At 37.5% G+C, this 72089-nt stretch overlaps 4 protein-coding genes across 6 annotated transcripts; all 4 read left to right on the top strand.

Annotated features, from left to right (window-relative positions):
* The first annotated feature begins 15090 nt into the window (after nucleotides 1-15090).
* LOC140878831 (uncharacterized) lies at nucleotides 15091-17740 on the top strand. The gene is made up of 7 exons (XM_073282460.1): nucleotides 15091-15324; nucleotides 15366-16081; nucleotides 16238-16427; nucleotides 16556-16612; nucleotides 16884-17139; nucleotides 17281-17631; nucleotides 17730-17740. The coding sequence occupies exons 1-7, from the start codon at nucleotides 15091-15093 to the stop codon at nucleotides 17738-17740; spliced, it is 1815 nt and encodes a 604-aa protein (XP_073138561.1).
* A 487-nt stretch (nucleotides 17741-18227) lies between these two features.
* On the top strand, nucleotides 18228-20026 carry LOC140878830 (uncharacterized). Its single transcript, XM_073282459.1, has 3 exons — nucleotides 18228-18468; nucleotides 18665-18844; nucleotides 19962-20026. The coding sequence occupies exons 1-3, from the start codon at nucleotides 18228-18230 to the stop codon at nucleotides 20024-20026; spliced, it is 486 nt and encodes a 161-aa protein (XP_073138560.1).
* A 3882-nt stretch (nucleotides 20027-23908) lies between these two features.
* On the top strand, nucleotides 23909-24861 carry LOC140878829 (uncharacterized). Its single transcript, XM_073282458.1, has 3 exons — nucleotides 23909-24204; nucleotides 24266-24327; nucleotides 24482-24861. Exons 1-3 carry the CDS (start codon nucleotides 23909-23911, stop codon nucleotides 24859-24861), a joined length of 738 nt encoding a protein of 245 aa, XP_073138559.1.
* Nucleotides 24862-29495: 4634 nt separating this feature from the next.
* LOC140881334 (PHAF1 protein At3g51130-like) lies at nucleotides 29496-34421 on the top strand. Of its 3 annotated transcripts, none has more exons than XM_073286549.1 (16): nucleotides 29496-29617; nucleotides 30645-30816; nucleotides 30984-31066; nucleotides 31366-31440; nucleotides 31576-31643; nucleotides 31729-31834; nucleotides 31937-31997; nucleotides 32102-32268; nucleotides 32422-32484; nucleotides 32805-32852; nucleotides 33026-33139; nucleotides 33228-33327; nucleotides 33418-33494; nucleotides 33576-33680; nucleotides 33758-33824; nucleotides 34258-34421. In XM_073286549.1, the coding sequence occupies exons 2-15, from the start codon at nucleotides 30723-30725 to the stop codon at nucleotides 33803-33805; spliced, it is 1209 nt and encodes a 402-aa protein (XP_073142650.1). In that variant the 5' UTR covers nucleotides 29496-29617; nucleotides 30645-30722; the 3' UTR covers nucleotides 33806-33824; nucleotides 34258-34421. The 3 variants fall into 3 exon arrangements, with proteins under 3 accessions (XP_073142650.1, XP_073142651.1, XP_073142649.1); XM_073286550.1 differs by having other exon boundaries at nucleotides 33950-34421; XM_073286548.1 differs by having other exon boundaries at nucleotides 33758-34421.
* The last annotated feature ends 37668 nt before the right edge of the window (nucleotides 34422-72089 follow it).

The following is a 72089-nucleotide window of genomic DNA, read 5'->3' as shown; positions in this document are numbered from 1 at the left end:
AATTTCGAAAACATGATATGATAAGGCCCTGATGCGGTGGGTTATAATAACCGTTTAAGGCCTCGTCCCCTTAGAGGAGTAACAATTAGGGACTGATCAGTAGCCAGGATTAATGATATGAATAACAGTGCCATGTATAAGTTATGATTCGGTTATGATATGTCTTGATTCTTTGTTTCGTATTCTGTTTGTCTCCGTCTTGACTCCTATTGAATTCGTATCATGTATATATATTTGATATTTATGTGTACGATTGGTCCCCACTTGCTGAGTGTTTTCCAAAGCACTCACCCCCTTACTTCCCTCCCCAGATACGGGCGAAGATGAGTTGGAAGATGATGAACAACACGCATTTTGGGGTTGGTGATCAAGTTCAAGATATGAAAATTCAAGAATTTATTTTAGTCTTATTTTTTACTACGTTAATTGCTTCCGCACTTGTGTTTTTCACTATAAAAAACAGTTATGGTTTATGAAATAGACTGATTTTTGGAAAGATTTGTACTACGAGGCTTGTTGTTTAAATATTAAATTGTTAAACAACGCCGATGTCAACTAGGCCCGGTTCCGGGGCGTGACATTATCTTTCATTAATATGTTGTTATATGATTTGTTTTACTCAGATGAATACACTAAATAATGATCAGATGATTCCTGCTCCGTCATCATTGAATGAATCTTACGATGGATCACTTCATGATATACGGGAAGTCGAGATGGTGATACCATCTCCGTCACCATCACAAGCATATGATCTAAGTTTATTTAATGTTTTACTCTTCATAATATTAATTATCTACTTTGCAAGTGTACTTCTCTCGATTTTTTCTCCAACAACGTAACTATTTGATATATCTCAAATTTCAAACTATAACAATAAAATCATATTTAATATACAAGTATCACATCTTAATAAAATAAAACCGGGGGAAAGATTGATTACATAGATGCCTTACTAGCTATACAAACTTTAAATCCAATAAAATTATATTGATTTATAAATTATCTTGAAAAAATCTAAAAATTTATGAAATATTCGTGAAAAATTCAGGTTGTTCTTCTTCTTATTATTATTATTATTATTATTATTATTATTATTATTATTATTATTATTATTATTATTATTTTGAGAGGAAACCTGTAATTTTATTGAATAAAATTGTTCATTACAAGTTTAACCAACCAAAAAGGAAAATCACAATTCATCCAAACAAACGGAGAATGAGATAAATATACAAAACAAGCAATGTTGTGGGCAACGACATTAAACGACCTAGATACATGAATAATGTTATCTATTACTGGTTTCTTCAAAATATTCTTATTATTATCTTATAATCCATATATATTTTATACAATAATGTATTCCGAGTCAGCTTTTATATGCTGTAGGATCCAAGTATATTTTATCAAATGAAAATGGATGTCTAACACAATTGAATCAACCCCACTTAGCTCGTGTCGCTAAGTCTATGAATTGGAACGAGAAAGTCTTGAATTTGATGATATTTTATATTCGATATTCAATTATGACAAATTTCTATCTCAATTTGAAAAAAAAAATACCCATTAGCTCGTAAAATAAAATTATTAGGACGACAAGGTTTAGACCTTGCTTTAATTTTTTTTAATTTTTCTAAAAATCGGTTTGAAATTATATAGAACTATAATCGTAAGGTAATATATTTTAAATTTAGTTGGACTTGCATGTATACTGATATATATATAGCCCACCTCCCCTTTGAAAAGAAGTCCAGCTCATCATCTGTTTTAAAGAGTCACCTCGGTGTCTCGGCATACAGAGGCACACCTCGGTGTCTCGGTATAATGAGGCCTAGCTCGGGCTCGGAAGGGCAAGAGGATTATCTAGGCTTTGGGAATAGGAGTGAGAATAAGTGCATTATTTTGGGAGATTTGGTTTCCTTGTGAAAGAGATCATATCTACGAAGATAAGGCAGAATATTAGTTAAAAATGAGATAATATCTGATATTCCGGGAAAGATAATATTTCTCATCAGGAAAACTCTCCTATTGGCTCCTATAAATACCATGTTTTGTTCATCATATTGATATACTCTCATATACTTTTCAATTCACTTGAGATTTCTTTTCCAATAAGCCCTAATCTTACTTAGGTATCGGAGTGGCCACGCCGAAAAACTTCTCCGGCGCCCATTCACGAGTTGTCTAGTGTGTGTAGGAGAGAGGACAGGTGGACAAGGAGTGTACTTTGAGAGGATAAGTTGCCAGAAGAAGTCGCCATGTCTACCTCGACATTTTCTGGTGTTAAAATTTGGCGCCGTCTGTGGGAAACATCTTTCGAGTTTTTTTTAAGACGTGGATATGGTTAATAAGAGACGATCCAATCATGAAAATGGAGAAGAGCATAAATCTGATGCATCTACCCGACCCTAGACCCGTGCTAGGAAGAGTTCTGGGGGACTGGGTAGGGATCAGATCCAAGAGATAGTAACCACGGCTGTTAGAGAGGCGATGGTAGATGCCATAGCCCAAATCGCAGGAGGAGAAAAGAAATTTGAGGAGGGAAAGAGCAAGGACAATACTTCAGAAGAAGGGGAAAGTGAAACCATTCCAAAGCATAGTAGTCTTGTGGGGGAAAAGAGCTCCTTGAAGGCCGAAATAGGACAAGTAAGAGCTACAGGAATGATATCATTGGGAAAAAAAGGGCATCGCCTTCTCGCAAGATATTGTAGAGGAGGCTTTACCCCGAGGTTTCAAGATGATGAGAATAACCGATTATGATGTAAGTACTGACCCAGAGGAGAATTTGGGGCGGTTTGAGAACGCAGCAATGCTACATTGTTATACTGATGGGATTAAGTGCAAAGTTTTCCTTACTACCTTGATAAAATCCGCACAACAGTGGTTTAATCAACTCGAACCAGATAATGTTACTTCTTTTGAAAACTTCAGCGCCATGTTCCTGCATCAATTCACTAGCAGCAAGAGGCATAAGAAAACTTCCCTTAGCCTATTTGAAATTTGGAGAAAAGACAGTGAATCCTTGAGGAATTTTGTTAAACATTTCAACTCAATGGCACTCGAAATTAAAACGTGTCCATTTGAATTTTTTATCAGCGCCTTTACCCAAGGGCTCCGAGGAGGGGACTTGTTCACATCCCTGGTGAAGAAAGCCTCTTCCTCATATGATGATCTCCTAGCTCGGTCAATGTCATCTTTCAAGATGCGTTTTCCCATATGGAGTTAGGAGACTATAGGTTGGAGTCTCTGGAGACACCACTATATGGATTTGCAGGTCATACAGTTTACCCTAAAGGCCAAATTGTTTACCTCTACCCTGGGTACCGGGGAATGGAGGAAGACTCGGATGACGCCATTCACCGTGGTGGAAGTTCCTTCCTCCTATAATGTAATACTGGGAAGACCAGCAATGAATTCTTTTAAAGCTATTGCTTCTACTTATCATCAAAATCTAAAGTATCCGGTGGGGGGGGGGGGGGGCGTGGAGGTGAAGTTCAAGGTGACCAGCCTGCTTCGCGAAAGTGCTACATGGAGACAGTAAAGATTGAATCCAAGCGAACTAGGGTGGAAGGGAGACAGATAGTGTGTCATGGCAGGGGAACAGAGGTGAATTTTATTCAGAAAGAGGAAGTCCAAGCAGTACTGGAGGATGAGCAAGAGGAGGTAGAGCTGGTTTCGGGGGCAGACAGGAAAAACTACTCGGATAGCTTTTGGTCTTGATGCCCGATTGAAAGCAACGTTAATTTCTTGTTTGCAGAAGAATTGTACGGTATTTGCTTGGGGTCCGGAGGAGCTTACATGCATATCATCCGAGGTAGCTGAGCATAGATTGAATATTATTCCGGATGCTCGAGTGGTGAAACAAAAGTAGAGACATTTTGGGCCAGAGAAGGACAAAGTTATTGCGGAGCAAGTGCAGGCCCTGTTGACAGCCGAGCACATTCTCTAATGTTGTGTTACTATCCAAGGGTCCTGGGAAGTGGAGGATGTGCGTAGACTTCAGGGATCTTACCAAAGCATGCCCCAAAGATTGTTACCCTTTGCCTCGTATCGATCAAGTGGTGGACTCTACAGTCAGGTATAAATTTTTTTGTTTTATGGATGCGTGTCAAGGCTATCATCAGATTCCGTTGGAGAGGGAAAATCAAGAGAACGTAAGCTTTGTTACAGCTGGCGGTACTTATTGTTATGTGGTCATGCCTTTTGGCCTTAAAAATGCGGGTGCCACGTACCAGAGATTGATGGATAAGATCTTCAGGGGACAGACTGGTTGGAATGTTGAAGTATATGTGGATGACATCTTGGTAAAATCTAAAGCAGCGAATGGCTTCATACCGGACCTAGAAGAAACTTTCTCCACTCTTTGTAGGTATGGCATGAATTTGAATCCAGCAAAATGTACTTTTGGGGTTAAATGTGGAAAATTCTTGGGTTACATTGTCACGGAGAGAGGAATTGAGGTTAATCCAGAGAAGGTGAGAGCTATACAGGGGATGGTGTCACCCAAATTTATCCGAGAAGTCCAGTGCCTAACAGGACGTTGACCGCTTAAATCGGTGTGAATAAATTTTACTGGCAAGCGTACCAAGTCAAGTAATAGTAAAGTGAATAAAATCAGATATCGTACCCAAATGGACTGTATAATTATGAATACCAGAATATGATTATTTCTACTTAATCTAGACTAATCAAAAAGGGTGATTTTAGATTTTAACTAAGAAATTAAATTGCAATTATATTTTAACTCAATAAAGACGCAGCAGAAATTTTTAGATTAAACTTTAAATTGAAAAGAGCTCGATCAAGGACACACTTAGGTACCAGACAATTCATGTAACAAGCAGTCGATTTAAGACTCAGACTTAACCTTAATTCACGGGAATTTTCCTAAATTATTCAAAGGACTATTTCTAGCACAATCAAACCTATTCAAATATTGACGGATTAATCTTTCGTAATTCTAATCAAATTTGAATGCATGACGAACTGTGAAAATTCAGTTTACACCCAAACCGCATAATGAAACCAAATTCTATTTATAGTCAGTTTGACAATATGTTGATTATCAATGCGATCAAAATTGAAACCTTCTCTGTCGACTTGGAATCAATTAACATGCAAGCAAATAATTGGCCAGGAAATACACAAGACAAATATAAATTCGATAATCAATAAAATAAAATCAAGTCTAAAAATTCTCAAATAAACAATCAAGTTTTCTACATAAATTATCTGGCTCAATCACGTGGCCTTAATCGAAGAACAAAAACTACTCAAAATTTAACATTATTCACAATCAAAGTTTTTAATCATGAATTGAAAATAAAAATAAAAGAAAAGAAAAAAATCTACTCCCAAGCAGTAGCCGCCTTGCGCGTCCTCTGCGTCTGGAAAATATGCAACCCTTCAAAAATAATAAAATCCTCTATTTATAGTGTTTGGATCCCATAATAATTAGTTTCCTTATGCCACAAGGGATTTTCGAATTTTCAGACTCCGAAATTTGCGCTCGCGCCTGACATAGAACCCGCTAGCGCGCAAGTCTTCAAAACAGTGTATGAACTCCTTTCGCGCGTACGCGTGAAATAAACTCGCTTGCGCGCGACCTTCCCTCGAATCTACTGGAATTCCCTTATACGCTCGCGCGCGTATGTTTCTTCTTCCTTGCGCGATTGCGCTTCTTTCCTCCTCAACAGCTCTTGTCTTGCGCTCTCTACAAGCACTATCGCGCATCTCTTCATTTTACAGCGCTGCTCTCATCTCCATTCTTGTTCAGGTCAAGCACAGCTTCTCTATTTCACCAAAAATACCAAGTTTCCATCTATTTCTGTAAATAAAACCAAGGGAAATTATGTGAAGACAACATGCATGAAACGACACAAACACATATAAAATTATACGAATGCATACCAAATATGTAACGCCCCAAATTTATCTTAACTGACTTTATTTGAGATAATCGAAGATTACAGAGTTCGAGAGCCGACTTGTTTTTGATCAGTGTCAATTTTGAAAATTTCGGATTTTTCAGGGACTAAAATGCAAATATGGACTTTATTAGATATTTAAGCTTGGATTTGACTTTTCTCCTTCATTTTCCTTCCCCCCCAAGCCGTCTTCCTCCATTGAAGGCACTCCAAGCTTTCTTCAAGCTTTGTGATTTAAGTTTCTGCTCGATCCGTCCGTTAGAATTTATTTCTAAAGGCAGATTAGCGATCCCGGCTATGAGAGCTTCGATCTATAGTAAGTATTTCTCCGATCAGTTATAATTCATTTTCCGGATGTTGTTAGAATCGACTGAGTTTTGAGTATGTTATTCTTGAGGTAGTTCTTATCGATTATTCTTAGTCAGTTTTGAAATAGAGCGTCGTTCGGATTTGTTATGATTTTTGGATGCATAATTCGAAAATGAGGATTTTGAGATTTGATTTGTTGAGTTGTGTTGGTTGTTTTTGAGATAGTTATTGAGTTATTGGATCGACTTTCTGCTGTCTGCGTTTCCGGTTTGATTAGAATATAGCCGTTATTCCGCCAGTTTGAGTTTTGAAATATCAATAGTTTTTATTGATGAGATTTTGGATTTAGGAGTTGGAATTGAGTTTGAATGGTTTGAATTGGTTGGATTGACATTGGAATTTTTTTATATCTCCTTTCAGATTCAGTTGCAGATCGTGGAGTCCAGAATTGACAGAATTCGAATCGTTGAAGAATTGATCAAGGTTTGGTATCGAGGTTACTTTATTCTTTGACTTGAATCGAATGATGTTTGATTGAGCCTTTTGTGCTTATATCTTGTCCGGATTGCAGCTACATCAATCAAAGAAGAGGTAACAGATGACTTAGAATGGAATGAAACAAATAACTCGAATCTGACTTGATTCGAGTGTTCCGAAGAATCACATACTTGCATATTATTTGTTTTACTTGAATTTAGTTTAATGAGTTATGAATTGCATTTCATTCATATTAAGCCAATTACCTTTGTTTACGGGCAAGAGAGGCCCAGAAGAGTTAGATGTTATGTGGACTATAGTTGAGTGACATTGGTGAGCATAATTTTAACCAATTGTCAAGAAACACTCTCTATAGATGCCCAGAGCCTAGAGGAGTAAAATATGCACCATCCACCTCGATCGGGAGAGTCGGTGTGTTGGCGATATTTTGTCCTCGGGATCCCAAAAAGAGCAGAGAACCTTTACCTTTTGATTATCCAGACTTGATAATCCCAGATTTTAAAGACATGCATTTCATATTAGAGTCTCTTTGAATTGCATTGTTGATGTTTGTATATCGCGAGTTGATATATTAATTGATATGCATGTATTGTCTCTTTTACTAGGAATATATTTCTCATCGGATTATCCGGCTGTTGTCTTGTTTTGTATGTGTACTTGGCAACAGGTGGGGCAGGTTTGAGTCAGAAGCTGCATAAATAGATCGAGTTGGAAGTGAGTGAGGCTTGGTTTAGAAGTCGATCATAGTATTCGAACTCGTTTGTATTTATTTAGCGTGAAATTGTAGAACTTAGAATTGATGCATGTTCTACTAGTTCGATTATTGTACGACTCTAGAACTACCTTGTATTGGATTATCCATGTCAATTAGAGTGAGTTATGCATGTTGTTTATTGAGATTGGAGGTGTTGTGTTGCATGATGTGGAGATCATTTCCGTTTTTTTTTTTCTGCAGAACTGTGCTGCTCGATCGGTTGATTATTACCGATCGAGCGAGCACCCCTGAGCTGAGGCAGAAAGTTGGGCATTTTGTGTCCGCTCGATCGGTAAGATTTTACCGATCGAGCGGGGGCTTTTGTTAAGTCTTGGTAGAGACTTGGAATAGATGGCCCACTCGATCGGTAATGTTTTACCGATCGAGCGAGCAATGTTTTTTTAAAAAAAATTCTTTAATGCTTTTAAATCTTTGATCTTGTATGCTTAATTATTGTTTAATCCGAGATTAGATGTTTAGAACCGAGGTATCACAAAATATATATAAAAATATCACAAAAACATGCATACGAAATGTACTTATCAACACCCTCATACTTAAACCTTGCTCGCCCTCGAGCAAGACATGCAAAAACAACATGCAAACACAAACATAACTAAGGACGATTCATGAGAGTGCACAGCCTCCGAGAAGTTCAATCACAAAACAAAATTACACACGCTCTCAAATTTTCATAATACACCTTCGGTTTAACGTGAACGTGTGTGTGTGAAATGTCATTCCAGTTTCATGCAACTTAGACAGAATTCTTTTCAAAAATGCTTAGAGACATATGACAAATCAGTGCAAGTTTCACTCTTCAAGTGCCCATTCCTTCCAATGACCTCTAGACTAAACTCACCTCCCTTGAGATAATGAATTACACACCTCCGAATTTTTCACCCGATATTGCTTTAGCCCCAATAATTACCCGCTGACTTAGCTATAACTGGCTATAAAATTTTTTTTTTCTTTTCTAATCCCCTCGTCTATAGCCCGGATGGAGCATCAACCCCATTTAATCCGCATACTTAGCCATGAATTTAATATTTTAGGACTTCAATCCTTTCAAGACCCGGATGGAGTTGTAAATTTTTTTTTTCTAGGTGCACCCAAGATCATAAGTGTAACTAGAGCCTCATCAAAATTCATAGAACACAATCAAGATCCACAAACCACCTATTGCCGTGCAATGGTCAAACAGACAGAAACTTCATCAAATCTTTCGTTACAGTCCACTGGTCTAACATGAGTGCTTAAAATTATTCACGGTTCAACCTACAGTTTTTCATGTCAAGTCAAGAGCAAATTTTTTCAAAAATCCAATTTTTCAAATAAACTTCATCATCCTTGGCTATTATGACTCATCTTACTCATGCAAGACAAAACAAACAACAACAAAAACAGACTAGATGCAAACAAACACAAAACATTACTAATGAAACATAAACACAAATAACAATAAAATAAACTAGTCTACCCCCCATACTTATCCAAAGAATTGCCCTCAATGCTTCAGAAACAATGAACAAAATGCATGAACAAACACACAAATGCAAGACGAACAAAAAGCACAATCAAAACAAAAATAACACTCCACTGGTTTATGCTTCATCCTCTTCCTTCTTAATAGTATCAGTTGGGACGACAGCAGCAGACTGGGTATATCAGCAGGCATAAAAAACTGGCATGGGGAAGAAACAAAAATCAAATAAAGATAAAAATAAAAATACGCAAAAAGAAACTAAAAAGCAAAGTAAAGAACACTGGGTTGCCTCCCAGCCATCGCTAAATTTATATTCTATATCCCGACTATATTCCTCTCTTGAGTGGAGACATTCAAGGTGGATTATGTACCGTCTTGAAAAAATTCAGCCCAGTCCTGCAACTGCATGCTTCACCTCTATAGAAATTTTTCAAGGAACCTTTGCCTTCAGAGAGCTGAACCTGTTGGTATTTTCCAACATCATGAATCACATAAATAAAATTGACAACAGAGCAAGATTTTAAATTTGGGCTATCGCTAGCCGACTTAAACATATTAAACACAACTTGCTCATCATTCACTCTCAACACCAACTCTCCTTTTTTCACATCAATTAAGGCCTTACTAGCAGCAAGAAACGGACACCCTAGAATCAGTGGAACCTCATAATCCTCATCTATGTCAAGAATAACAAAATAAACTGGATAAATAAAGTGATCTATCTTGACTAGGACATTCTCCACTATCCCTCCCGAATATTTAATAGATCCATTAGCAAATTTGAGAGAGATAGAGACAGGTTCAATATTTTCTATCTCTATTTTTTGAGCAAGTGAATAAGACATTAAATTTATGCTCGATCCTAAATCACACAGAACATTCTTCAATGATAAATTTCCAATTTGGCAAGGTATATAAAAACTCCCTGGATCTTGAGATTTTGGTGGGAGCCTATTCTGCAGCACTGCCGAGCACTCCTCATTCATTGTTGCTTGCTCCAGATCATTCAGATTCATTTTATTCTTCAGCAAGTCCTTCAAAAATTTTGCATAGTTCGGCATCTGAGCTAAAATGTCTGCAAAATGTATGTTAATATGCAGTTTCTTGAAAATTTCAAGAAACTTTTTAAATTGAGAATTAAATAACAGTTGCTTAGCTCTAAGAGGGAAAGGTAAAGTATAAATATCAACATCATTATTAACTTCAAATTTTGAAGTCTTACCTTTCTTACCTGCCGTTGAGGAATTTTCAGCACGCATATCCTCCTTGGAATTTGAATTTTTTGGCCCCTCCATCATCTTCTCTTCGTTCCTCTGTTGCTTCTCAGACTGTGCTCGAGTCACGACCATGATAGCATTCACGCCTCTGGGGTTTGTTTCAGTGTTACATGGTAAAGCTCTAGTAGGGCGAGTTGACAATTGGGTTGCAATCTGACCCATCTGAATTTATAACTTCTGCAGTATACTTTCCTGATTTTGTAAGCGAGCCTCAGTACCAACCACATATTTCATCATGATTTCCTCAAAACACGGCTTCTTCTCCTCTTGCTTGGGCTGCCAGTTCTGATTATAGTTGTTGTTGTAGGAGTTGTACGGCTGTCGTCCTTGATTTCCTGCAAAATTAGCCGCTTCAACTTCAAACAACTGCTGCTCTTCTTGCAGATTCCCTTGTACATGATTTACTAGCACCGCTTTCATAAGTGCCACTTGGTGTGTCGGAGCGTCAATCCTTGCATTCAAGGACATTAAAGCATCGACCTCTAGAACTCCAGCCACCTTCTCTTTCTTCACATCCGGCCACCCTATATTACTCTCTGCCATGTTGTCAATGATTTCCCAAGCGTCTGCTGGCGTCTTACTGAATAAGCATCCATTAGCAGTTGCATCCAGCATAGATCGAACCGACTGATCGGCTCCATTGTAGAAAGTCTTAGTCTGCTGGCTTTGAGAGAGATTATGCTGATGACACATCCTCAACATCTTCTTGAATTTGATCCAGGCCGCATGTAAAGTTTCACCCTCCTTTTGCTTGAAAGATATAATATCTGAAAACAATTTCGCCATCTTCGTAGGAGGGAAGTACTTGTTCAAGAAGATTTCAACAAGCTCAGTCCAGGTGGTGATAGATCTTGTAGGTAGATCATCGAGCCACTCAGTCGCTTCACCTTGTAGAGAGAATGGGAATAACCACAGTATCACTAAATCAGAGGTTACCCCATTAAATTTGAACGTGTCGCAGATCGACAGGAATCACTCCAGGTGAGCGTAAGGATCATCAATAGAAGTGCCTCCAAAACTTGCTTGAAGTTGGATCATCTGAATAGTAGAGGGTTTCAGCTCAAAATTGTTCGCCTCAACAGCGAGGCGAACGATGCTAGATCAATATCCTTCAACAGGAGGCCTAATCAGATCCCAAACAGTATGGTTGTCCTCCATCTCTTCGTCTAGCGGATGAGTACCTGAAAATTTCAAAGAAAAGAAGAGATTTCAGAATTTATAAAATAAATTAAAATACAGTCTAATCTCAAGAGAAACAAAAATTCTGACACAAACAGTCCCCGGCAACGGCGCCAAAAACTTGACCGCTTAAATAGGTGTGAATAAATTCTACTGACAAGAGTATCAGGTCAAGTAATAGTAAAGTGAATAAAATCAGATATCGTACCCACAGGTAGGCATGCTTAACGGGCCGGTTCGGCCCGGAACTGAATCGAACCCGACCCAATAAACCCGGAACCGGACCCGGTATGGAAGAACCGGGCCCGAAACCGAGCCCAATCCATTTAATAATGGATTGAACCGGTTCAGGGTTTTCAGAACCAGTTCATCCGGTTCCGGTTCCGATTCCGATTCCTGAACCGAATCCGTATAAATCCGGATCCGACCCGGAACCGGTAATAAAAAAAATAAAAAATAAAAAAAATTTGGCCAATGGATACATTGTATCCGTTGGTAATTGTGTACCATGCAGTAGCCGTTCAACGGCTACTGCATGTTTAATTGCAAATTGGCCCCCAAATTAGGGGGCAAATTTTAAAAAAATAAATTGTAATTTATACCCAAAAAATTTCTATAAATACTAGATAGTTTTCATTATTATGACACAACAATTTTCTCACAATTCTCTACTTTACTTTCTCTATAATTATATCTCAAATATATATTTATTTAAATTCTACTTTCTCTACATTCAATGGCATAATCTTCAAACCGTGGTGGTGGTCGTGGTGGTGAACGTGTCTTCGATCTTGATCAAGATTTTTCCTATATACCCGACTTTGATGAAGTCGAACCTGGGAACGAGGAGGAAGAAGCAATGCAAATCCCCAATTTAGATGCCGGGACACCATCTTCCGCTCGGAAAAGCAACACGATTTCAACGAGTATGACTACAAGCCGAGCAAAACGAAGTAAAGTTTGGGATCACTTTGATATCGAACAACAAGGTACGGACAACTATTTTGCCGTATGTAAAATTTGTAAAACCAAATATTCTTACAAAACTGGTGGTGGTTCCGATGGTACTGGTACTTTGAAAAAACATTTAGTCAAGGTACATAAACTTGACCTGGATACTCTACAACCATTCGATAGAGAACCAACTCAACAACAAATTAATCCTTCAAGTGGTAGAGCTTTTACGATTACTAAAGATATTTCTCGAAAAGCCATTGTTAAATTTGTTACAAAATGTTGTCAACGTTTCCTACTAGCCGAACAAGAAGGTTTTGTTGAATTTACTAATACTATTCAACCGAGTTTTCATACTATTTTTAGGCATACACTTAAAAAAATATTGTTTCGATATGTATAAGGAATATAAGGAAACACTAAAATCGCATCTTTCAAATATTTCGTGTAGAGTTAGTTTGACGACTGATATTTGGAATAATATTAAATTTGAATCTTATCTTGTTGTTACATGTCATTGAATTGATGAAACTTGGTGTATGCAAAAAAGAATTTTATCACTCGATTATTTAAAATCGTCACACAATGCATACACTATAGCTACATATGTTTGTAATGTTGCTAAGACTTATGGAATACAAAATAAAATAATTTTTATTACATTAGATAATGCGAGTGCCAATACTCTTGCAATTAGATACATAAAGGATTCATTAAAACCAATTTTAGATGGAAAGTTGCTTCATGTTAGATGTGCTTGTCATGTTATCAACTTATGCGTTAAATGTGCATTGGATGATCGCATGTGTATTGTAATAGAAAAATTCAAAACATGTGGAAAATTATTACGTGAAAGAAGATATGGATGTGTGTAAGGTCTAAAAAGTTCACTAGCTTAATCATGATTAATTGATTTAATTATATGATTTAATGCATGTTATTTATAATATTAATTGTTATGTGAATTATGTGATTTTCTCATGAAAGTTAATTTCTCATGAAATGTTTTGACGGATTTTAAGCATATAGCATCACGAGAAACTTTATGAGCATGTACGAGATTTATGAAATGACATGATAAGATGAATGATATGATGCATGGAAAATATTTTGATGATTTATGCGTCTTGTGGTGATTATATGGGGTATGCACTTCGGGATGAGCTCCGGAGCGGCTATCCAAACATGGCTCATGGGATGGTTATACGGGGTATGCACTTCGGGTTGAGCTCCGAAACGGCTATCCAAAGAATGAAAGTTTACGGGCTTAATGCCATATGCTTATTGATCAACATAAAACTATGAATGTCTCGTTATGACGGTTACCACACTACTCATACTTCATCTCTCCAAATATTTTTATGATGTGGCTATATTAAAGTTATGTTTATTGCATGAGAGTTTAAGTTAATGTTTTCCTTTTAAAGTTAGAAAATCTTTTTCTGAATGCTCTTGCTGAGTCTTTCGACTCACTATACTTGAATGGTGCAGGTAATGATGACGTGGATGCTTTTATTGATGATTATGTGGGCGGACATGAAGAAGAGGCAGGGGTCGATCCAACGAGCAATTCATGAGTGTGAATGCTTTAGAATGGAAGATGTTTTAAACCTTTTTATTTGATGAGAGGCAAACAAGTTTTAATTTTTTTTAAGTTGATGGCCATGTTTTGACAAATATTTATAGATGCTATTTTATTTTGTGCACATTTTATACGCTATTTTAATAAATAAGATGATGCTTCCGCAAAATTTTTATTTTTACCAAATTTTTAAGTAAGTATGTTTGAGTAACGTTTCGATTGAGAAATTGGGACGTTACAGCTTGGTATAAGAGCAGTTCGCTCTAGGTTTGTTTGCACGCATGCATTCTCGCCACGACCCTGTGCTTCGTCTTCGTGTCTGTAAGTTCTATGTTATGGATTGTTTAAGATGCATGATACCTTTTGCGATTAATATTTATGCATGTTAATTAGGATGTTATGTTTAAATAACGTAATTAAGCATGTGGACTGTATGGACATCAGGATCATGTCTAACCGTAGGAATCCAAACAATGAGGACAATCAGAATAACCAGTTTTTGGCTGGGTTGGCGACTCTGTTGCAAGAGCAGAGTAGAGCCCAAGGGGAGCAGATTCAACAGTTAATCCAAGCACAAGAGGGAGGACGGAACAACAATCAGCCACTACTAACTAATCCGATCTTTAAACAGTTTAAGGATCTACGACCGCAGGAGTTCAGAGGAGGGGCTGATCCCCTTGTAGCCGAGGAATGGGTGCAGTCAGTGGAGACCATTTTTTACTACATGCAGCTCACTGATGCAGACCGGGTGAGGTATGCCATCTTTATGTTTCGTGATGATGCAAGGGTTTGGTGGCAGGGAGCCCGTTCTGCTGTGGATATGACTACGTTGACTTGGAATGGATTCAAAGATGTGTTCTATGCGAAATATTTCACTATCAGCACCAGGACTAGACTTGCTAGAGAATTCTTGGAGCTCCGCCAAGGGAGCATGTCCATTGCTGAGTATGTGAAGAAGTTTTAAAGGGGGAGGTATTTTGTGCCCATGATTTCGGGTAATGCTGGAGAGGAGTTGAAGCATTTCACGGAGGGACTGAATGCCACTATTCGTCGTGATTTCAGATTGAGTGGGGCACAAACGTACCGAGCAGCAGTCGATGAGGCTATGTTGTCAGAAAAAGATGGGAATGATATTATCAAAGAATCGCAAGCGAAAAGAGCCAGTTACCAAGGGAGAGAACAACAAGGGTCTAGTCAGAAGAGGCCGTAACAAGCTCCAGCTCAGAGGAGACCGCAGCAGCAGCAGCGCCAAAACCCCAATCAGGCGCAACCTTAGGGACAGAATCAGCCGAATGCCAATGCTCCAAGGCCGGCGAATGCACCTATCTGTCAAAAGTGTGGGAAGTCACACTCAGGTCAATGCATGCTTGGGACCAATACTTGATTTCTTTGCAAGAATCCAAGGCATTTCGCCAAGGATTGCCCACAGTCAAAGGATCCTATCAGGGGAAGAGTGTTTGCTATGACTCACGATCAGGTTGACCCAGATTCTGCAATTGTCACAGGTATGATCCGTATCGCTGGTTTACCTGCTTTCATGTTGATTGATTCAGGAGCTACGCACTCTTTTATATCTGTTAATTTTATGATGAAATTGGGGGTCTTGCCGGATGAATCTATTTCAAAATTTTGTGTGTCGTTACCCTCAGGAGAAGAACTGGAAAGTAGTAGTGTGGTAAGAAATTGCAAGGTTCAGATGCAGAGTCTAGTTTTGTGTGCAGATTTTATTGTTTTGAAAATGGTGGATTTCGATGCGATTTTTGGGATGGACTGGTTGTCTCGGCATGAGGCTATTATTGACTGCAAACGGAAAACTGTCTCATTGAAAGATCAGGACGGGAAACCGTTTGCGTTCCGCACTACCTCTAAGAAGAGCGCACTAGGTATGATTTCTGCAGGAACAGCCTGGCAATTATTGAGTAATGGGTGTACAGGCTTTCTTGCGAGTCTTATTGGTGATCTGGAGGTACAGCGACCGAAACTTGTGGAAGTGGAGGTAGTGAAGGACTTTCCAGAAGTTTTTCCCGATGATGTTGCGGGATTGCCTCCAGTCAGGGAAGTTGAATTTGGGATAGAATTGTTGCCTGGAACTAAGCCAGCTTCTAAGGCACCGTACAGATTGGCACCGACCGAGATGAAAGAATTGAAGGATCAGTTGCAGGAATTACTGGATAAGGGGTTCATCAGACCGAGTGTATCGCCTTGGGGTGCACCGGTGTTGTTCGTCAAGAAGAAAGATGGGTCAATGAAATTGTGCATTGACTACAGAGAACTGAACCAAGTTACAGTGAAGAACAGATATACTTTGCCCAGAATAGATGACTTGTTAGACCAATTGCAAGGGGCAGAGGTGTTCTCAAAAATTGATCTGCGATCAGGTTACCATCAGCTGAAGGTAAAGGATGCAGATGTGCAGAAGACAGCATTTAGGACTCGCTATGTCCACTATGAGTTCTTGGTAATGCCGTTTGGGTTGACCAATACACCAGCTGTGTTCATGGATTTGATGAACAGGGTGTTTCAACCTTTCTTGGATCAGTTTGTCATAGTCTTCATAGATGACATATTGATATATTCTCGCAGTAGGGAGGAGCATCGTCAGCACTTGGCTACGGTGTTGCAAATTTTGAAAGAAAAGCAACTGTATGCTAAGTATAGTAAGTGTGAATTCTGGCTGGAGCATATTTCATTTTTGGGTCATATAGTTTCAGCTAAGGGGATTAAGGTGGATCCATCGAAGGTGGAAGCGGTTCATAATTGGGCTGCCCCGAAGAATGCTACAGAAATACGAAGTTTTTTGGGTTTAGCAGGCTACTACAGGAGATTTATTCAATACTTCTACAAGATAGCCCTACCACTGACTTCCTTAACTCGAAAAGGTGTGAAGTTTGTGTGGTCATAACAATGTGAGAAGAGCTTTATAGAATTGAAGGAAAGACTGATTTCAGCGCCAGTGCTAGCAATTCCCGAAGGCACGGGTCGCTTTGTGGTTTATACCGATGCTTCTAAGAGTGGATTAGGAGCAGTGCTGATGCAGGATGATAAAGTAATAGCATATGCATCTCGACAGCTGAAGGTCCATGAGAGGAATTACCCAACTCATGATCTTGAGTTGGCGGCAGTTGTTTTTTCTTTGAAGCTATGGAGACACTACTTGTACGGCGAAAGGTGTCAGATTTTCACTGATCACAAAAGTCTAAAATATTTCTTCACTCAGAAGGAGTTGAATATGAGGCAGAGGCGATGGCTGGAATTAGTGAAGGACTACGACTGTGACATTAGCTACCATCCTGGTAAGGCTAATGTTGTAGCAGATGCCTTGAGTCGCAAGTCTGCAACATTGAACCAATTGACAGTGCAGCAGGAGTTGATTGCTGAATTTGAACGTATGAGTTTGGAGGTATTTGAACCAATGGAGGTATGCACTCTAGCAGCCTTAACAGTAGTACCTAGTTTGCTTGAGAGAATCAGAGTAGGCCAAGCTTCTGATGAACAGTTGACGTTGTGGAGGAACAGAGATGAAGCCAAGGGTGGTACATTGTACACTGTCAAAGATGAGATTGTTCATCACCGAGGTAGAATGTGTGTGCCAGCAGTAGACTCATTGAGAGTGGAAGTGATGACTGAAGCCCATACTGTTCCATATTCCATTCATCCAGGAAGTACGAAAATGTATAAGGATCTGCAATCCTTATATTGGTGGCCAGGTATGAAGAAGGATATCGTAGAATTTGTGAGTGAATGTTTGACTTGTCAATAGGTAAAAATTGAGCATCAAAGGCCAGCGGGACTCCTAAAACCCTTGCCAATACCCACATGGAAGTGGGAAGATATCACTATGGATTTCGTAGTAGGATTGCCAGTCTCACCGCGAAGGATGAACTCGATTTGGGTGATAGTTGACAGGTTAACTAAGTCAGCTCATTTTATTCCAGTCAGGAATAACTTCTCAATGAATCAGTATGCAGAGCTGTACATTCGAGAAATTGTCAGATTGCATGGAGTTCCAGCGAGGATAGTATCTGACAGAGATCCTAAGTTCACTTCAAACTTTTGGGGAAGTTTACATAGAGGATTGGGAACAAAGCTAGCTTTCAGTACAACTTTCCACCCTCAGACAGATGGTCAGTCAGAACAAGTGATCCAAATAATCGAAGACATGTTGAGAGCTTGTATGATCGACTTTGGAGGGAATTGGAAATCAAAATTACCTTTAGTGGAGTTTACTTACAACAATAGTTATCAAGCAACTATCGACATGGCTCCTTATGAGGCACTGTATGGGAGAAGGTGTAGAACTCCCTTGCACTGGGATGAAGTTGGAGAGAGAGCTGTTTTGGGACAAGATATAATGACTCAAACGGTGGATGTAATAGCTAAGATCAGAGACAGAATGTTGACAGCTCAAAGTCGACAGAAAAGTTACGCCGACCAGCGACGTAGAGATTTGGAGTTTGAAGTAGGTGACCATGTATTTTTAAATGTGTCACCATGGAAAGGTGTTATGAGATTTGTAAGAAAAGGGTAAATTGAGTCCAAGATATATAGGACCTTTTGAGATCCTAGAAAACGTAGGGGCTCGAGCTTACCGAGTAGCACTACCACCCAACTTGGGGGGTGTCCACAATGTCTTCCATATCTCTATGCTAAGGAAGTATGTGGCAAATCCTTCTCATGTTATCCGCCATGAGCCAGTGAAATGTACGCCAGACTTGTCCTACGAGGAGATGCCTGTTCAAATATTGGACAGACAAGTTCGTAGGTTGAGAAACAGAGAGATTCTAATGGTGAAAGTATTATGGAGCAACCAGTTGGTTGAAGAAGCTACTTGGAAAACAGAACAAGATATGCGAGCACGCTATCCTGAACTGTTTGGTAAGTCGAATTTCGAGGATAAAATTCTTTTAAGGAGGGTAGAGTTGTAAGGTCCAAAAAGTCCACTAGCTTAATCATGATTAATTGATTTAATTATATGATTTAATGCATGTTATTTATAATATTAATTGTTATGTGAATTATGTGATTTTCTTATGAAAGTTAATTTCTCATGAAATGTTTTGACGGATTTTAAGCATGTAGCATCACGAGAAACTTTATGAGCATGTACGAGATTTATGAAATGACATGATAAGATGAATGATATGATGCATGGAAAATATTTTGATGATTTATGCGTCTTGTGGTGATTATATGGGGTATGCACTTCGAGATAAGCTCCGGAGCGGCTATCCAAACATGGCTCACGGGATGGTTATACGGGGTATTCACTTCGGGTTGAGCTCCGAAGCGGCTATCCAAAGAATGAAAGTTTACGTGATTAATGCCATATGCTTGTTGATCAACAGGAAACTATGAATGGCTCGTTATGACGGTTAGCACACTACTCATACTTCATCTCCCCAAATATTTTTATGATGTGGCTATATTAAAGTTATGTTTATTGCATGGGAGTTTAATTTAATGTTTTCCTTTTAAAGTTAAAAAAATCCTTTTCTGCATGCTCTTGCTGAGTCTTTCGGCTCACTATACTTGAATGGTGCAGGTAATGATGATGTGGATGCTTTTATTGATGATTATGTGGGCGGACATGAAGAAGAGGCAGGGGTCGATCCAACGGGCAATGCATGAGTGTGAATGCTTTAGAATGGAAGATGTTTTAAACCTTTTTATTTGATGAGAGACAAACAAGTTTTAATTTTTTTTTAAGTCGATGGCCATGTTTTGGCAAATATTTTTAGATGCTATTTTATTTTGTGCACATTTTATACGCTATTTTAATAAATAAGATGATGCTTCCGCAAAGTTTTTATTTTTACCAAATTTTTAAGTAAGTATGTTTGAGTAACGTTTCGATTGAGAAATTTGGACGTTACAATGTGATTGGAAAAACTAGTAGAATCAAATGGGATTAGATTTAAAAAATTTCCTGCACCAGTTGACACTCGATGAAATTCTTTATATCATTTGCTTCAAACTTTATTACGTTTTAAAGATTTAGTTACTCCATACTATAATAATATTGCTGCAAATGCTTTAGTCTTGACTGACGATGATTGAAATATTTTGAGTCATGTTGTTTCTTTGTTAGAAATTTTTAAAAAAGCAACCGAAAAATTTTCTGGCATTCACTACCCCACTTCTCCCATGTTTTTGCCTTTGATTTTCAATATGATTTTTAAATTTATGGAACATCGAGGTGATTCATATATGCATGATTTTATTTCTAACATGGAAGATAAATTTTTGAAATATTGTGAGAATATCCCAATTTCGCATGGTTTAGCAACACTACTTAATCCTAGTCAAAGCCAAGGTGGGTTAGACATATTTTTTGAATATTACGCTAAATTTCTTGGGAATAATGTTGACGATCAAAAGAAGTCAATAACACATTATCTCCAAGAATTGTTTGATTTGTATGCAAGAGAACAGGGTGAACCGAGTGCACAGTCGGATGAGAGACCGATGGAGATAGGCTAAACTGGAGCAATCAACTTCTTTCAAAGTTTGAAAAGACAAAAGTTGAAGGAAAAAGCTAAAACAACTAATTACAATGAGATCCAAATTTATCTGAGCCAATATATTGAGACTACTGAGAGTTTTGATGTTCTAAATTGGTGGAAAGTAAATTCTCAGCTTTATCCAGTGTTAGCGGCAATTGCACAAGACGTCCTAGCCGTTCAAAGTTCTAGTATTGCTTCCGAATCGGCATTTTCAATATGTGGAAGAATCATTGGTGATCAAAGAACTAATTTAAAGTCGGAAACACTTAGTATGTTGACATGCCTCCAAGACTGGTTTGCAGCCGAAAAAAAAGAATAGGACCGCTGGAGCATTCGACGAATTTCAAAGTTCAAGCTCCGACGAAGAACCGGAGTATTCGAAGTATATTTTAGTTAATCGTGATGAATTTTAGATTTCAATTGTAAAATTAAACGTTTCAAGTTATGTAAGTACCTCGGTTATAATCATCTAATCAAGAATAAATCATTCAAACATTGATACAACCAAGAACCAAGAATGTAATCAACAAAAAAAAAAATTTATATGGGCACAGACCCTGTGCACCCTCCGTGCATTGGGTCCGTGCCCTTCAATTTTTTTTAAAAATCTGCTCAAACCCGAGGGCACACGGACCTAGGCACGGAGGCCAGTCCAGGGTCTGTGCGCTGCTTTACTCGAACTCCAGAACCGGCTGGAACCGGTCTGGAACCGGTTCCTACCGGTTTTGACCATTATGGACCCGGAACTGGTCCGGTAGAACCCTTAAGCATGCCTATCCACAGGGACTGTATAATTATGAATACCAGAATATGATTATTTCTACTTAATCTAGACTAATCAAAAAGGGTGATTTTAGATTTTAACTAAGAAATTAAATTGCAATTAAATTTTAACTCAATAAAGACGCAGCAGAAATTTTTAGATTAAAATTCAAATTGGAAAGAGCTCAATCAAGGACACACGTAGGTACCAGACAATTCATGTAACAAGCAGTCGATTTAAGACTCAGACTTAACCTTAATTCACGGGAATTTTCCTAAATTATTCAAAGGACTATTTCTAGCACAATCAAACCTATTCAAATATTGACGGATTAATCTTTCGTAATTCTAATCAAATTTGAATGCATGACGAACTGTGAAAATTCAGTTTACACTCAAACCACATAATGAAACCAAATTCTATTTCTAGTCAGTTTTACAATATGTTGATTATCAAAGTGATCAAATTGAAACCTCTTCTATCGACTTGAAATCAATTAACATGCAAGCAAATAACTGGCCAGGAAATACACAAGACAAATATAAATTCGATAATCAATAAAATAAAATCAAGTCTGAAAATTCTCAAATAAACAATCAAGTTTTCTACATAACTTGTCTGGCCTCATCACGTGGCCTTAAACAAAGAAGAAAAACTACTCAAAATTTAACATAATTCACAATCAAAGTTTTTAATCATGAATTGAAAATAAAAATAAAAGAAAAGAAAGAAATCTTCTCCTAAGCAGTAGCCGTCTTGCTCGTCCTCTGCGTTTGGAAAATCTGCAACCCTTCAAAAATAATAAAATCCTCTATTTATAGTGTTTGGATCCCATAATAATTAGTTTCCTTACGCCACAAGGGATTTCCAAATATTCAGACTCCGAAACTTGCGCTCGCACCTGACATAGAACCCGCTCGCGTGCAAGTCTTCAAAACAGTGTCTGAACTCCTCTTGCGCGTACGCGAGAAATAAACTCGCTTGCGCGTGACCTTCCCTCGAATCTACTAGAATTCCTTTATGCGCTCGCGCCCGGACGAAACTCGCTCGCGCGCGTATGTTTCTTCTTCCTTGCGCGATTGTGCTTCTTTCCTCCTCAACAGTGCATGTCTTGCGCTCTCTACAAGTGCTATTGCGCATCTCTTCATTTTACAGCGCTGCTCTCATCTCCATTATTGTTCAGGTCAAGCACAACTTCTCTATTTCACCAAAAATACCAAGTTTTCGTCTATTTCTGTAAATAAAACCAAGGGGAATTATGTGAAGACAACATGCACGAAACGACACAAACACATATAAAATAATACGAATGCACACCAAATAGATATAAAAATATCACAAAAACATGCATACGAAATGTACTTATCAGACGCATAGCAGCTCTGTCTCGATTTATCTCCCACTTTGGGCATCGAAGGTACCATTTTTTCCAGGTTTTGAGGAAGGCAGGGAAGTTTGAATGGGATGAGAAGTGTGAAAGAGCTTTTGCGGATTTGAAGGAAAACTTGGCCAACCTTCCTGTCTTGGTAAAGCCCAGTCCGGGGGAGCGTCTATGGGTGTATCTATCGGCCACCTAGCATGCGGTCAGCTCGGTCATGGTAAGGTAGGAAGGGGCGGATCAGCATCCTGCCTATTATGTCAGTCATGCCCTCTCAGGCCCTGAAACTCGATATACAAAAGTGGAAAAGATATCATTGGCTTTGATCACTACATCTCGGCAATTGAGACCTTATTTTTTGTCTCATCCAATCACAGTATTAACCAATAGTGCCATTGGGAAAATCATGACTCAACCGGATATCTCGGGTAGATTAGTCAAGTGGACTATAGAGCTGGGGGAGTATGACATTGACTACCAGCCCAGGACTGCAATTAAGGCTCAGGCGTTGTCCGATTTTATTGCGGAGATGACTCAAGGCTATAGGGATGAAGTATGGAAGGTATATGTGGATGGGGCATCTAACCGCAAAGGATATGGAGTAGGGGCAGTGTTTATCTCATCTACCGGGAAAAAAAGTGAAATTGGCTGTCAAGTTGGACTTTCGGGCCTCGAACAATAAGGCAGAATACGAGGCTGTACTGGTGGGTCTCCGGGCAGCCAAAGAGATGGAAGTGAATAGAATTATTATACATTCTGATTCTCAGTTAGCCACTCAACAGGTTCGGGGTACATATGATATAAAAAATGAAAGTCTAGTGGCGTACGCACAAACTATACAGAAACTCTCCAAACACTTTGTTGAATGGAGCATTGTTCAAATACCGAGGACGGAGAATATGGAGGCGGATGCCCTGGCCAAAATGGCCACATCCTTAATAGTCCTGTCAAAAATGGAGGTCATCTACCAGATCGAGCTCACCCTGAGGCATCAGTCCACCAACTCAGCACCGCCCGTCTAGGGGTGGATGAGTGGATTATTGAGATATATGCGGGCAAGAGAACTGCTCAGCAACCGTTTACAGGATTTAAAAATGAAAAGAAAGGCTTTGCATTTTGTCCTTATTGAGGATACCTTATATAAAAGATCTTTCTCCCGACCTCTATTGCGATGTTTGGGGCAAGAGGAGGCTGAATATGTACTGAAAGAGATACACAAGGGGTGATGTGGAGAGCATTTGGGGTCCATGTCATTAGCAAGAAAAGCACTACTCGCAGGATATTGGTGGCCAACAATGACAACAGACACGACTTTGCTGGTTCACAAGTGTGAAGGATGTCAGAGGCATGGGCGTTCCATCAACCACCCCGCGACTATACTCAAGCCAATCATGACCGCATGCCCATTTGATAAATGGGATATGGATATTGTGGGACCCTTCCCCACCGCCCCAACGCAGAAGAAGTTCTTAATTGTGGCTATTTATTACTTCTCCAAATGGGTGGAAGCGGAGGCATTGGCGCGAATTACCGAGACAAATGTGTTGAGATTCCTATGGAGGAATATAGTGTGCAGATTCGGGGTGCCTCGGTAGTTGGTCTCAGATAATGGACGATAATGTCAAGCAATAAGGTGCATGCATGGTGTGCAGAGATGAAAATTGCTCAATCCTTTACCTCTGTGGCTTACCCCCAAGCAAACGAGCAAATAGAGGTGACATATAGATCTATAGTTCAGGCTTTAAAAGCTCGGCTATATGGACTTGGCAAGGATTGGGTAGAGGAGTTACCTAGTGTCCTCTAGGCTTACCGCACAACACCCAGGACGTCCATCAGTGAAACCCCATTCAGCATCGTATACGGCTCAGAGGCTGTGCTACCGGCGGTGATAGGAGCCTCTTCCGCTTGGGTCCTCGGGTATGGTGAGGAAAATACTGATCGCAGAGCGGCGGATCTTGACATTATTGAAGAAACCAGGGAGCGGGCTCTGATCAGGATGGAGGCTTATTGGGGTCGTATGACTAGGGCATATAATAAGAGAGTAAGGCTTCGGAATTTCCAGGTGGGAGAGTTAGTGTCGCGGAAAGCTCAGCCGACCAGGGAAGTAGGGAAGCTTGATCCAAAATGCGAAGGACCCCTCAAGATTACACAAAAAACTACGGCGGGAGCTTATTACTTGGAGGATGACCAGGGCCGTTCTATAAAACGACCTTGGAATATTTACCACTTGAAGAAATATTATGCTTAGAATGTAATTTTGCTTCTTTTGCATCTTTTGTAGCCTATGGACATCATCAATTATTTTTGGACATTAATAAATACTCCATCATTAGTATTCAATTCAATTTTTGTCCATGATATTATTATGGCTCGGTCCCTGACCCTGCCCGAAGCCCAAGTTTATCATTGGCACCATTAATATGGCTCGGTCCCTGACCCTGACCGAAGCCCAAGTTTATCCTTGGTACCATTATTATGGCTCGGTCCCTGACCCTGTCCGAAGCCCAAGTTTATCCTTGGCACCATTATTATGGCTCGGGCCCTGACCCTGCCCGAAGCCCCAGTATATCCTTGGCACATATATCCTACCTCGGTCCTCGACCTAGCCTAATCCTGAGCCATACCTCGGCACCTAATTCTAAAGCCCAAGTTTACAAGGCTTGAGCACATCTATATGCCCGAGCCATAGCTTGATGGAATTCATACCTCGGCCAAAGCCCGAGCCAGATATCAGAAGCATTAAAATAAATAAGGAAATTTCACGCAAAATACATGACAATATCACATTTGAAATAAAAAGGGTTACGGGGCACTACAACCATAACAGGGAGAGTTGGAGTTGCACAAACCATATTAAAATACAAAATTGTCTCAAGGTACTTTAATTGTAGCATTACAAAATTAAAGCGGGGTGTTGGCGCCAGGGGTAGTGGTTTTTGAGTTAAGATCGATCTCTACCTCGGGATTTGAGGTCTCTGCCCCCTTCACCGTGGCTTCTATTAGGATGGCCTCGGTTTTGGCTTCACGAGTCAGAATATCATTAGGGATACCTTGAATGATCATCTGCATGTTAGGGAAGTTGGGCAGGGATTCAGAGGGAAGTACGCCAGCCTCCGTCAACTGCTTCTTACAACCTTCAACACCGACCCTCAAAAACTTAAAAGCCTTGGGACCAAGAATCGCAAGGAAGGCATCCGAGCAGATGTAGGTCTCTAGCCGCTCCGCCTCTTCCTTTTTGTACGCCTCCAGCTCCGCCCGGGCATCTTGGATTTGGGCTTGGACTTGAGCAAATTCTCTTCTCAACCCAGCAGCTTCAGCTCGGGCTCGATCAACTTCCGCCTGTTTGGTAGCAAGAGCAGCGGCATGGATCTCTTGGAACTCGGCCAGTTCTTGTGTAAGAGCCCGTACTTGCTCTTGAGCACGCTGGGCTTCAGCCCGTGCTGTCTGACGCATCACGGCTCCCCGATCTAGGCTGCTAAAAAGCTGCATAAACCCCTGCACAAGGAATATAGTTTTTATTAAAAGTATACAACCAGGGACCGAGATTAAGGGTAGGCACTTACTCGGACAAGATCATTGCTACCACCCAAAGTACAAGATTTCACAGAGAGGGATTTTAAGTGCTCGCGTTCCTCAGTGGAACCCAGTGAATGAAGGATATTGAATCCAAGATTCGAATTACCACCCGTAAATACATTGGCCGAGGCCGTGTATTCAGGGGGAAAACGAGGGGGTGAAGGGATTTCTCGCTCAGGTGATTGGGGCCCGTCACGTGGTCTTTTCTCCCTTTCGCGGGTTCTGTCCTGTAGAGATGGAGGTGCTTCGTCCTCTCGTCCTGTTTTCCTTTTGTGAGATTGCTCCGGAGCCCCAATAGAGGCAAGGATGGCCCTGGGCTCAGTCAATTTCGGGGGAGGAGAGAGTTGACCTGGGGTGAGGGTTTCCTGCCCATGTTCCAAGACAAAAGGATTTGGGGTGGAATGGGATCTGGAGCCCGTTTCTTTGGATAACTGCTGGGAAAGGATGTCCCGGATGTTCATATCAGCTGATCCTGCAATTAAGTTATATAAATTACCAAGCACTTATTATCACATGTACAGGGAGCAGGGGAAAGGGCATACCATCCTTGGCACTCGAGGATGGAGTTCTTCCATATCCTCAAATTCCTCAAAGGCACCGGCAGATTGGGCCTGATCCACAGTACGGGGACTCAACCCAGTGGGACCTTAAAGTGCCAAGCTACGTCTACATAAAAGGTGGGAAGGGGGAAGCGTAACCCATTTTGGAGTTGGGCCTTGAAAAAAGTTAAGTAGTTTGGGGGTGGTCGGTGGGCTCGGTGATAAGATGCAGGTATGATTATATCCCAGTTTCAGGGTATAGCACCGAGCCGACGTAAAAGCGATTTATGATGTGGTTTGCATTTAGAGACCTGGGTATGATACCAATGACCCATGGGGGGTAGCACTGGTACATCACTTGGGATGACGGGAGGAGCGACATAAGAGGAAGCGCTTTTGCCTAAAGATAGGGTCCTACTGGTGGACTTCTTTTTACGGGTGTGGAAGGGGCCGGGTTTGCCGGTACCCTGGGGAATCAGGGGCTTGGGGGGTAAACGCTCTACCCGGGCGCGCTTGGGCCGGGTAGGGCTAGTGCTAACTCCGGGGTCCTCGTCACAAGGAGATCCCTTAGCATTCGCCCCAGACATAGACGAAGTGGACTCGGACATAAGGGGAAGAGCAAAGGATAAAAGACTTACATGGTCAGAAAAAGGGGAGATTTGGAGCTGGTTTGCTGCGGACGACTGGAGCTTGGAGGCTTGCGGAAATATGGACAAAGGAAAGGAAGATGATGGATTTATATAGGCAGCGATAATGATGCTAGGCCGTCGATTAACGTACGAAGCCTGCGGTTAGGATCTCTCGGGAGGCGTAACGACGGCCCACTAGGGGTTTAACGAGGCCCATTTAAAATCTTCTCGTGGCCCGCTAAGGATTAAAGTACTGCTTGAGCGCCTGGTCTATTAATCATTTCGGGACAGCGAATGGTATTCTAGCCCAACTCAAGGGGGGGGGGGGGGGGACATGTGATTAGTCCACCTTCCCTTTGAAAAGAGGTCCAGCTCATCATCTGTTTTAAAGAGTCACCTCGGTGTCTCAGCATACAGAGGCACACCTCGGTGCCTCGGTATAATGAGGCCTAGCTCGGGCTCGGGAGGGCAAGAGGATTATCTAGGCGTTGGGAATAGGAGTGAGAATAAGTGCATTATTCAGGGAGATTTGATTTCCTTGTGAAAGGGATCATATCTACGAAGATAAGGCAGAATCTTAGTTAAAAGTGAGATAATATCTGATATTTTGAGAAAGATAATATTTCTCATCAGGAAAACTCTACTATCGGCTCCTATAAATACCTTTTGTTCATCATATTGATATATTCTTATATACTTTTACATTTACTTGAGTTTTTTTTTTTCCAATAAGCCCTAATCTGACTTAGACATCGGAGTGGCCACGTCGGAAAACTTTTCCGGCGCCCATTCACGAGTTGTCTAGTGTGTGCAGGAGAGAGGACAGGTGGACAAGGAGTGTACTTTGAGAGGATACGTTTCCAGAAGAAGTCGCCACGTCTACCTCAACATTTTCTGGTGTTAACATATATGTCTATTACGTCATGAGTTTATTTGCAGATATTCAACAAATAATAATAAATCTACCATGGTTATAAATTATGAACTATTGCTAAAGACAACTATATGATCTGTCCCACTTTCGAGATATTGTGTTACATAATGGTATTAGCTTCGTATATATATTCAATAATCTAAGTTTATATTTTAAATGTAAAGCCTATGATCTTTTGTGTTGATCGCATACTTGTGAATGAATAATATTATTTATCAACGATCTTAAGGTATTTTCTTAAAATGACATTCCCTTCATCCAATTAAAGTTATTTAATACGGTAGCAACTACAAACAAGGTTTTTTTAGCCATTATTTTTAGGGGATGTTGTAAAAAAATTGATTTTTCCATCACCCATAGACACCGTGAGATGTTTGCACAAATATTTTGTAAAAACTAATTGATTTCAACAATTTGTTCGTATAAACATATCGCAGTACCCATGAATGTCGAGTAACATACACTCATGACAATAAGATTATGTGTGTTTGTGAGACTCCGTGTGTTTGTTTTGTTTCATTTATTTACAATTGGATGTGGCAAAAAAAAAGTTCTTATTAGTTACTTTAAACTCGTTGTTTGGTAAATTTAATTCACTGTAACATCTTATAAATCAAGTCAAATATCTTGATAGCATAACCACCTGCACTAAATAATTTCCAAATAACTAGCGAAAATGTACACGCTTTGCCTGTGTAAAAAAAAATGCCTTTTTTTTAAAAAGTAAATCATAGAGTTAGTGGGAAATTTTTAGTGAAATATTGGATAGAAAAGAATAATTTTAGAATAAATTATTTTGATATCCTCGAAATAGTTACTATAATATACTCATTTTTATAATATAGAATAGATATATGTTAACTTAAATAATATGTTGAAACAGGCTTCGTCGTTTAGTGGTAACGAGTGGAGTACATAAGCCCCTTTAGAGATAAGGGTAACGGAGCAGATGATCAAATATAAAATTTGTCTTATATTTATCAATCAAGATCATTAGATGACCACCACATTTACTTGCAATATGATAAAAGGATACAAGAATATGATTATTAGCCTTGACTTATTTGTTGTTTGGATGGCCCATAGAATCCAACCCATTGTTTGTTTATTTGAAAGCCCAAATTGAAAGTATATGGGGTGAAGTAGTTATTTATGAAAGTTTTGGGAGCAAATTGCAATTTTACGTTTCTCGTATATGACCTATTGTTTCTCCATCTCCATTTTCACGCTCGCCCCTTGCTTCTCGGTCAAACAAAGAAAGACTCTTGATTTTCCGCTGAATCGTTGATTATTGAAGAACAATTCTAATTGGCAAAGCATACAATCGTAAGTTTCAGCTTTAATTGCGTGAATAATTTGATTTTTTTTTCAGTCCATCTTGAACGGAAAAAGATTTGTTGTTATATATATATATTTTTATTTTTCGTGTTTTTTGGTTCCATTGTTTTGTAATTGAAGTCAGGCTTTGGAGGGAATCACTCTCTTGATTTTAGTTTGTAAAGCTTTATTTATAGGTGGTCCGTAGTTCTGATTAATACGAAATAGATTCCATGTTTGCTTATGGTATAAAACAAATTTAATAATGTGTAAATGTGCGTCGTGGCCTATGGGAATCGTGTTCTAGGTGTGCAGGTTGAGATTTTTTCAACTTTTTTCTTAACGGTAATGGTTGGTGTTCATCCAAATCGATTGGGTTTGAAGTTCGAAATAAAGTTTTTTACTTTCTTTCCTACTGCAATGGATTGGCTCATAATAGGGATTGAATGATTCGAATCAAACTCATATTTGAACCATTTCGAGCTATAGTAAATTTTTTCCAGTGAATCTGCTTTGTTTGGGTTTATGATTTGTCTGAAATTAAAATTTGAGAAGATCTTTCGTTCTCAATTGCTGATTTCAGAAGAAAGATTTGTTTGGGTTTATGCTATTTTTCCTGTTGGCGCTATATATCTGAACTTCTGTTATACGTTTTACAGTTAAGTTGCTTTTTTGAGTTCACAGTTTATTGGTTCCTTACTTTAATCAAGACCATCTTTCATGATATTGTTGTGGACTAAATAAAAAATACTTAGTCTTCATAATGAAGATGCCCACACATCGTCTTCAAACTATTTATGTTTCATTCGAATTGAGTTTAGGAAAATTTCGAACTAGGATTTTGATATGTTTTTGAGTAGATAGGCCGAAATTTTGTTCTATTTTACATCACCTTACATAATTTATTGATTTAATGTGTGTGTTTGGTTAAATTATCACTGATTGTGGTATGTTAGGTTTAATATGTATTTTGACGCAGTAGTTTTTATCAATGATGTTGTTCACATTAAATGGTATTGGTATGCATCTTACTTAGGCCACCCAAAGTCCCAAACACAATCCTGTCATCGCCCTTGGTCATCAAACACCCCATTCACTTCCCATCAGAGCCAATATGCAGAGAAGTAGACGGAGGTGCAATGGCATTGCCATGGGCTCCATCGTGCTTGATCTCCGTCCTGGTCTTGGCATCGGACCTTTCTCTCTCGGTAATTAATTATTGTTGGCCCAGGACTAAATTTTCAGGACTGGGGCACAGTCTAGGTTTTTGGTGCTCGATTGAATTTTTTTTTCTATTCCAGTCAGCACAAATATTCTTCATAATTTCGGCTACAGTTATTCAGAACCCACATTTAATTACTGGCTCATGTGTCAGGAATGCCCATATCCGAAGCCTTCGCACAAATAGAGCAGCAGCCCAACATTTATGATGTTGTGCAAGTCAAGTATTATGATGAGGTTTGGCCGTTTTGATTTAGATTTCACTTTATGTTCATTTTATCAGTCTTCGCGTTCATTTGTCCTTCCATGTCTGGTTTTCTTTTTTTCTTTTTTTTTTTCTAGTACTTGTCAAATTTAGGACTATTGTAGCTTTACAATACTCAAATAACAAGCCTGATGGCATAAAATCGACAATTCTTGCATTTATATTGTAAGTTCTGAGAAGTCCGTCAGAAACTGTACGTCTGCGATGAACTGTCAGCAGAATATCTTCTAAAATACTAATGAAGCTTCTTAATTTCATCCCTGTTTTCCAGGATCCGTTGAGGCTTGACATTGTTATTAGCTTCCCTGATCATGGTTTCCACTTGAGATTTGATCCTTGGTCACAGGTAGTTTTCTTGAAATTGATTATTTGTTTGTTCTTTTTTTTGGTTACATAATGGTTTTTGTGGTGTTGTTAATGCATAAACATTATACTAGCAATGCATTTAACATGTCTTTATTTTTGTCGTTTACACTATCAGAGGTTGCGGCTTGCTGAAATTTTTGATGTCAAACGTCTTCAAATGCGGTATGCCACTTCGTTGGTCGGGTATGGACTTGTGCCTCTAACCTTTATGTTTCATTTCACCATTCTTGTTTAACAAGTGTTCTCTGACATTCAAGTTTATTTCCAGTGGACCATCTACCCTTGCAACTTTTGTTGCTATCTATTCTCTTTTTGGGCCAACATATCCTGGAATTTATGACAAAGACAGGGGCGTCTACACTTTGTTTTATCCTGTACGTGTGGTTAATATCTGAACTGATAAAATTTATCAGTTGTTTTCACATTTTGTTCTTCCAACTTTATCTCTCGAGAATTTAAATATCTTGGTTTTGCAGGGCTTGTCCTTTGCGTTCCCAATCCCCTCACAATATGTAGAATGCTGTCATGATAGGGAAGGTATTCCTTTTTTTCACTTCTCTGATCTCTCTATTTATTTGAACATATACCCAATGAACAACTCTAAATGGTTCTTTATTCTTGCTCCTCCACCAATTTGAAAGCTGAACTGCCTTTGGAGTTTCCAGATGGCACGACTCCAGTTACTTGCCGTGTCTCTATTTATGATGCTTCTACAGATAGTAAGGTTGGTGTCGGAGCATCAATAGTCAAGGCATGTGTACCTCCATTACCAGCTGACAGCCTCTACATGGAAGAAGTGCGAGTAAAGGCAAGTATTATCTATTGTCATTTGCATTTCATGTTTAATTTGTGATTCTGTTCATAAGATGTGGAGCAACTGCGACATGCAATCAATGTATGTTTCGGCATACATTTGAAGTACAGTTTGATTAAATGTGCCCTTCACATCTCTGTTTTGCAGTTAGGGGAAGAACTGTGGTTTACAGTTGGTGGACAGCGCATACCTTTTGGTGCATCACCACAGGTCTGACATTTTGAATTAAAAGCTATGCTATGGATTGCCTGACTTGTCATTAACTTTCGACTTACTATCACCATAACTTATAAACAATTCTTAGTCATTCATGGCCTTTGTTGCTACTGCTGATTCTCCGTCACTAGTGGCATTAATACATTCATGTAAAGAAAAATTGGCGTCAGAAGCTGATTGTCTTCTCTCTTAAACGGGCCTCTGTTTTGATACTTTTTTGTTTTATTTATGTGAGATTATGTTGATGCCATTTTCATCTGCCTACAGTCGTCTGCAGATGGCATGTATTTCATTCCTCTTCATTTCTTACACAGGATGTTTGGACTGACTTGGGGCGCCCCTGTGGAATTCATCAAAAACAGGTAGTGTGTGATTTCATTTTCTCGTGAACAATAGCTTGGTATCATGAACAATAGCTTGGTTGGACTGAATTGGGGCGCCCCTGTGGAATTCATCAAAAACAGGTAGTGTGTGATTTCATTTTCTCGTGAACAATAGCTTGTTATCATGGTAATTATAATCTTCGGTGATATAGGTAGACCAAATGGTGATTCATTCTGCATCAGATACTCGTCCACGAACGACTTTATGTGGTGACTACTTCTACAATTATTTTACCCGTGGCACGGACATTTTATTTGATGGACACGTGAGTTTTTTCTCTACAATTTTTTTCGCTACTAATTGCATGAACCTATGGATAAGATGCTGCAAAAATGGTTTTGGCAATTTTGCAGACTCACAAAATCAAAAAGTTTGTGCTGCACACCAACTATCCCGGGCATGCAGATTTCAATTCATACATGAAGTGCAACTTTGTGATATACAGTTCTGACTGTAGGTTTTTGATTGATATATAAGTTCGTATTTATGGCTGTAAACGAAATGGATGAAATCAAGTTCTATATTTTTGTTCCATATTCGCAGTCAGTGGGTCATTTGATCAGGATGTGAATGCATCGAAATGTGCTATCACACCCAGCACGCAGTGGGAGCAAGTTAAGGTGGTTTGCATACTACAGTTTGTATTAATCTGAAAGTGTGACGTCCGTTCAACTGAGTACTGTATGTGTGATATTCTGCAGGAAATTCTTGGTGATTGTGGTCGTGCTGCCATTCAAACTCAAGGCTCCACCAGTAATCCTTTTGGGTCTACCTTTGTATACGGATATCCACACATTGCTTTAGAGGTATACCCTGTCTCTTGAGCTTTATGGTGGTTCTGTGGCATTGTTAACGTATTTTCTCCTGATTCTAACCTGCACAGGTGATGAAGAATGGTTATATAGCCACCGTAACTCTTTTTCAGTCCTAAGCATTAATGCATTATACAGGTCAGTCGATATTCTGAAACTTGGTTCTACTCGTTAAACGTTTTAACATTTCTCATTACCATCATGTTTTTATCCAAACGAGGAAGCAAGTGATTCTTCATTTTTCACTTCCCACGTTTTTTTAGAGGTTGCAAACACTCTTTGAGTCGCATGGTGGTGGGATTAATGTACTTCATTCGTTGATTAATTTACCCGGTGAATGGAGCAAATTCTTGTGCACATAAATCATTGCGGGGTGTTAGGATGTGGCGGAAATAGCCACCGGGAGATGATCTAGATACTACAAAGTTTTAATGTTTTATCCTGAATATATTTCATAAAGATTGATGCCAACTCAAGTAATATTTGGAGTAATATTTGGACTTGAGGTTATTTTTATTTATTTATTTTTGTAATTATTAATATTTTTAATATTTTTCTTTGTCGGGAACAGGTTCGGATTTGGGCATTTGTACAAAAAAAAAAGAAAGAAAGAAAAAAATCAATGAAAAAAAAGGTTGGAATATTGTAGTTTGTGAATAGATGTCTATCCATGTCTTGTGATTGTAAAACTCAATTATATTATTTGTAATTATCCTATGAAACTTCATTAACTTGTGTCTACTCGTTCTTTCATTCTTTAATTTAGTTTATCTTTTTCTGCAAGGCCCATATTTTTACCTTTGATTCCGTAAATAATATATTGACCATTAAATATTACCTGTACCAAATATTATTTAAATAATATATTAAGCTTGTGGAGGGAAGATTATAAATTTAAATGACACATGCTGGATGTATTTTGACCGAACATCAATCAATATAACAAATAGCACAATCACAACCATTATTTTTCATTTTGTAACAAGGGTTGTGTACTTGTGTTATTATCTCCACAAAATAAGGGCTAAGTCGCAAATTCGGACCACGAGGAGGCTAGAATAATAATTTCTGAAAGATGGAGGGGGGATTTCAAAATTATTCTCCAAGCTCATGTTGGGTGGATATGCCCCCATGTCTCCCTTTGCCAGTGCCAAGGTCCAAATGGTACTTACTAACTCTCACCACATTGAACACCTCTGCTTGCTCTGCCAAAATAGTGCAAAATTCACCCATTAAATTTATTAGATGCATGCATACAAAATGGGTACACTCATAAGTGTATATGTGTAAACGTATCTAATATTTTACATTTCATATCTTGATTTCGATTTTAGGGTTCGGAAAATCTAGTGGATTGAGTTCTTGACCAGTCTAATTGAACGCGATGTAGCTACGCTCTAAAAAAAGGTTAATTCTTTGACGATTTTTATAGCTACATTGTAACACAAATATATAATAATTGTCAGGTATGAACATGAATTCAATTATATTTAATATATGATAAAAAAAAATCATATATATAGGTGTTTGATCTACTTGACATCTACTATGATCACTTTGTTGAAGTGACATTCATCAATTGGATATATAAAACGTTGCATCATCCGGTGTTCGCATAGGTGCTCACGATGAGTATCCAGGAAATAAAACTTTATATATCTAACATTTATTTTTTTTACATATAAATATATCACTTTCAATTGTGAATGTCCTCTTGTACTCTTTAATGAAATCCCTTCATCTAATTATTTGTTTATCCACCATTAATTTAAATATTATCCAAATTTTTTACTCATTTTTTCAATGGTTAATTACTTACGTGCACTTTTCTAGTATGTATATACACATATATATAAATATAAATGGTGAAAAATACGTTACCATTGAGGAGTATGGCTTGATGGGAGGTCATGGTGGCAGCAAAACCGGGAATAACCCTGAATGCGTATATGAGCGCATCTTCAGCCGCCTTCTTACTTTATATTCCCAAAAAATTTTAAAATTATTCAATATCATAACCCACAAAATTATATATACATATATATATATATAACATATAATACTTTTATTATTTTCAAAATTCTTTTACTATATGATTAAAAAAAAAAACTATACATAAAACGGTATGCAGCTGGTTAGCCCCGAGTTACGATACGTTGCATGTCTCATCGGGAAGAAAAAAACGTAGATAAAATATGATATATAGGTAGAATAGTTCCGGGGTACGATACATTGCATGTTTCATAGATTAGAGAAGAAAAAATTAAAAGTGGATATATAAAAAATATGATATATAGTAACGGAGGTGGAAATGAACGAATAAAAATAATTACCTGGGGAAAACCCAAGACAAAATTCTGAGGGAACGTTCCTTGGGACTCTCTCCTATGCCTGTGGCTATAGTTATTGGTAATGGTTCCGACATATAAACTATGTAGTTCCGTGGTACATGAACTAATTCCCCTGCAGCCGGTGACGGTGAGGGAGATATTATTGGAGCTATTTCTGATTTTGCACTCAAATATGCCAATTGCAATACTACAAAACCAAATAATAAAATCACACCACCTTTCATCATCTTTTTCCTATATTTTTCTCACCACAAAATGAATTAGATTTTGGGTTTTTGTCTTTTATTTTTTCTTTTTTTCGTTTTTCATCTCACGTTGCTGCTCTACTCTAGCTTAGGTATTTATATATATTTTTTTACTGAGGTTTGGTGATGTTTGGACTTTATGTTGTGTTAATGTTTGTTTTCTTTATTGCCATTTTTTTTTTAAATTGTGGAATTAAGTGTTTGATGCGTTGTTGAGTTAAAGAGGCGTTTCCGTGAAAATTAAATGAGAGATCAAATGGAATTAATGAAGCAAAATTTGGGTGAGATATAAGGGGAAATTAAGTGGTTTTTAAAATGGAACATTTATAATATTGGAATTAAACTTGGTGGTGATCAGTTAAATATTGTTATTACATGCAATATCAATTCTTACTAGGTCAAACATTTGGATGATTCAAAAGGTTCAAGTTTTGTAAGATGGATGAGTGTTCTACGGACGATTAGGGAACAACCGATGTTATTGAGCTATCCGGAGACGGTTCGATATCGGTCGAAGACTAATTGAGCAATGAAGTAGTTAGCTAGGCATTGTGATCTCCATCGGGGTCCGGCATCTATAACGATATTGGTGTTGATTAACGTAGTGCTTGTTATTACTTTCAAAAGTACGTACGTGTTTATTTATTTTCACCAAATATTCAAGAAATAAAACCTTGTGTTTTGGATATTCAAGAAGACTACGCTAATTTAATTATAGATTTGAATATATAATTTAAGACGTAGGAAACACTTAACGATAATTAAATCTTTCAATCATTTGTATATTAATCGGATTTAGTCATTTAGAAATAGCTTGTACTTTATTTCTGGATCTTACTCTACGTTTTTCGATCTAGAAAAACTCTTGTGACACGATTTCATGAGTTAGTTTCGTAAGACGGATCTTTTAATTTATTTGGATCACCCTTGAAAAAATATTATTTTTTTATTGTAAATATGAATTGGGTTGGCCCGTCTCACGGATAAAGATCCGTGAGACCGTCTCACAAAATACTTACTATTTTCAATTAGCGAAATGTTGTTATCCATAAGCACCAATTAATTCAAGGCAATACATTTTTAAGGGAAAAAAAAATCAACAGCTGCAATATCCTTTGTATTTTAATATATTTTTCTCCATTAAGGTATGATTATATATATATATATATATATATATATATATATATATATAACTCCAAATGAGTGTCACGAGTACAAGAATTAGTTAACGAACATACATCCAAAGCTTGGTTAATTATGAGTTACAACACAAACAACTTTGGAGAGATGAGTACTGTCCTATTGCAGGATCCCATGCCACTGCTAAACCTTAAAATTTTGTCACGGGTATCTATACATAAACACACACACACACACACTATTATTGTTTATTGCATCATTCATTTTTTAAAAAAAGAAAAAGAAAAAAAGAAGGGAAAAATGAAAACAACTAATTTCCTATTTATCAAATATGTTTTATTTCCAAATCCAATATTTCTCGTGTGTTTTTGTAATACTTTTAGTAGGACACACACTTACATATTCGAATAATTAATGTACAAGATTCTTGCACAAATTCTAGCCAGAAAAATCATGAGTTCAATATGTTTGTACACTTGATTCTAAAATCCTACTGACGCTCATAATTAAGGGTGATCTGATTAACTCTATTTTGGAATCCGATGTTGCTAGGTTCTATCGATGTTCCTAAAAATTAAAAATAAAAATAAAAATATAGAACCTTATAAATTATAGAAAAAATTGCTTTTTTGGTCCGGTATATTTGTTATTTTGCGATTTCGATCATCTATATTTTCATATTTCAGTTTTAGTTCGCTATCTTCATTTTTTTTGGCAATTTTAGTCATTTTTCCGATGTGGCGCTGATATGGCACCAATGCAGCGTTGATGTGGAGCTGACGTGTACAGTGTCACGTAAGCATTTCGAAGAAAAAAAGACTGAAATTGCCAAAATCAGAACATGTAGGACTAAAACTAAAATATGAAAATATAGAGGACCGAAATCTCAAAGTGACAAACATATAGGACCAAAATTGCAGTTTTCCCTAAATTATAATCATGGAAACATCTCAGCATCTAGCAAACAAGCTGTAGTGACGGACACCGTGATCACCTACTAATTAAGAGCTTAAGCATGCATTATAACTTAAATAAACAGAGATAAGAATTAAACAGCGAAAAACATATCCAAATACAATTCCAAGGAAAGAAATCTGTAAATACTTAAGTTATACAACCATATCGAAATAACTGTATCAAAACATAATACTTAAAACCCCACTGGAATCTAACTCCACCACTGCTGCCATCCTGCAACTACGGTCTCCCAGAGTCTCCTGCTCCATCAAGTTTGAGACCTGCCTCGTGGAATAGGGTTTCCAAAAATAGTACGAGGACATGAGCATAAAACGCTCATCACGAGAGTATGAGTATACAAATATTACATGTGCATATATGCAAGTGTACGGGTAGCAAGACACAAGGTCAAAAAATCATGTTCAAAGACCGGGCCTAGGGTATATAGCACGCTACTCCGTCGCATCACAAGGTGGCTCCTTTGCTCAGTAGATAATGGTGACCTGATCACGAGTCCACGTATCCAACCACCCACTAAATGTAGGGTGAGCACACTACTACTGACTATCTCAAGAATACAGACTCAATATGATCATGCATGAAGCATAATAACGTGACATAATATATACAGATAAAATCATGTGATATAAACAATACAACACAAAATACATGCATACTCAGTCAGGGTATCTCGAACAATACTTTCGTACCTTAATTCTACTAGACAAGCTACACCAGCTCTATATCCAAGCCAATAATCTGCACTACAATGCAAAATTCATGCATCATAATCTTATTCTAAAAATCTTAACTAAGGTATAGCATACTCATTATTTTCTATAAGGAGCTAGAGCTATACCTTCGTCCTTCGTCAACCCTTTGATGTCGCTAGTCATTCGGTTTCCATAATGAAATGATTTTTGTAGGTTCATCTGTAATTCTTCGATTCTGTCATTTTTGGGCTATTTGGAAGGGTTAACTTATTTTGTATATAAGCAGTCAAACTTCCGCCCCCTCCCCCCTTACTCTCTCTATCCTGCGGGAAGCGCTTCGCTACCCATTGGAGGAGGTTCAACTACAACAAAGAACCCAGTCGGTGCCAGTAGCAGGCATAGAAAGGTATCCTCATCCTCCCGTACAACTATTCAAGTGACTTCGTTTGCTCCTACCAAGCACTAAAGGCAAAAGGATGTTTATCTGTACTTAACAGGTATTGTCCGAATCCAAGGCAAGGTAAGTATATAGTCCCAAAACTTGGGCACAACTCCGCTACGACTTTCGGACACCTCACCAAGGCCTGACCCTCAACTACTATGGCTAGAAATCCCCTAAACAACTCAAGAGATCAGAGAAATACTATGTGAATTGGCAAGAATTCTGATTATCGGTTTCTATATTTATAGGCCACGATCGAAACCTCCGAACACCAGATCGGAAGCTCCAATCTGCGTATGCATGCCACGTTTCAGATAGCTACGATCGGAAGCTCCGATTTGTACTTCGGAGGCTCCGATCTCCATGCATGCAACTACGTGTTCAACCCTCAAAGACACCTGATTCTAGACGAGTTCGGAAGCTCCGAACGGATCGCTCCTTCCGAACTGTTTTTAGGTGCTTCCGAACTGGGTTGGCCCCCCCGGGACACCCCACCATTTTCAGACGTTTCGAATCTGATTTTTCACTTATTTTCGTCAAATAATGACTCCTTAAACATGTTTTGACACTTTTAAAATTATATGTCATTTTCTAACATATTTAAAATCACTTAATCATGTAAAATGGAATCGGGCTACTACACAAGCATTAATAAGGCCGGGGTAACATTTAATATCTCGGGATGTCCGAATTAGTTGAGTATATATGTGAAAACTTGACCAGTGGATCAAGAGTTTTATTTTCATTGTCAACACTTTCTCGAATAAGTATTTTCCTTAATTTTTCATTAAGAGAAATTAATGTTTTAAAATAATTTTAGCACCTCGTCCCCCGGTCATTTAATTTAGCCAAAACTCTTCACAGCCTTATACTAATCCGTAAATACGGATTTTTTAAATTTAATAATTAAAATTTCTTTTTAGAAAAACTATTAATTTATCTTATCCAGATCCAAACACACAATTGTTCGATAAAATTTATTTTACAATGAGTTTTTATTTTAATGGTGTTTTGAAAAATAACAATAATGAAATTTCATCTCCGATAACTAATAAATTTTTTGACTCCATCCTTACGCACGAGACTTGTACAATGCGGTTCGAAACGTTTAATTACAACATTCTTTTGGTATAACTGGAGGAATAAAATCAAAGACAAAGTGAAGTAGCATTAGGACCATGACTAGCGGTGCGTTGGGTACGTAGGACCCAAAACTACTTATAGCTTCATACCCCGACGATAGCTACAATCTTGACTTTATAAAAATCTCAATCTTTACATATTTCTATGTTATTCTCGTATATATATATATATATATATATATATATATATATATATATAAAGAGAGAGAGAGAGATGAATATGATTCTATTTTAATAATTTTTTTTTAATTTAAAAATTTATAAACCATGTTGTGTGTCTAATTTAAATATTTAATAGTATTTTACTAATTTTGTGTTCTAATAGGAGTAGTATTTGTGCTAATATCTTCTTTTTGTGAATAATGTTTTGGCATTCTTCAATTTTAAAACATCCTCGATTTTTTTGGCCAAGCTAACGAGACATCGCGTCGACTCTAATATTCCTGTCGGTTTTAATCCATCGCGTTCATTAAAAAAAAGTAAAAAAAATATTTTGTTTTATTCATTTAATCATAGCTAAACTTGTGATGCTGAATGTGTGATCTCGATATTTAGTTACACTTCAAGCTTTCTACAACTACGTAATTTATTGGGAGAATTATAAATATTTTCTACGTCCATGCAACAGTAATATTCCAACCCCGCCTAACAAATTTGCAATTTATTTAAACAGTAATAGCAATGATAAAAATACCTACTTCCCTACATTATACGGGAAATAGTGAAACATCCACATCAGAATCTTATTGTATAATTAAATATATCCATGCTTTTCATTGTGATTTGTATTAGTTTTCTTCCGATTTGTTCGTTTATATATTAATATTTATATACTACTTGTCAAGGCTCTCGTTCTTCAATTTATATTTTTATCTATCTAAATACGTAATTTGCAATCATTTGATGGAAGTTTTATTATAATTATAAATATTTAAAAATATCACAAATTAGTGGTGAATATAATTAAATTTGAAGCTCGATCTAACCTTGTCTATTTTATTTTTTAAAAAGTAATATTTGTCTAATTTAGTAATTTCTTTTTAAAAATGGTTTTCAATGGTCATATGTATGTGTTCGATTATCTCTATCAACACTTTCTCTGATAAACATACAGTACAACACTCACCAAATACACTTTAATTATCAGTAACATGATTTGGAGGCTAATACATCGACAACGTTTTATTCGATGTATATCGAAAATTAATCAACGACAAAGTCATTTAAGTGAGGAAAAAACACCCTTCCATTTATACTGCCCACAACATCTCTAAATTAAGAACAACATCTCTAAATTAGTAAAGAAAAAGTAGCTCTCCTCTAGATCAATATCAACAATGGCTCCAACTCCTACCATATTCATCAATAACCACTCCGATGAATCCGAAGAAGACGCCGACGGAACAACCCCTTATAACTCCACCCCCACATTCCGGCCACTGTCGGCGGCTCGCCGGAGCACTCCTTCATTCACCACCACCACTCCATACACCAGCCCTCTCCATTTCAAAGGAATCCCATTTTCTTGGGAGAAGATCCCCGGAATCTCAAAGTACCAAGAATCCCACAAGAAATCGAAATCGAAATCGACGAGGAGCCTCCTCCTCCCTCTCCCGCCGGCCGGGAACTCCGTCTCCGCCGCCGCCGCCGCCACGAAGACGGATCCCTTCCTCGTGGCGTTGGTGGAATGTTCCAAGGATGATGATGATGATGTCAGCAGCTCCAAGAACAATATCATTACAAGGACTCTAAGCGACAGGTTGGGATTCATAAGCATGTATGGCTCTTGCAAGAGTGGCTGCGCCGTGTCGGAATCCATTGTTTATCTCCCAAGATCAGCAACCCCTCACTATCTCTTCAACCGTCGGTCGAGTGCTTGATCAAAAGATCTATGGTAATTATGATCATGATTAATTAATTTAAGAAAGAAAAAATATGTGATTATATATTTACCAGTTTAAATGTTAAACAAGCATATAGCTAAGCTAGCTCATAATATATATATATATATAGATGATCAATATATAGATCGAATAAAAACAAGTTAATTCTCTTTTTTCAACAGTTTCGTCGGTTGTTTGTTTGTTTGTTTGAAGGTTGTGAATTAATATAATGTATTAATTTACGTAGGACAAGTCGAAGTGCTTTGTCCTAAATATTCAAGTGATATTAATCTTCATAGTAGTTTATAAATCTTTCTTCCAATAAAGTCAGAAGCATTGTGTGTGTATGTGTGTGAAAACTGCATCGGACAAACTCCATGCGACAATCTCGTTTGATAAGGTGTTGGTATGAGATCGAAAAAGAACATATAATTTTCGACCAAATGCTTACTTAGCTATATCATCAACTTAGACACCTCTCGAGTTCGTGTATATATGATTCTTTCGCCTACTATTTGTAATTTACTTAAGGAAAAATATATATATATGGTATTCGTCATGTGTAATATACAATTTTAATAGCATGTGAAGTTATTCATTTATTTGGAAGAGTGTCCATGTGAGAGTTGCAGTTGAGTTGAGAAATGAGAACTCTTTTTACGAACAGGCGTGCGCATCGCTATGATATAGATTTACTTCTATGTTATTTAAATATATATTTTTGGAAAATATCAATAATTTTTTTATGGTCCCTATTAATTATTAAGTCCTTTTAAAAGGGTTGACCCCGAAGGGGATCCCATCCCACATGAGTCAGAGGTCCATTGGCTCATGCGGGGGTTAAATCGAAGGATGTGCACGAGTAGGCAGGGACCTGAGGGAGGGAACAACATGGTCCAACCCCCAGAGCATATCCCCAAATATTTCAATGAGAAATATGCTCCACACGAGGATCGAACCCGCAACGCTGGGGAATTTCTTTCCACATCACCTCGGGCCTTACCAACTCGCCTATGCCCCTGTGAGCCCCTATTAATTATTAAGTGTTTGAATCCGTGGTGGAAGACTTTATAGTTAAAAGTTTTTTTTTAAAAAAAAAATTTAATAAAAAAATCTACAAATTTTGAATTTAATTTATGTTTACCGATTGTGATTTTAGTCAGTACCCGTCTTCCGTTGTGGTCTGTTATCATTGTTTTTCTTGTAATTGCACTCTTTTTTTCTACGCGACTTCAATAAGAGAAATACCAAAATTGCGAAATAAGAGACCACAAAATAGAAGGTTAAAACTCTATTGGATAACATATAATCCAAACTAATTAAAGGAGAAAAAGCAATTTTTCCTTTTTTAAAAGGAAAAAAAATCGACATGTGCCTTTGGGGTTTTATGAATAGAGATTGTTCGTGAGTTTTTCGAGCCGATTTGATAAATGTTTGATTCGTATTCGAATTTATCGAACTCGAGGCGAATCCGAACATGTTCGAACTTTTTTCGAGACGATTTCGAGCCATCGAACCATGACGCTTGGGCTGTTGTGCGGTTTAAAATATTTGAGTTGCACCATTACCACCAGCTATAGCTTTTGGTAAAACAACAAGCGTTTGGTCCTATAATTGGTATCAGAGCCAAGACCATGAGTTTAATTCTCATTGATTGCAACGAATGCAATTATTGGGAGGGAGATTGTTGGAGTGCAATAATTGTCCATGCTAGTTGAAGGATCGAACCATGACGCTTGGGCTGCTGTGCGGTTTAAAATATTTGTGTTGCACAATTACCACTAGCTATAGCTTTTGGTAAAGCAGCAAGCGCTCGGTCCTACGATTTTATTAATATAATATAATATAATGATATAATAAATATATACATATTTCAAACTTTTTCAGATATTTTGAGCTTTTGAACGAAGTTTCAAACCTTAATACACGAGCAATAGTTCGAATAGTTCACGAATTGCTATTAATTTTACATAAGATATTTTTTGAATTTTTGATTTTTCACAAGGGATGTTTATGCAATATAATTAGCACCCTAAAATCTCTATTAAAAAATCCAATGATCTCTTGATCTATTGACAAGAGTGAGACCCCAAAAACTAATTATCGTCCAAATCTCACTTGTGTGGGTCTTAGATAGAAAATTCCCACACCACATTTAATCCAAAAAATATAAAATAAATCTCTAATAGAAAAATGTGTAAAACCTTCGTTATTTTTTTTTATGTGGCCTAGTTTTAAAACCCTATATTATTTTCCCCAAATTTGTGCTTAATTATATGCGTTCATTTCAATTTGTTAAAGATTTTACTCACTACTCTTACTAAAAATCATACTTCTTTGTCCTCAAAGGGTGTCCGAGATAAGCTCTTCATAAATGGTTAAAAATTCGTTTTTTCTTAACAATATCTTCTCGAACGAGCTTGTCGCACGAGACTTGTTTAGTGCAGTTTACCTGACTAACAGTAGTTAATTTGCAGGTTATTGTGCTAACTGAGGACTGAGATTTTATCTAATACGCATCAAAGAGTAAATTTCTCACAATAAATGTTTTTTTAAAAAAGCCTATTAAAGAAATGAAATTATTTTTCATAAATTATATATGTGCAAAACTTATAAATTAAAAACATATCATGCATATATATGTCATCGGATAACCGATAATTCCTAGAAATATATTTAAAATTACATGACTTTTATTTCTATGATTTTTCTGGAGTTTTTACCTTTTAACATCATATATTAAATCTGTTGGAGTAGATATTAATTTATAACCACTGCAAAAAAATCTTGACATTTGCAACGGTTTTTAAAGAATTGTCAAAAAAATATGCGACGGTTCTATCCATTGCGACGGTTTTTTAAAATCGTCGAAAATGCGACGCGATGGTTATTTAAAAACCGTTGCAATTTATTAAAATCGTCGCAATTTAAAATCGTTGCAAAGTATTGAAACGATTTTATTAAAGCCGTCGCAACTGCGACACTAAAGATGCTTTTAGTATTGCAATGGTTTTAAAAAAATCGTCGCACATAATGGATGTCTATGTCAACACATCTCATATGCGTCTGATTAAATGTACCCGTTGAAATAAGTGATACACCTTTATATTGCGACAGTTTTATTAAAACTGTCGCAAATATTTTAATATAAATAAAAGTTCCAGACTCGTAAACTTGAGAGTCGCAAAATCCTTTACTTAATATCGTCTCAATCTTCTATCGTATTCGAAGAATTGAGTTTCATTTTCTTTTGTAACGGCTGTTTTATATTACACCACCACATATTCAAAAAAATTACATGCACGGGTACGTAATTTCAATCCGAAAAATATTTGCTTCTTTTGTCTATTATGTGTGGTAAACTAATCATGTTATGTGTAATTTTATATTTTGTTTTTTTTTTATTTGCCCACAGATTTTCGCTCGAACCCGTTGTTGTAGTCTAGTTAGAGGATGATTCAACTATATCCGTAAGTTTTTGTAGATAAGTAAATAAATTCCGTTGTATTTTCATTATCTCATATATCTTCGTTTTTTTATAAATTTGTTGTGTATATACATATATATTTTTCTATGTGTATGTGTTTCTAGGTGTGTAGATCTGTGCGTTTGCATGTAAGTGTTTGTGTGTGTACGTGTGTGCGTGTATGATTGTCTGTGTGCGTGTGTGGCTGGGTCAGTGTGCTTATATATACTATCATTATAATTATGTATATTTCTGTGTAAGTATATATTAAAAATTACTATACTAACTAAGTTTTTGCTCATAGTCTGAAACTCAAAACCAACTTCGATCTTTGATATTTCGTTAATAACATTTGTAAATTATAATGTAGGATTAAATGACATACGACCGTAGATTGGCAAGTAGTTAATGAATTTTTAACTGATGATTTCATTAATGAGGTGGAGGCATTTGTTGCTTTTACAAAAAAGAATCCTACATTTTTACCCGGCGGTCGAATAAGGTATCCATGCAACCGAAAAAAATTCTAGAATCTAACTTACTTAGACGAGGACACAGTGAAGTTACACTTGTGCAAATATGAGTTTGTTCATAATTACTACAATTGATTCTTTCATAGGGAGGATTACATTTGTTCGTCATTTTCAGGAGTTAATATGGATGCACCATCTTCATCCCGAAGTATACATCATACTTCCACAGACATTGAAACACCTAAGTTTGCGACATCAATGGATCCAAACACATATACTGACAATAAAGATCAATTCGAATTCAAAAATCCTCCTTGTGATATCCAAAATGATAATGAGGAGGAAGAGGTCAACGAAGATCCTAACACCAATGTCGTCGAAGATCCCAACAACAATGTAATCGAGAATCCTAACATTAATGTCATGGCTATATATGACATGATCAAATCAACATGAGAAGGAGATTTGGGAAGAGAATCCACACGAACATACTTTGTTGTCTGTTCTTGCAAGATTTTTGCCCACAGATTTTCGCTCGAACCCGTTGTTGTAGTCTAGTTAGAGGACGATTCAACTATATCCGTAAGTTTTTGTAGATAAGTAACTAAATTCCGTTGTATTTTCATTATCTCATATATCTTCGTTTTTTATAAATTTGTTGTGTATATACATATATATTTTTCTATGTGTATGTGTTTCTAGGTGTGTAGATCTGTGTGTTTGCGTGTAAGTGTTTGTGTGTGTACGTGTGTGCGTGTGTGATTGTCTGTGTGCGTGTGTGGCTGGGTCAGTGTGCTTATATATACTATCATTATAATTATGTATATTTCTGTGTAAGTATATATTAAAAATTACTGTACTAACTAAGTTTTTGCTCATAGTCTGAAACTCAAAACCAACTTCGATGGTTCCTCTAGCCCAAAAATCTTTGATATTTCGTTAATAACATTTGTAAATTATAATGTAGGATTAAATGGCATACGACCGTAGTTGGATGGATTGACAAGTAGTTAATGAATTTTTAACTGATGATTTCATTAATGAGGTGGAGGTATTTGTTGCTTTTACAAAAAATAATCCTACATTTTTACCCGGCGGTCGAATAAGGTGTCCATGCAACCGAAAAAAATTCCAGAATCTAACTTACTTAGACGAGGACACAGTGAAGATACACTTGTGCAGATATGAGTTTGTTCATAATTACTACAATTGGTTCTTTCATAGGGAGGATTACATTCGTCCGTCATTTTCAGGAGTTAATATGGATGCACCATCTTCATCCCGAAGTATACATCATACTTCCACAGACATTGAAACACCTAAGTTTGCGACATCAATGGATCCAAACACATATACTGACAATCAAGATCAATTCGAATTCGAATTCGAAAATCCTCCTCGTGATATCCAAAATGATAATGAGGAGGAAGAGGTCAACGAAGATCCTAACACCAATGTCGTCGAAGATCCCAACAACAATGTAATCAAGAATCCTAACATTAATGTCATGGCTATATATGACATGATCAAATCAACATGAGAAGGAGATTTGGGAAGAGAATCCACACGGACATACTTTGTTGTCTGTTCTTGCAAGATTTTTGAAGATGAAACATGAGCATAACATGTCTGAAAGAAATTTCAATGACATGTGTCAATTAATGACTGAGTTATGTCCTCCTGATCACAATTTTCCAGAAAGATTTTATGCAACCAAGAAACTCATTAAGGATTAAGGACTGCCGATCGAGAAGATTGATTGTTACAACAACAACTGCATGATATATTGGGGCCCAGATAGTGAGTTGACTGAATGTAGATTTTGTGAACATCCACGTCACAAACAAAGTCGATCACGTGGATCTCGAAAGAATAAAAATCAAACCTTGTATAAGAGGATATATTACTTCTCAATCACCCCTCGTCTTCAACGGTTGTATGCTTCAGATGCAAAGTCGTAACACATGCGATGACACCACAAACATGTGTATGATGGGAAAACAACAACTCACCCGTCGGATTCACCTGCTTGGCGTAATTTCAATTAAACACACTAAACTTTTGCAGATGAAATCAGGAATGTGAGATTAGCACTTTCTGCTGATGGCTGGAACCTTTTGGCCAGACGGGCCAACAATATTCGTCGTGACCTGTGATTTTAACTCCATATAACCTGCCACCTTGGATGTGTATGAAAAACGAGTATATGTTTCTCACTGTGCTCGCTCCTAGTCCAAATAACCCCAAAGAGAAACTCGATGTGTTTCTAGAACTATTTGTCGCCGAAATGCAATCACTTTGGTTTGACGGAGCTGTTATGTACGACATTCATTCTCGTATGAATTTCAATTTAAGAGCAGCTTTGATGTGGATGATCAGTGATTTCCCAGCATACGCAATGTTATCAGGTTGAGCACAACTGATAAAAAAGCATGCCCACATTGTATGTCGAACTCGGAGGCATTCACACTACCTCATAGTGGGAAAACATCTTGGTTTGACAATCACAGAAAGTTCCTTCTTGAAAATCATCCATTGCGCCACAGTAGAAACTTTTTCATCCGTGGTCGATCTGTGTTGCATACTGCCCATCCAATAAGAACAAGATTTTAGTTAGTTGACGAGTTGGACTCATTCGGGTTTCTACCTTCTTACGAAATTGACGCTAAAGAAACGAACAAAGAGTTATGAAAAATGCTTCAATGTGGGTGGAGAAAGAGAAGTATTTTCTGGGAGTTACCTTATTGGAGCTTGAACTTGGTCAGACATAATTTGGACGTGATGCATATTGAGAAGAACGTGTTTGATAATGTCTTCAACACGATAATGAATGTCCAGGAAAAAATCAAAGATAATGCCAAATCTAGGGCGGACCTTGTCGAAATGTCTATGCGACTAGAGTTGCATTTTGATACTGGTAGTGGTAGATATCGAAAAGAGATATATTTCCTTGAAAAAGATGCAAGGCATGTTCTCTATCAATTGTTGAAGGATGTTCGATTCTCAGACGACTACGCTTCCAAAATGTCTAGGTGTGTCGATATGAACAAGTTACTTGTGTTTGGTATGAAAAGCCACGACTATCATGTGTTCATGCAACGTCTTGTACCTGTGTCCTTTAGGGAGCTATTGCCAAGAGATATGTGGGAGGTTTTGACGGAGTTGAGTTCATTCTTCACAGACTTAACTGCAAGAAATATCAAAGTTAGTGATGTGCTCAGATTGAATGAACAAATACCACTGATTTTGTGCAAGTTGGAGAAGATATTCCCACAAAGTTTCTTTGACTCGATGGAATATCTATGCGTACATCTCCCGAACGAAGCCCTTGTTTGTGGGCAAGTGCAGTTCAGATGGATGTATCCATTCAAAAGATTCTTGCGTAAGAAAACTGTTCGAAATAAAGCCCACGTAGAAGGATCCATTTGTAATGCTTATCTGGTAAAAGAAGCCTCCATTTCTTGTCAGCATTACTTCAGCAATTCGATCAAAACAAGGAAAAGAAATACACAGAGAAACCTGTTAGATTATGTGAATGAGGGAGTCTCAAATAATCTTTCGGTGTTCAAAATTTCTGGCAGACGTATTGGTGCTTCTAAATCCAGGCACCTTTAGAACGATGAATTTCATGTTGTTGCTACGTATGTTCTACCAAATTGTGCCGAGACGAGTCCTTTGTTGCGTAAGTACTGAATTAGAATACCATTTCTTTTACACATGTGCGACTAAATATTAAATGAAAATTGTCGTTAAATGAATTATTGATTGTAGCATGTACGAGAACCATCACATATCGAGTGCCCCAGGCATCATTAACGCTGACGTTGAGTCGCAATTGCAACTTTATTTTCTTCCATGGTTCAAAAACTATGTAATAAATAACGACATGGTAAAATCATGTTTATTATTGGGTAATTAATGTATTATTTAATATTAACTGCGACATCAAATTTATATTTAATTGTAGGCTACAGAAACTCAAGATTATCCTTGGGCCTCTTTCCAAATTCAAGTGTTTTCGAGATTATTGTGTGAATGATTTTAATTTCCACACAACCCAAGACACCATTCACAAAGCCACAGATAATTCAGGGGTCTATGTTCGAGGTTTGGCTAGTGATGGGATGTTGACGGATTATTACGGTACCGTAGACGAAATAATTGAGGTCAAGTACTCCGGTGATTCAACGAACAAGATAGTATTTTTCAAATGTACGTGGTTTGATCCACATCCTAGATGGGAACTCGTGTTCATGCGAAGTACAAAATAGTCGAAATCAATCGGAAGAGACGTCTACGGTATTATGAACCATTCGTGTTTTGTACCCAAGCTTCACAGGTTGTGTACTTAACATATCCTACGACAAAGATATTGATTTCAGATTGCGTATTCGTCAGTGGCCTGAGACAATGTGATTATATTCCACAAAGCAGAGATGTTGCCGGCCAGTTGACGAAAATGCAAACGAGACATTTCAGAACAACGAGAGTCAAACTCACGGGTTGGAGACACATTTATTAATGAACTCACAGAATCTCGTTGATGTTGCAGTGATGTTTGATAACTAAATTGATGTGGCAACCCATAATAGTGATGCAGACGATGTGGAGGAATCTAAAAATGAAAGAACGAACAACTAATCCCCAGAGACTGATCAGCGTATTATTGTTGATGACGATCTCCGTACATCAATTTATTATGTTGTATTTAATTTTGCAGTGCATTGTACGTGTAAATTTTTGGGTTTACATTTATTAAATTAGTGTTTTAAGCTTAGTACAAAATTTCATGTTATTTATACATTTATGTATATACACACACAAAGAAATATCTTTACTATTTCAGTGTGTGTGCGTGTGTATTTGTGTGTATTTCAATGTGTATTTTTGTGTCTATTTCAGTGTGTGTGCATGTGTATTTGTGTGTATTTTAGTGTGTGCATGTGTATTCAGTTGGTGTGCGTGTGTATATGTGTGTATTTCAGTATGTGTGCGTGTGTATTTAGTATGTGTGCGTGTGTATTTGTGTGTATTTCAGTGTGCGTGCCTGTGTATTGTAGTGTGTGTGCATTGCGTGTCTATTTCAGTGTATTTAGTGTGCTTGTGAGTGTATTTCAGTGTATTTGTTAATGGTTTCTAGGCATGTAGGTTCGAAAGTTGTACGTATAGGTTTCAAGCATTAGTTGGAACTCCAGAAGTTTGCTTGGTATGTTTTCGAAATTCGTATTTATATGTTAGTTATTTTTGAATTATTGCATAGTATGAATTTGTTCTAATATTGAATTGTTCGATGCCATTCAAATCATTAATTATACTTGTAATAATTTAAAATGCTTGAATAATAGAATTTGAAACTCTATTCGAATATATTATTTTTTATATCAGATTGCTAATTGCTTGCATTACTTAGAAAATCGAAATACGACTTTGTTGAATGTTGAATAATTTATGGATATTATCATCTCAGAAAAAAAATTAAATTTATTAAATATAAAATTTTAAGAATTTATTCAAGCCTTAATTACGATATTCGGATTTATTAATTTTGTGATCAAGTGTTTTTGGTGCATAATATTTGATGTTTGGATTTGCAGATGCTTTATAACATCTGAATACGAATTGGTAGAATTTTGTAGAATTTGTCCTAAATTAAGAATTGTGTGAATTGATGTTTTGTGTGAATTGATGTTTGTAGATATTATTTGCTAGTTAAATGAATTATTGTCTAAAATAACTAAAAATGTCATTGCAATAGTATTAATTATTACATGGATACCAATGTTGGTTTGAGTTTCGTTCATGCTCCTCCCATCCAGCCCGATCGCCGTATAAAGATCTGGACTGCATACGGAAGGTAAGTTTTTAGATAATTTAGTATGAGCAAATATTAAATGACTACACCGTATGGTTTGCATTACTCTATCTGTTGAAAGAGTTGATGTCCCGTTAGCCAACTTGTGGCTAAGGGCTTTGAGAGTCTCTTTTTGTAAACAATTTTTGTTTAATATAATATACGTTCTTTAAATGACGTTCACTTTATCTTATTATTATATAATGATATACTATTGCTATTTTGATAAAGACCTTGAATATACTAAAGTAAGATGAGATAGTGAATATAGAGAGATAACTATCATGAAACACATCTTATGTTCACTGTATATTCTAAACAGTTCCTAGACAATTGAGCCGTCCACAAATAAGGATAAGGATCGCTCGAGATTGAGACTAGAATTTGCGATGCCGAGTACCATGTTTCATTGGTATGGAACATAGAGATGTTCGAAGCATGCAAATGGATATTCATATGATGAATGATCGAACTACCCTATTCGGACTTTTCAAGTGGTTATCACTTATCGAGTGGATATAGTCCGCGGTTTTGGTTGTACACCATTAGTCCTTATTACTTGGAACATCATTGAGACTCTATATGCTAGTACTGTGCTTTGACTCGTTTACCAACTCTATTAGGGTCATCAGGTGTCGGGATTGGGTACAGTTACGACACATATATGAGTCGATGCTTTGTTGTCAAGGATTCACCGCACACTTGCGAGTGCGGATATCCTATGCAATCTGAGGAGATATTAGTGTGACAAATCTCTGGCCAGAGTACATGATGTGCTTTAAGAAATGGTTTCTTAGTAGCACATGCGATGTCACTATTTGATCTTCAAGATGCATTGCATAGTTATCGAATCTCGAACGACTCTCGATTTACCAATAGTTGTTGATTCGATCGGGATATATGGTTGAAGGGACCGTACTGTGCGCTAACCAAAATCTACTGGTTCTTGCAGGCACTATCAGTGATACCTAGGGAATCATGGGGCGATGTTGCTAGACGCTCTTACCATGATTCGATGGGCAAGTCGGAAATTGTTGTTCCGAGTCACAAGGAGTTGTGAGCCCACGGCTAGCTGTATCCCTGAACCATTGAGGGTCACACAAGTAATGGATTTCTAATCCCCGTTGAGATAATTAAATTTAAAGAGTTAAATTTAGTGGATAAAGAAGTAGGACTTCTTATTTAAAAGTAGAGGAGTAAGATTTCCTAAAATGACATATTGATGGACATTTTTGGAAACCACTGAATTCGGATTCAAAAAATTTGTCTTGACTTTAAAAGATGCAGAAATGGTTTCTGTGCACATTGGTGAAATTGGTTTATCAATCTGAGTCACGATGAATTTTATATTAATTTCTGAACATGCGGGCTTTGCTTGTCAGGCTTGAACTTATGACTAATGGGCCCTAAGCTGTTAGCAGCTCACATTATAAATAAGTTATTGCAGTACAGAAATTGACACAACACAAGTCAAAAATTTCGAAACCCTAGAGAGCATTCTCTCAAGGGATTCAGCCGACCCCTCCCCCTCTCTCACAGTGTTCGAAAATTCAGTCTGTGAATTTTTGAATTTGCAGACTGATTTAACAGATCATATCTGTTCTATCTCATCGTAGAAATTTCTGATAGACTTTCTAGTGCAGTCTGTTAGAGGGATTAAATTTTTGTTCGTGGACCTGATTGAAGAATTGTTCGTTCATCAGTTCCTGGGATATACAACAAGAGCAGATTAATCTGTTGGTGTCCATAATCTCGATTCAAGATTTTAAGGTAAAATTTATATGATTTAAATTTTATGTTATCAATTTTAATCGTAGGAATTTGATACCCATGATATGGAATCGTTCCATATAAAATTTTAAAACTTCCGCTGCACCGGGTATCACTTTCTTTTTCGATCCGGAGAACGACAGTGTTCCAACAGTGGTATCAGAGCCAGGTTGTTCTCGGATTTTACGATTAAAATATTGTTCAATCGTACAAGCCTCGATTTTTCAGAAAAATAAAACGAAAAAAAAAAATTTTAAGTTTCCGGGGGGCTGCTTGCTGCCCGAAAAGGCAGCGGGCGGCCGCTGCCCTGCGCGCAGAAGCTAGGCCGCGGATGCGGCCCAGCAGCCCAGCGTGCTGGGCTAGGGCAAACGTTTCCCTAGCCCAGCGGGCAGTTGGGCCGCGCCCAGCGGCCCAGCGAAGGGCTGGGCCCCCGGCCCGATTGTCGGGGACTGCCCGGGATCGTCCCGGGCAGCCCAGAAAAATTAAAATTTTATTTTTTTGAAATTTTGAATTTCAGCCCGTTAATTGTTATCGGGCCCAGTTTTTGGCCCGATTAAAAATTGTTTCAGTTGGTCCACGAGGCAATGGGTCAAAATTGTTTGAGCCCAAAATTTTTATGAAAATTAATTTTTGGATAAATTTTGAATTTTGGAAATTTATAAATTTAATCCAATAAATTAAATCTTTAATTATTAATTTTGGTACAATTGATAATAAAATATGATTTTATGTATAAAATTGGATTTTATATGTAAAATATGATTTTATGGATAAACTAGATAAAATATGATTTTATATATAAAATAAGATTTTATGTATGAAATATGATTTTATCTATTTAAATTTTATTGCCATTGCATGTTATCCAATTATTAATTTGGAATTAAAATTATTGGATAAGGATGATCGATTGCCATGACCAATATTATAGGTGTATGTTAGGTTGTTTACATTTGGTTTTATTATTGTTGTTGTGTTTTATGGCCCAATATGAATTGTCATATGTAATATAAGTGGGCCTGGTTTATGGCCCGTTCCCACCCTTAAAATATGTATCCCCTACTTGTCATCGAAATTTATTGTAAATTTATAAGACTCAGTGGGAGATAAAGATTTGAAGACAAAGGTGGGCCCAGCAGACAATAAAGACCGAATAAATGTAAATTGGAAGCTCAATGTAATAGGATTGCATTGCATACTTGCATATTACCTAGGATTGGACTTAGACCCGTGATTGGCAACCACGGGTCGATTAGTAATGGAATCGATCATCCTAAAATAATATATGATATTATTGTTGTATGCATGTTTAGACTAAATTGTATGAATCCCGCAAGCATACAAATTTTGAATGATGATACAAATTTTTTGAAATTAAAATCCCTCATTTTAAATATGATTTAAAATTGATATCAAGATAAACAAAAGGGCATTTAAATATTGTTTAAATGTTTCTAACTTCCATCAACGATCAATGTATGAGATGCTACCCGCGGATACGGTCTGGCTCATATTATTGGGGGGCCCGTTCGTCGGAAAGCTGTACATTGGATCGACACATGTTATAAGTTGGGTGGAACTCCCATGGGATTGGCTCATATTATTGGGGATCCACATGGCGACCGTCCATCACAACTTAATATTGATGGGTCATCTTGATGTGTCACAATAAATGGCGTCATATTATTGGGCCCTTATTGGACATGAGGTAAAAACATGGAGGTTGCTTTGGAAGCAATTGGGCTCTATCTTTTGAAAATTATGGTTGGCTGATATTATTCGGGACTATAGTTTGTCAATTGGACTCCATGTTCCCACTAAAGAAAATGTTTCTCGTTTTCACTAGAGGGTAGTGAAATCGTTAAAATAGTGGGAGTGAGATTCATAAAATAAATTTTTCCTTATTTTATGTCTTAGTAAATTAATTAAACAATCACTTATTATTTTATGTTTCTTTTCAGTATTTCATTAAGATGAATTCGCGCAATCCACTATTCTCTATTCTCGAACAAAACAAACTGACTGGTGCAAACTATTCGGAATGGTTCCGTAATTTGAAGATTGTCTTGACGTCGGAGAAGATGTTCTACGTGTTAGAAAAATCTCCTCCGAAGGAAGCACCAGCTGATATAAGTCCGAAAGAGTTGGCCAAACTTGATAAATGGTGGGACCATGATATCAAGGCCAAATGCTATATGCAAGCTTCGATGTCTGATGAACTCCAGAGGCGATTTGAGGATACCGTGAATGCTGCTGACATTCACGTACAACTCAAGGAACTTTTTGGGGCTCAATCGAGAGCTGAAAGGTTCGCTACTGTAAAAGAGTTAATGACGTGTCGCATGCGTGAAGGGACTTCGGTCCGTGATCATGGGGTATGCGTGATTTGGCTCATTCAGAAGTTGGTAACGCTTGAATTGGTATTGGAGCATGAACTCAATGTGGACTTATTACTTCTCTCTCTTCCTTCATCGTTTGACGGTTTTGTGGTGAATTTCAATATGAACAAGATAGAGGCCTCCCTTGAAGAGATGGTCAATATGCTTGTAACTTATGAAGCCACCTTAAAGAAGGATAAACCAGTTCTCTTGGTGGGCTCCTCTTCTTCTGCTAAGAAGGGGCTAAGTACAAAGGGTAAGAAACGTTCTGCCCCATCCAAAAAACCCGGACCGGAGAAGAAGAACAAGACAAAGGCTTCAAACGTGGAAAAATCCAAGGATGTTTGCCATCACTGCAAGAAACCCGGTCATTGGAAACGTAACTGCAAGGAATATCTCGAGCAGTTGCGAACTGCGAAAGGTATGTTTTATATTGAAATAAATGTTTCACTTAATACTACTTCTTGGGTATTGGATACCGGATGTGGATCTCACATTTGCAATGATTTGCAGGTGATGACAAGAAGTCGCAAGCTTAGGATGGGTGAGACCCAGCTGAGGCTCGGAAATGGTTCTCGAGTTGAAGCCAAAGCTGTGGGAGACATTTGTTTAATTTTGCAGAATGATTTTAAGTTATTTTTTAGAGATGTTTTATATGTGCCAGATTTGGTTAAAAACATTATTTCTATTTCTATGCTTGATAGAGATGGTTTTTCTTGCAATTTTGTGAATGAGATTTGCAATATTTACAATAATGAATGTTTAATTGGATGTGGACAACTTGAAAACGATCTATATAACTTAAAATTAAAAGACGTTCCAATTAATTATGTTGATAAACCGGTAACAACAAATAAAAGGAAAATTGATAATCAAAACCCGGCAAACCTTTGGCATGCTAGGCTAGGTCATGTTTCCTCAAGGAGGATGAACAAGCTAGTGGGAGAGGGCATGTTTGATATGTCTGATATTAACTCTCTACCTACTTGTGAGTCCTTCCTGAAAGGAAAAATGACTAAATCTCCTTTCAAAGGAAAACCTGAGCGTAGTCAAAATCTATTGAATTTGATCCATATAGATATTTGCGGACCATTTAGTATTGGTACAAAATTTAGTCACACCTACTTCATTACCTTTACTGATGATTATTCTAGGTATGGGTACTTATATTTGATGAAATATAAGTCTGAATCATTTGAAAAGTTCAAAGAATTCAAGGCTGAAGTAGAAAACAAACTAGGTAAGAGTATTAAAGCACTTCGATCAGATCGAGGTGGAGAATACTTAAGTACCGAGTTCTTGAATTATCTAAAAGAGAATGAGATTCTCTCTTAGTGGACTCCTCCTATGACACCTCAGCTGAATGGTGTTTCGGAGCGTCGCAATCGAACCTTGTTGGACATGGTTCGATCTATGATGAGCTTCACTGAGCTCCCACCTTCGTTTTGGGGCTATGCTCTTGAAACAGCGGTATTGTTGTTGAACAACGTCCACACTAAAGCAGTGGACAAAACACCATATGAGTTATGGAATGGCAAAGATCCTAAGTATTCGTACTTGAGGATTTGGGGATGTCCTGCTTACGTGAAGCAAACAGTGGGAGATAAGTTGGATAGTCGATCCACCTTATGTTATTTTGTAGGGTATCCGAAGAATTCAATCGGATATTATTTCTATCATCCTACTGAAACAAAAGTGTTTGTTTCAAGGAATGCCACCTTCTTGGAGAAGGAGTTCTTATTGGATAAGAAAGGCAAGATGATGGAACTCGAAGAAATTCGAGAAGAACCCGAGATACAAAATAACGATCTTATACCTCAAGAATAATCACAAGACACGCCTACTACTAGAAGATCCGAAAGGACTTCTAGGCCTCCTATTAGATATGGTCTTCTTCTTGAAGGGGATCAAAGTGAACCCGACATTGGATGTGATCCGAGAAACTTCAAGGAAGCAATTTCTGATGCTGATTCGAACTTATGGCTTAAAGCTATGCAGACGGAAATAGACTCGTTGCATGCAAACCAAGTTTGGTCTTTAGTAGATCCTCCCGATGGAATAGTTCCAATAGGGTGTAAATGGATCTACAAGAGAAAGCTTGGGCCTGATGGTAAGGTACTGACCTACAAGGCACGATTGGTTGCAAAAGGTTATACTCAAAGACAAGGAGTTGACTATGATGAAACCTTTTCACCAGTCGCAATGTTCAAGTCCATAAGAATCCTTATTGCCATAGCAGCTTGGTATGACTACGAGATATGGCAAATGGATGTGAAGATTGCATTTATTAATGGAAACATTAAGGAAGAAATCTATATGATGCAGCCCAAGGGATTCCCATCCATGGGAAGTGAGCATAAGGTATGTAAGCTTCAGAGATCGATCTATGGTCTCAAACAGGCATCAAGAAGTTGGAACCAGAAATTTGATGAAATAATAAAGGACTTTGGTTTCATCAAGAACCCGGAGGAACCGTGCGTGTACAAGAAAGTAGTTAAGGATGCTGTGACATTTTTAGTACTTTATGTTGATGACATCTTACTAATTGAGAATGATGTAGGGATGTTGCAGTCAACAAAGATATGGTTGTCAGGTAGATTCTCGATGAAGGATTTGGGTGAGGCGTCCTATATTCTAGGGATACAGATCTATAGAGATAGATCTAAGAGAATGATAGGACTTACTCAAGCTACCTACATCGACACTATATTGAAAAGGTTTTCAATGGATGAGTCCAAGAGAGAACATCTACCTATGTGTCATGGAGTCTCTCTATCCAAGTCTATGTGTCCCAAGACTGACGAAGAGATAGAGAAAATGACACACATACCATATGCGTCAGCCATAGGGAGTATCATGTATGAGATGATATCTACCAGACCGGATGTGGCATTTGCTCTGAGTGTCACGAGCAGATATCAAGCCAATCCCGGTCAAATGCATTGGAAAGCCGTGAAGGATATTCTTAAGTACTTGAGAAGAACTAAGAATGTATTCATGGTTTATGGAGGAAGAGATCTGAAATTGGAAGGCTATACCGACTCTAGCTTCCAAAGTGACGTGGATGACTCGAAGTCAACCTCTGGATTTGTGTTCATGCTCAATGGCGGTGCTGTCTCTTGGAAGAGTTCCAAGCAGGACACCACAGCGGATTCCACCACTGAGGCAGAATACATTGCGGCATCAACTGCTGCTAAAGAGGCCGTTTGGATGAGGAATTTCATCCAAGAGTTGGGCGTTATTCCTGAAGCTGTTGGTCCAGTCCCGGTGTACTGTGACAACACGGGTGCCGTTGCTTAGGCAAAGGAACCAAGGTCTCATCAAAGATCCAAACACGTACTGAGGAAATACCACATCATCCGGGAGATCGTGGAAAGAGGAGACATCACTGTCGAGAGAGTGGCCTCTGCAGACAATATCGCTGATCCACTTACTAAGCCCTTGCCAGGACCATTATTTGACAAACATCGCGAAGCAATGGGACTACGTAGTATGATTAGTTGGCTTTAGGGCAAGTGGGAGATTGAAAGAGTTGATACCCCGTTAGCCAACTTGTGGCTAAGGGCTTTGAGAGTCTCTTTTTGTAAACAATCTTTATTTAATATAATATACGTTCTTTAAATGGCGTTCACTTTATCTTATTATTATATAATGATATACTATTGCTATTTTGATAAAGACCTTGAATATACTAAAGTAAGATGAGATAGTGAATATAGAGAGATCACTATCATGAAACACATCTTATGTTCACTGTATATTCTAAACAGTTCCTAGTCAATTGAGCCATCCACAAATAAGGATAAGGATCGCTCGAGATTGAGACTAGCATTTGCGATGCCGAGTACCATGTTTCATTGGTATGGAACATAGAGATGTTCGAAGCATGCAAATGGATATTTATATGATGAATGATCGAACTACCCTATTCGGATTTTCCAAGTGGTTATCACTTATCGAGTGGATATAGTCCGCGGTTTTGGTTGTACACCATTAGTCCTTATTACTTGAAACATCATTGAGACTCTATATGCTAGTGTTGTGCTTTGACTTGTTTACCGACTCTATTAGGGTCATCAGGTATCGGGATTGGGTACAGTTACGAAACTTAGAGGAGTCGATGCTTTGTTATCAAGGATTCACCGCATACTTGCGAGTGTGGATATCCTATGCAATCTGAGGAGATATTAGTGTGACAAATCTCTGGCCAGAGTACATGATGTGCTTTAAGAAATGGTTTCTTACTAGCACATGCGATGTCACTATTTGATCTTCAAGATGCATTGCATAGTTATCGAATCTCGAACGACTCTCGATTTATCAATGGTTGTTGATTCGATCGGGATATATGGTTGAAGGGACCGTACTGTGCGCTAACCAAAATCTACTGGTTCTTGCAGGCACTATCAGTGATACCTAGGGAATCATGGGGCGATGTTGCTAGACGCTCTTACCATGATTCAATGGGCAAGTCGGAAATTGTTGTTCCGAGTCACAAGGAGTTGTGAGCCCACGGCTAGCTGTATCCCTGAACCATTGAGGGTCACACAAGTAATGGATTTCTAATCCCCGTTGAGATAATTAAATTTAAAGAGTTAAATTTAGTGGATAAAGAAGTAGGACTTCTTATTTAAAAGTAGAGGGAGTAAGATTTCCTAAAATGACATATTGATGGACATTTTTGGAAACCACTGAATTCAGATTCAGAAAATTTGTCTTGACTTTAAAAGATGCAGAAATGGTTTCTGTGCACATTGGTGAAATTAATTTATCAATCTGAGTCACAATGAATTTTATATTAATTTTTGAACATGCGGGCTTTTCTTGTTAGGCTTGAACTTATGACTAATGGGCCCTAAGCTGTTAGCAGCCCACATTATAAATAAGTTATTGCAGTACAGAAATTGACACAACACAGGTCAAAAATTTCGAAACCCTAGAGAGCATTCTCTCAAGGGATTCGGCCGACCCCTCCCCCTCTCTCACAGTGTTCGAAAATTCAGTCTGTGAATTTTTGAATTTGCAGACTGATTTAACAGATCATATCTGTTCTATCTCATCGTAGAAACTTCTGATAGACTTTCTAGTGCAGTCTGTCAGAGGGATTAAATTTCTGTTCGTGGACCTGATTGAATAATTGTTCGTTCATCAGTTCCTGGGATATACAACAAGAGCAGATTAATCTGTTGGTGTCCATAATCTCGCTTCGAGATTTTAAGGTAAAATTTATATGATTTAAATTTTATGTTATCAATTTTAATCGTAGGAATTTGATACCCATGATATGGAATCGTTCCATATAAAATTTTAAAACTTCCGCTGCACCGGGTATCACTTTCTTTTTCGATCCGGAGAACGACAGTGTTCCAACATCTGTAACTGCTCCAGAATGACTCACAGCCTTCTTTCGGAAAAGAACGTTGTTGCTGCTTTCATTAAGAAAACATTCAAGCTGCAACTTTGTGAATCTGGCACCTCCTGGAAGTACGTTAGCACCGAGCGGCGTGCGTGATACTGGGAGCAGTTCGTGGTAGGCTATTTGAAAAAAAACATAATATTTAATAATATTTTATTGTTTTTTATTTTTCTTATATGATGATTATATGTGTTTATTATCTTTCTTAAAAAATTGCAAGGGGAGTACAGATGGGACGAGCGAAACGATGCAGAGATAAAAAAACATTTGATACACCAAATGTGGTACCATCTACCGCCGAACATTTCATGAGTGGAGGACTCATGGGAATGTGCCCCATACTGTTGATTCGGCTATCTGGACGATATTTCTCGCACACTTGGAGACTGATAAGTGGAAGGCTTCCGCGGCGAGCTACAAGGAGAATAGGCATAGCGATCCTACTGGCCCTGGGACTGGTCCGACGAAGCACATTGGCGGCTCTAAGCCCTATGTCGTGCACACTTTAAATCTGGTAAAAAATAATTTCATTAATAAATAAAAAATTTAATTTCAAATAATTCAACTCATTGTGCGTATACTGTAATTATTAATACGTACGTGCGTTGCAACGTCAGGAACTGAACAGAGAACCCAGTAGTTGGCAGATTTTTTTGAAGATGCACAGAAGGCTGGACGGGACATTGACTAACGACAAATCCAGACTGATTAACATACGTACAACATTATTTTTATTTGTTTACTCGGTTCTTTTAATTTATTTAATTCTCCATATTTAAATTTCATGAACAATTTTTTATCGTCGTAACTATTGGTGAAATAGGAGGGGATGGAACGTCGCATCTCAGACAATTACACACTCAGGCAGAGTGCAGGAGATGCGACTGGCGAGCATCTGTTTGTCGAGGAGGTCAACACCATTTTCATGGATGTCGTCGGTGGTGTAAATCATCGACTGTTATATGGTATTGTGTTTGTCGCACAAACCATATACCCGGATGAGATGATGTCTCGTCATCGCCGTCTTAGTCAGATGAAGTTGTCACTTGCGGCACATGATGAGGCAATTGGTGCCGCCAGAGATAAGGCATAGATAGCTAGACAACAGTCGTAGTAGCTGTCAACTGAGATGCAAGTGTCTAGAAAAGAACAAAAGAAGATGCAGGGAAACATTAATTAGCTGGAGCAATTGGTGACTTCGTTGGTGTATGCCATTCAAAAGTGTAATCAGAAGCACGCCGGGGACACACGTGCAAAAAAAAGCATAGGCAAGAGCACTGCATATTGGAGAACCCACCCATCACGACGACGACGAAGACGATGCCAACGAGACAGAGGCTCCGGATTTCTCACAGTTTATGCCGTAGTATGTGAACCATAACTAAATGTTTGTACTATTAATTTGTTATTAAAGTTTAATTTGTTTTTTATAATTATTTTTTTAATATTAATAATAATAATCTAAAAATATAAAAAAAAATCAATAACAATTAAAAAATTAGTATTTATATATATCTGGCACGGTTAATTAAAAAAAGAAAATTTTACATAGCAATATTTGCGACGGTGTTTAAAAAATCGGTGCAAAATGTTTCTACGGTTTTTTTAAAACCATCTCAAATATTGCTACGGTTTTAAAATATCGTCGCAAGGTATCCCGATGAAGGGTTTTCAAACTCTTTCAAAAAGCATCGCAAAATTAAATTTGCGACCGAGAATTTTTTGTTGTGTAATTAACGTACACGTTCAATATTTACTAATTCTACAAATGGTATAATATTTTATTAAAAATTTGGGAAGATAAATTATGCAATTAAAGATATTAGAATTAAGTGACATTGGAAATATATGACACCCATAAATTATAGCAATTATTCCGAACACTATTATGCATGACATTTATCATTACGTTTCTAAAATTTAAAGATAAATATAATGAAAAAATTACTAACAACCTAATATTTAGATTATAAGATGCAAAATTATGTTTTTTTAAAAAAATAAAGACGCCTACATTTTTTTATTGTTAATGATGTAAGAAATAAACGGTTGCACATAAAATAGATTTAGATGTTGCTACTAGACGTTGGCAACATCTTAAATAACATAAAAAAACATGCAGCGAAAATTAATAAAAGTGTGAATAAAATAGATAAGTAACCAAATAAATATACTCAAATATTTAAGCAAGATTATTGTCTCAGGACAAAAATTTCACTAGAAAATAGATCAAAGATTTTACAAAACCCTAAAACTAGTGAATCATTGTAAAAATCAATTTTTTTCAAAAACATGTGAGAAAATAAAGACTAAAACAACTCCTAAAATTCTATGCAAGATAGAATAAGAAAATAAAAAATCAGAGTTGATCCTTGACGACTAAAACCCGAGAGCAACAACACACCATTGATCTTAAATGCCCTCAAAACCTTCAAGTCGATCAAGTAAAGTAGCACGAATAAGGCTGTAATTCCGAGCTTCAGAAACTTCAAAGTGGACGCTCAATGTTCTCACGAAGCTCTCTATAATTCTCTCTTGTTCGTCTTACTTCTTGTACACACCTCCTTCATGTATAAAGCCAAAGAATTCTCCTTATACTTGTTTTCTTGTAGACGTAGGATAATTATTGATTTGATCAAATCAAATCTACAAAGACAAGAAACAAATCAATTAGATATGAGATAAGTAAATATTATGATAAAGTACAATAATATCTCAAATCTACTAACTAAGAAAATAAATAGTATTAAACTTTATCTCTAAGAAATTTCAAGTCCAAGAAAGACAAAAAACTTAAATAAATCTTTTTAAATACTTAAGGAATTTTGTAGGAATAAATATTTCATTCAATCTCCCTTTTTTTTTTTTTTTTTTTTCATTTCTGGATAAAACACATATAATCAAATCAACACATACTACAACTCCCCCTTAATTTCAAATCTCCCCCTAAATTTGAGAATATCTCCCCCTTAGTCTAAGCAGGGTCTTGACGAAGATGTTGGCAACATCTTTCAATAACACTTAATATCAAAAAGTCCAGAGTAGAGAACATAAACATATCAAATAATGACAAACACAGGAAAGAGACTGAAAATAATAGTTGATTGTAATAAGAGAAAAACAACACACCAAAATAACTCAAAAAAAAAAGTAAACTAAAAAATCAACTAAACCAAAAACCAAAAAAAAAACTAGAATTGATTGCTCTCAGAAGATTCATCATCATCAGCAGCAGCTTTAGTTTCTTCTTCTCCGTGTTCAGCTTCACCTTCTTCTACCCTTTTTTGTCCAGAAGAGGTGCAATTTCAAGCAAGGATTCATAATGAACTTTCAGTGCCTCATAATAAGCAATGTCAGCCTTAGCTTGAGTAATCTTCTGCTCAGCATGCAATAATTGAGCTTGAATGAAGGTGGTATCCACTGATTGAGATGAGAAAGGTGGAACAAAAATGGCAGTGGCAGGGGAGATGTTGGCAGCATCTGCCACAAAACCTTCAGTGACATCAATTTCTGACCAGGGGAGATCTATCTTCCTGTTTCCTCTAAGCAGAACAGGAGCAATCTTCAAGTCTTCACCCGGATCAGTAAGACCTTCATCATCATCTTTTCAATGCCTTGACTCAACATCATGGCATAAATCAGAGACGGATAAGTTAGCTTGAAAGTGACCTGATTATAGTCAGCAAAGGCCATGACTGTGTCAAACACTAGTCGGCCAAAGTTAAAGGCTGAACCTGTACCAAGAGCATATAAAACTGGTTCCTGATGCTTGGTGACAACAGTAGAGTTCCTAGAGGGAGTCCAGGTCTTTACAACAGTCTTGTGCAAAACAGAGTATAAGGATGTAAGCTTGGCCACTGACAGCTTTTGTGGATGTGCTGGAAATTTTGTAAAAAGACCACCAATGATGACAGAAGTCATCACATCCATTTTAGGTAACTCAGCAGCATCTTCATTTGTAGACTGAAAGAACACATTGATCACCACAGGGCTAAATTCAGCAATATGTCCCCATACATACACTTTTCCATATTTAGCATACCGTGGGTCCTTCATGGATTCAGTCAAGTTACAATAAAACTCCAGGACCAATGTTCGACAGTAAGGAGTCGCATTGGTAACAGTAGCTAGCATATTTATCAGTTTGAAGAATCTTACCAGATTCTGAGCTTCATATGCTGCCAAATCAATGTTGTGATCCTCATAAAAGTCACGATTGGTATAGTGTTGCCAATCATTTGCAGCTTTCTCAGTGTAGAATGAAGATGAATAAGAGCTGCCTATCTTGTAATCTTCAGCCAAAGTAGCATCCAAGTTGTTTTCAGAGGTGTCGGCAGCACCTTCAGAAACATCTTCTTCAGTACCACTTTCATCACCAGAGGTTTCACCCTCTATGTCTTTCTCAGCATCAGAATCTTCACTCGATTCAGAGCTGAAACTTCCAGATTGATGGGGACGATTATCAGCATACTCCTGCATCATCTTCTTGTCGGGCTCATCCTCAAAAGTAGGAGGAGTAACAGTAGAAGTTTGGCCCTTAGTTTGCTTCATCTTAGCCACGAACTTGGCTATTGATGCTTCTTCCTCATCAGAAAACACCAGAGTAGTATCAGCAACAGATTTTCCAGAATCAGAAATGGATGTAGAGGCATCTTTAGCAACAATTGCGGTCGGAGTCTCGGACTCAGTAGAATCAGTATCAGACGAGGAATCATCCTTTGACTTACTTTTAGAAGCAAATGGAACCGGGATGGCATCCCCAGTAGGTTCATATGAACTTGCATTTCCCCTTCGATGCACAATCTTGAAATCCTCATCTGATCTAGCCTCACCAGAAGAATATTCGGTGTCCACCAGAGAGGGTCGAGATGATTAGCCTTTACCACGAAATCTCTTTGAAGTAGTTGTTGGGGATCGGTTAACTGATGCTCGGAAACACAGCGAAATTTCAAAATTTTATAGTAAACATCGAGCACTTGTGTAGCATTCAAAATCATCAAACATTCATAGGGTGTTTTTAGAATATTTTGCCTATCAATCTCAAAAGATTGATTTATGGCTCCAACCAAGTTGTGAACAACTTAGCTCTTGAAATGATAGACACAATCTACAAGCTTCCAAGAGCACACCTTGCTCAAATGGATTCAACTCTTCAAGAATGCACCTTGTTCGAAATTAGCTCCTCTTTGAATTAGGTCCACGACTAGACAATATAGATCCACTCTAAATATGTACTAGAATATTTAGAGCATTTTCAAAGAGAATTTCCTTTGCCTTTTTCTCCCAAAAATCAAAGACAAATTGAGAGAATATTTGGATGAAAGTTTCGGCCATATCCATTATATTGGAAGAGGAATATTATATAATCACATTATATTGGTCAAAGATTATTAATTAATCATGCATGGAAAAATGAAAGATATGCATGGAAAATTGTGTCCAATCTTTTAATCCTTCATATTCTCTCACACATATAATATATAAATATATATATATATATATATATATATATATATATATATATATATATATAGATATATATATATATATATATATATATATATAGAGTTCTTTTATGGTGCCCAACACTATATGCCCACTTCATGCCCACCATGTACAAGTCAACTCATCTATTGTACCGGTCAACTCATCTATTGCACACGGTGGGCATGAAGTGGGCATATAGTGTTGGGCACCATAAAAGAACTCTATATATATATACATATATATGACTCTTGAACTTAATATTTAATTAATTATTAAACTCAAACCTATTTATATTTAATCAATTAATAAAATTCAGCTTGAACTCATTCTATCATTCTAGCCCACTAGTAAAATAATTATTCAACAATATTTTTATTTTGAGCTCTACTAGACTCAATAGTGTTTAATTAATCCAACACTTGAATTAATTTAATTATTTAGACTCTACAAAGTCTACTAGTGTAAAATTAATTCAACCCTTGAATTAATTTAATTAAGTTCAAAATAATAGTTTTGAAAATCACCATTTTCAAAAACTAATTATTTATTCAAGTCAACTTTTAATCTTGGAACACATTCACAAATTAAAAGTTACTTTCCCTTTTATTCTCCATTAGAAGTCATACTTCTAATTTATTTTACTTATAAAATCCTTTATAAGTTGTTCAACACATTGAACTATTTTAATCTCAGCGGGATCTAGAAAGCTAGTACTTGTTTGACCCTCAATAGTTCATTGATACAACTAGCAGTGGGTTCACATATCCATGTGATTCGGGATCAACAAGTCCCTTATGTGAGCATACTCTATATAGCTCCATTCTTATTAATCAACCCCTTGATAATAAGAACGTCAGAAAACTCAAGTCTGATAGTATCCAACTAGTCATGTTAAACGTCTAACAGCATCGCTTACATGACTCCCAAGGTATCAAATGATAGTGCCTGCAAGAACCAATCAATTATGGTTAGCGTACAGTACGGTCCCTTCAACTCATATATCCCGACCGATTCGACAACTATTGGTTTATCGAGAGTTGTCAATGAATCGATAACTATGTGTCATGCCGTAGTTGCATCGAAGGTGTAATTCAAGAAACTCTTTCTTATTTACCACCTACTCTGATCAGAGATTTCAAGCTACATATGCATGAGAACATATATGATATTCATACCCGTAGGTAAGCAATAAATCCCCGACTACAATGCATCGACTCCTATATGTTTCGTCACAACACCCAACATTGCCACCTGATGACCCTAGTTGAGTCGGTAAACAAGTCAAAGTAAAGAACTAGCATATAAAGTCTCCATGTTGTCCCGGGTCATAAGGACTAATGGTGTACAACCATAAACTAGGACTTCTCCACTCGATAAGTGATAACCACATGGAAAGTCCTTTAGGGAGGGTTGTTCAGTGCACTCTACAAGGAGCACCTATTTGCATGCTTGGACATCACCATGTCCCCTACCAATAAAACGTGGTACTCACATCGCAAATACTAGTCTCAAGCTTGAGCGGCCTTTATCCTTCTTTGTGGCGGCTGAATTGACTAGGAAAAGTTTAGAATATACAGTATTCCAAATATGAGTTTCATGATAGTTATCACATGACCATTTCATATTATTTCTACTATTTGTATATTCAAGGGCTTTATCTATGCAACTAGCATGGGTATACAGATAAAGTTGTGCCAAATTAAATAATGTCAAATATTATTAAAATAAAGATTGTTTTACAAGAGTTCTCTCAAGTACCATCGATCAACACTTGGCTCGACGGGCACCTACTCTAATAATCTCCCACTTGAACTAAAGCCAACTACCCATATTATTCAAACCCATTGATTCACGATGTTTTTCGAACAATGGTCCTGGTAAAGGCTTAGTTAGTGGATCAGCAACATTATCTGCGGAGGCGACTCTGTCTAACGAGACCTTTCCTCTTTCCACAATATCCTGAATGATGTGGTATTTTCTCAGTACACATTTGGATTTCTGATGAGACCTGGAGCAACTCCATAAAGAATAACGTCTAACTCTTGGATGAAATTACTCATCCAAACACCCTCCTTTGGCTACATCTGATGTAGCAATGTATTCGGCCTTAGTGGTGGAATCCGCATTGTTGTCTTGCTTGGAACTCTTCCAACAGACAGCAACACCATTGAGCATGAATACAAACCCAGAAGTTGACTTAAATTCATCGATATCTCTTTGGAAGTTAGAGTCGGTATAGCCTTCCAATTTTAGTTCTCCACCCCATATACCAAGAACACATTCTTAGTCCTTCGGGGTTCGATTGTTATCTACTTGCAACACTCAATGCAATTGCCACGTAAAGATGTGTAGATATCATCACATACATGATACTACCAATATCAGATGTGTGTCATCGTCACTATCTCTGCATCAGTCTTGGGAGACGTGGATTTGGATAGTGACACGCCATGACACATTGGTAGATGTCCTCTTTTAGACTCTTTCATCGAGAACCTCTTCATGATGGTATCAATGTATGTAGACTGGGTGAGACCAAGTAATTTTTTCGATCTATCCCGATAGATATGTATTCCCAATACAAAAGATGCTTAACCCAAGTACTTCATCGAGAACTTACTCGCTAGCCATACTTTAGTTGATTGCAACATTTCTACATCATTCTCAATGAGTAGAATGTCATCAACATAAAGTACCAGGAATGTCACGGCACTGCCACTGATCTTCTTATACACACATGGTTCCTCAGGATTCTTAATAAAACCAAACTCTTTGATTGTACCATCAAATCTGAGGTTCCAACTCCTAGATGCCTGTTTGAGACCATAAATAGATCTCTGAAGTTTGCATACCTTATGCTCACTTCCGAAAGATTTGAACCCTTCAGGTTGAGACATGTAAATATCTTCCTTAATATCCCCATTAAGAAAAGCTGTCATTACATCCATCTACCATATTTCATAGTAATACCATGCAGCTATGACAAGCATTATCCTTATAGACTTGAACATTGCGACTGGAAAAAAAGTTTCTTCAAAATCAATTCCTTGCCTTTGAGTATACTCTTTTGCTACCAATCTCGCCTTGAAGGTCACCACCTTCCCATCCGCTCCAAGTTTCCTCTTGTAAATCCATTTACAACCTATAGGAACAATTTCCTCAGGTGGATCCACAAGATTCCACACTTGGTTCGAATGCATGGAATTCATCTCAGATTTCATAGCTTCAAGCCACTTGGATGAATCGGCATCAGACAATGCTTCCTTGAAGGTTCTTGGATCACATCCATGGTTAGGCTCATCATGGCCCTCTTCAAGAAGCAGACCATACCTCATAGGTGGTCTCGAGATCCTCTCGGATCTTCTACGAGATTTTATCTCCTCTCTTTGTTGTTCGGGTATGAGCTCTACAATCGTGGCTGTTTCTCGAACTTCTTCAAGTTCTATCATCTCCCATTTTCTATCCAATAAAAATTCCTTCTCCAAGAAGGTTGCATTCCTATAAACAAACACATTTGTTTCCTTTGGATGATAGAAATAATATCCAACCGAATTCCTTGGATATCCTACGAAGTAGCATAAAATGGATCGAGCATCACATAAGCAGGATACCCCCATATTCTAAGATAAGAATACTTAGGAGGCTTTCCCATCCATATCTCATATGGTGTCTTATCAACTGCCTTTGAATGGACATTGTTCAACAACAGTGCCGCTGTTTCAAGCGCATATCCCCAAAAGGATGGCGGCAACTCCGTGAACGTCATCATAGACCGAACCATGTCCATCAAAGTTCGGTTACGACGTTCTGAAACACCATTCAACTAAGGTGTAGCAGGTGGAGTCCACTGCGAGAGAATCTCATTCTCCCTAAGATACTCTTGGAATTCAGCACTCAAGTACTCACCACCTCGATCCGATCGAAGTACCTTGATGTTTTGTCCCAATTGTTTTTCTACTTCATTTCTGAATTCTTTGAACTTTTCAAAACTTCATATTTTTATTTCATCAGATACACATACCCATACCTAGAGAAGTCATCGGTAAAGGTGATGAAGTAAAAATGTCCGTGCTTAGTGGTGATGCTAAGTGGACCACACACATCTGTATGGATCAAATCCAACAGTCCCTTGGCTCGCTCCATATGGCCCTTAAAGGGAATTTTGGTCATCTTTCCTTTTAGATAGGGTTCACAAGTAGTAAGAAAATTAATATCAGACATATCAAATATGTCTTCTCCCACTAGCTTGTTCATCCTTCTTAAAGATATATGACCTAATCGAGCATGCCACAAGTGTACCAGATTTAGAGTATCTTGTTTTTTTTTGGATGTTGTTGATATCTCTTGGACATTATACATTTGAATATCTTTTAATTTTAAATTATAGAGATCGTTTTCCAACTCGTCTGTACCAATTAAACATTCATTCTTGTAAATATTGCAAACACTTTTGCCAAATAAACAAGAATATCCATCTTTATCAAGCATAGAAATGGAAAAAATGTTTTTCACCAAATCTGGTACAAATAAAACATCTCTCAAAATTAATTTAAAATCATTGTCCAACAATAATTAAACATCTCCAATAGCTTTGGCAGAAACTCTTGCCCCATTGCCCATCCTCAAGAAGGTCTCACCTTCCCTGAGTCTCTTACTTCTTGCCATCAACTGCAAATCATTACAGAGATG

This window comes from Henckelia pumila, chromosome 2 (assembly GCF_033568475.1).
Source record: "Henckelia pumila isolate YLH828 chromosome 2, ASM3356847v2, whole genome shotgun sequence".
Lineage (NCBI taxonomy): Eukaryota > Viridiplantae > Streptophyta > Magnoliopsida > Lamiales > Gesneriaceae > Henckelia > Henckelia pumila.
This window is presented reverse-complemented; position numbering and strand designations above follow the sequence as displayed.

Bases quoted from the DNA above. Each gene is read 5' to 3' on its own strand.
- LOC140878830 (XM_073282459.1), top strand. From the start codon at position 18,228: ATGGCTCCTTATGAGGCACTGTATGGGAGAAGGTGTAGAACTCCCTTG. The intron at 18,469-18,664 runs GTGTTATGAGAT...GCCATGAGCCAG, and splicing joins AAATGTGTCACCATGGAAAG to TGAAATGTACGCCAGACTTG. The intron at 18,845-19,961 runs GTAAGTCGAATT...TACGTTTTAAAG, and splicing joins ACGCTATCCTGAACTGTTTG to ATTTAGTTACTCCATACTAT.
- LOC140878829 (XM_073282458.1), top strand. From the start codon at position 23,909: ATGACAACAGACACGACTTTGCTGGTTCACAAGTGTGAAGGATGTCAG. The intron at 24,205-24,265 runs GTAGTTGGTCTC...CATGGTGTGCAG, and splicing joins TGCAGATTCGGGGTGCCTCG to AGATGAAAATTGCTCAATCC. The intron at 24,328-24,481 runs GTGACATATAGA...TATACGGCTCAG, and splicing joins AAGCAAACGAGCAAATAGAG to AGGCTGTGCTACCGGCGGTG.
- LOC140878831 (XM_073282460.1), top strand. From the start codon at position 15,091: ATGGGAATGATATTATCAAAGAATCGCAAGCGAAAAGAGCCAGTTACC. The intron at 16,082-16,237 runs GTACAGATTGGC...CATTGACTACAG, and splicing joins AAGCCAGCTTCTAAGGCACC to AGAACTGAACCAAGTTACAG. The intron at 16,613-16,883 runs GTATGCTAAGTA...CAATGTGAGAAG, and splicing joins ATTTTGAAAGAAAAGCAACT to AGCTTTATAGAATTGAAGGA.
- LOC140881334 (XM_073286549.1), top strand. From the start codon at position 30,723: ATGCAGAGAAGTAGACGGAGGTGCAATGGCATTGCCATGGGCTCCATC. The intron at 32,853-33,025 runs GTAGTGTGTGAT...TCGGTGATATAG, and splicing joins GTGGAATTCATCAAAAACAG to GTAGACCAAATGGTGATTCA. The intron at 33,328-33,417 runs GTAGGTTTTTGA...CCATATTCGCAG, and splicing joins TGTGATATACAGTTCTGACT to TCAGTGGGTCATTTGATCAG.